General features: G+C 37.4%; 3 protein-coding genes across 3 annotated transcripts; all 3 read left to right on the plus strand.

Moving 5' to 3' along the window:
• The first annotated feature begins 15,960 nt into the window (after positions 1–15,960).
• Positions 15,961–26,347, plus strand: LOC140137644 (cytochrome P450 2G1-like). The gene is made up of 3 exons (XM_072159378.1): positions 15,961–16,398; positions 22,031–22,972; positions 25,462–26,347. The coding sequence occupies exons 1-3, from the start codon at positions 16,026–16,028 to the stop codon at positions 25,644–25,646; spliced, it is 1,500 nt and encodes a 499-aa protein (XP_072015479.1). The 5' UTR covers positions 15,961–16,025; the 3' UTR covers positions 25,647–26,347.
• A 5,769-nt stretch (positions 26,348–32,116) lies between these two features.
• On the plus strand, positions 32,117–41,006 carry LOC140137645 (cytochrome P450 2G1-like). Its single transcript, XM_072159379.1, has 3 exons — positions 32,117–32,560; positions 33,580–34,521; positions 36,582–41,006. Exons 1-3 carry the CDS (start codon positions 32,188–32,190, stop codon positions 36,764–36,766), a joined length of 1,500 nt encoding a protein of 499 aa, XP_072015480.1. The 5' UTR covers positions 32,117–32,187; the 3' UTR covers positions 36,767–41,006.
• A 5,632-nt stretch (positions 41,007–46,638) lies between these two features.
• Positions 46,639–51,184, plus strand: LOC140138400 (cytochrome P450 2G1-like). Its single transcript, XM_072160298.1, has 3 exons — positions 46,639–47,031; positions 48,914–49,855; positions 50,997–51,184. The coding sequence occupies exons 1-3, from the start codon at positions 46,659–46,661 to the stop codon at positions 51,179–51,181; spliced, it is 1,500 nt and encodes a 499-aa protein (XP_072016399.1). The 5' UTR covers positions 46,639–46,658; the 3' UTR covers positions 51,182–51,184.
• The last annotated feature ends 20,905 nt before the right edge of the window (positions 51,185–72,089 follow it).

Below are 72,089 nucleotides of genomic sequence, written 5' to 3' on the forward strand. Positions count from 1 at the left end.
TGTAAAGACCACATATAGGCCTACTAAATTTAATTCCACATTACTGGTCGAACACGATAAGATTTCGGTTAATACATAGAAAGTTTTCTGATAGCGCTCTCATAGGTCTTTGAACCTGTCTGTAGCCCTCTAGCTTTTGACTCAACAAGTTACTTTGGGGGGGTGGTGTACAACCTTCAAGTAATTATTTTGTGTAAGCTAACCCTAAGCCTATTCATAACCCTAATCCTAACCCTAAATAACCCTAACCAATCAATGACAGTGGCTGTTTCAAGTCTATAAGCCTCCTTGCATGATCGCCTGTCGAATTCAACTACCTGCTTCGACCGGAGACTACACAGCAAAAAATAAGGAGTAAAGTGCTACCGACTAAAGTATGTTGATTAAAAAATAGACCAATTATTTACTCATCAACGAGTAAAAGACGATATTTGACACAACTCTTTGCCAGAGTAAAAAATGGTCAATGGAAAGAAGTAAAATATTTTAATCGCCACATTGTATTTTACTCAAATCGCGTAGTAAATTCAACACGCGGAGTAAGTTTAATTCGACGACGTATTAAAATTCATGTCATCATGGCGTATAAAAGCGGAGCCGGGATGCGGAGGTGCAGTGTCTGCTGGTGGAATGGAGTTTGTCAGCAGTACAACCAATATTTGAAGGTACTAATTTCATTACTATTATTCATAACTTTATGTCCATATACCTGTTACACAATTTAGAAATCTTATTGTATGATTTGAACCGGATATAGACAGGTTTTTAAGTTAGTTAAGCTTATCAGTATGGGCATCGGCTCACCATGCTAGCTGTGTACTTGTATATTTGCGATCGTATATCTTATGTACTAGTCTGAGCAACCTCGAAGTACATACGCTGATGTGGACCAGGCCCGGGGACCAGGGGCGTAGCAGCAAGTGGATATGGTGGACAAAGTCCATGGGCCCCGAGCAAAAGCGAAAATGAAGTGGATAGGGATAGGGCTGATAAAGGAGATGTTTAGAAGGCCTCACACTACTCCTTGTCCATATGCCCCAAAGCTCTTGCTACGTCCCTGATCCTGATGTTGACTCGTGCCACATAAGTTTTTTTGCAGTTATATGTAGTAGGAGAGTGAAACCATTGCAAAATATCACTTGAAATTTTTTTTTTTTTTAGGCAGTTTTCTTTTTCAGTGCATTTATAATATTGATCTATATTTTACTTACAGATCAGATGTGACTTCGGGATTTTTGTGCTGCCCGACCTCTTTCCAGGAAAGGTGTTGAAGAAAAATGCACGAACGTCAGTCAACAGGTAAATTTCTATCAATAATGTTGCATTTAACTTGCCAATTTCTTTGTACATTTCAGAATACATGTAGTTCATTGAATGTGTAGTTCATGAAACCTCAAATGCCAAGGGGAAAACCCCATGTAGAACCTCTCATCCTCACCCGACAGGTGTTGGCTATCGTGAACTTTGAATAATCAAGCGCGAATCTTATAATTATCTTGTTTACCATTTCTGTAAATTCTTGTCTCCTAAAGTTTGTGTCCCCTTGAAAATAGCATTGCCCGCTATCACAGGAATAATAATATAATAATTATAAAGATATTTTAAATATTTGCAAAATCGCATGAAAGTAAAAATGCCAATGCAATGGGTGATTACAATGTAAATTACATGTAAATGTCATATTTGCTTTAATATTTCAAGAATTTCAGCAAGAGTTTTCATTTTTGGTTATATACCATCTGACCAATTATAGACAGTTTCAAAATAAGACATCCATAAATTTGGTTATTTATATTTTAAACCTTCCATCTACTTCATCACTTTCGAGTACCAAACAAATTTTGATTTATGGTTGATACAATGAAATACTGCTTTGTTCCAGCTGCAGATGGAGCCACAATACAACTCGAAAGTGTTTTTTGCTCAATATTTGTTGAGTAAAATACGTTTCATGTTGCTCAAAATGTTGAGTAACACTTTACTCTTCATCATTTTGCAAATCTTTTCACTTAAGTTTTACTCAAATAATGAGTAATCGTTTTAATCAACACTTGCGTAAACCTTTACTCAAGGTTAAACGAGTAAATTTTTCCTTGTTTCAGAGCAAAAAGGAGCTACTCAATATTGAGTAAAATTTAATCAACAAACGTTGAGCAAATATTACTCCATAGTCAATGGTAAAATTTACTCTCATCTTTGAGTAAAAAAGGGAACCCCTCAATTTTGAGTAAAATTTACTCAACAAAAGTTGAGCAAATATTACTCCAAGTGAAAGAGTAAATTTTAGTCTAATCTTTGAGTAAAAAGGAACTACTCAATATTGAGTAAAGTTTAATCAACATGTGCTGAGTAAACAATTAATCAACCGAAGCTGAGTAAAATTACTCAAAATTCGACTAGCTCCTTTTTACTATCGTGATGAGTAATATTTTACTCAATATTGAGCTTTTATTTTTTGCTGTGTAAGTTCAGACCCCGGCCCTATTGGGTAGCCGTGTTAACGTGCCTAAGACTGAAATCCTATCGTATTCGACCAGTAATGAAATGACCATTTCTCATAATGAGCCGCAAATATAAGTCTCTTTCGCGGCCGCTTGTATATTAATGGCGGCTATACCCCCTTTTAAATACACATGTGTATTTTTAGAACATATTACAAATTGCCACAAATTTCACCTAAATGGAGAGCAGTTATTTTTGAAATGATATTTTGTGACAATGTCGCAAAATTAATTTATGTTTGGCAAAAATATTATAGTTTTGCGGGCATATACCATGTTCAATTACTTTTCTGTCCAGCCCTCTGTGATGCATTAACCGTTTGCTGTGCAAAAGGGGTACGATGGGTGTGTGTAGCGTTTTGTGACATGTAATTTCCTGAACTTGCATAAACCAAGGGAGTTGGCAATGCAGTCAACAGCATGTAAGTTGGGCATATAATTTCCCAGGATTCAGGGAATATACTTCAAAAATAAAATCCCCATCCAGGTCATCTCGTATTAGGACAGCATAGATCTCCTTTATCGGGTAAGAATAACTAATTTATGTCTGGTACCCGGGGGGGGGGCACTCCAACTTTGGAGGTGACGCGTATGTAGGGCTGTTAAGACCCCCTTTTTCAGCATCGCTGTCACCCAAAGACCCCATATTTTTTTATGAACACATGCTCTGTCCATGCTCTGTCACCCGAAGACCCCCTATTCCATTTGATCTGTCACCCAAAGACCCTTACAAGTCCAATTTGAACAGCAACTTTCATTTATCATGGATTTTGTTACTTATTTTGAAAAAACAAGGAAATTTGAAGCCATTTAGAACTAAATACTCAATTTTCGAGGTTTCTGTGGCGCTTTTTCGGCTCTGACCCAAAGATTCCATTTAAAAAAAAAAGGTCATGTTCTCACCCAATGACCCCATATTTTTCACATTTTGCTCTCACCGAATGCCAAAAATCATGCTCTCACCCAATGACCCCATATTTTTTACCTTTTGCTCTCACCGAATGCCCCTTAGTGCGAAAGTGCCAGCCCTACACCTATATCCATTTCATATTGAAGTGCCCCCCCGGGGTCTGGTATCCAGTCATGTATACGGGGGATATTCATTTGGCACACAACTTTCATATTCTTAATTCTTGAATCGTAGGAAGATCCTGAAATACGATGATTTAAATTTTAAAAAAAAGTGCGTGTGTTAGAGATATAAGATTATTGAGTTTTAAAAACACGTGTCCCCATACATGAAATTCTTTGTAGATTCAAATTACTACTTAGTGTACTAGAATACAATTGTCACAAATATGTGATGCGATCAAGCAAAATCAGTCGGAACTCGGCAATAATACATTTTCAGTTTCTTACAGGATAGTGAAAAGCATTCGCAAAGCTAGATTGTGCAGAAAACCCCAAATTGAACAACCAGTTCCAAAGATATGAGCGATTAAAGAGCTTTCAAAACAAATGGAAACAAAAGGAAATATTTCCTTTGTTTGGCTATATCTATATATATTTTGCTTGATCGCATCACACATAAGACATAAAAGAAATTAAATAACTTTGACTCTATTGTGAAATCTAATTATGGTAGGTCTACTATACTTCTGCTATACTGATGATACTAATGGTATCCAAAATAATACATTCAGTTATCACTATGTGACACTTCAGAATGAATGAAAATTGATTGATAATTATTAATTAATTAATTAATTAATTAATTAATTAATTAATTAATTAATTAATGTATTTAATGACTTAATTATTTAATTTATTTATTTACCAGGATGATCAAAGATTTTTATAGTTCCAGGGTTAAAACCATTAACTTAAACTGTATACATAAAAGGGTTGTGACAAGGTGCTCCACGTTAGAATACGCTCTATTAGTGAAATATCTTATTATTTACTTCCAAAATCTCAGCAATATCAACGACTTTCTCCATTATCTTTAATCGCTTTGTTTAGGCCTACTTGCCAACTTACTCCTCAAAATATGACAACCACTGTGTATGCATGACAACAATGTTGCCCAGAAAATAATAATAGTTTTAACGGAGTATTAGCCTTACTTGTTTAGTAACTAATGCAGTGGCCTGGAATTTTTTTTCGGAATGGGCATTGGGGAGAAAAGTGAATTTCAAAGGTGGGGGGGGGGGAGAAAGTTATTGGAGTATGCTCCCTTATATTGATTTTTCATGTTCCTCGTATCATGCTTGACAAGATAATGTCTTGTTTAAAAAAAAATCTATTTCGCCCCTTATGTTTTTCTTTATTTTATTATTCTTAATTAAATAATTCATTAATTTTGTAGTGGGGGAAATACTCCCTTATATTTTTTTTCATGTTCCTCGTATCATGTTTGACAAGATAAGGTCTTGCTTTTTATATATTTCGCCCCTTATGTTTTTCTTTTATTTTATTGTTTATTTAAATGATTAATCAATTTTGTAGTGGGGGTATGCTCCATTATATTTTTTTATGTTCCTCGTATCATGCTTGACAAGATATGGTCTTGCTTTTTATTTATTTCGCCCCTTGTGTTTTTTCTTTATTTTATTTTTTAATTAAATGATTCTTTCTTTTTATTTACTTCACCCCTTATGTTTTTCTTTATTTTATTCTTAATTGAATATGTAATTAATTTTATAGTGGGAGGTAATGCTCCCTTATTTTTTTTTATGTTCCTCGTATCATGCTTGACAAGATAAGGTCTTGCTTTTCATTTATTTCGCCCCTTGTGTTTTTCTTTATTTTCTTTTTTAATTAAATGATTAATTAATTAATTTTGTAGTGGGGGTACGCTCCATTATATTTTTTTCATGTTCCTCGTATCATGCTTGACAAGATAAGTTCTTACTTTTTATTTATTTCGCCCCTTGTGTTTTTTCTTTATTTTATTTTTTAATTAAATGATTAAATAATTAATTTTGTAGTGGGGGTATGCTCCATTATATTTTTTTTGTGTTCCTCGTATCATGCTTGACAAGATAAGGTCTTTCTTTTTCTTTTCTTTTCTTTTTTATATATCTCACGAAGTTGTCAGTGTGTCATTTAAAAGATGACGGAGAACATGAGCAAATACACAAATCATTTGTCCTGATAGTTTTGTTAAAGATGACAGAGAACCCCGGGCAGAAAACATGACGAGCATAAATACAAACTAGAGGCAAATGGTGGTCATAGACCACAAACCTAGCTGGGGCATGTTGGTGTTGTGGAGGTATCTGACCCCTGCAAAATGTTCCAAAAATGTTCCCCTGTGATGAGGTTTGTTGTCACCGAGTTTTGAGTCCTGTACTCCCCTCAGATGTCCAGAAAATGCAATTCTAAGATTTGACCCAGATGACCTTTGACCAGACACCTGCAAGATGTTCCATAATTCACCCCTGGTCATGAGTTGTCACCGAGTTTGAGCCCTGTACCTCTTACAGATGTCCAGATAACGCAATTCTAAGATTTGGCCCCAGAATGATGTCTTTTGAGCTGACCCGTGCAAAATGTTCCAATATGTTCCCCAGGTCATGAGGTTGTCACCGAGATTGAGCCCCGTACCCCTCACAGATGTCCAGATATTGAAATTCGACGTTTTGACCCCAGCTGACCTTTGACCTGCCCCCTGCAAAATGTTCCAACATGTTCCCCTGGTCATGAGGTTGTCGCCGAGATTGAGCCCCGTACCCTTACAGATGTCCAGATATTGAAATTCGAAGATTTGACCCCAGCTGACCTTTGACCTGATCCATGCAAAATATTCCAAAATGTTACTCTTCTCATCAAGTTTATTGTCACTGAGTTTGAGCTCCGTACCCCTACATATTGCCAGAAAATGCAGCAATTCTAAGATTTGACATGACCCCTGCAAAATGTCCCCTGGTTGTGAGGTTTGTTGTCACTGAGTTTGAGCCCCATAAATACCCCTTAGGGGGCTATTATTTTCTTTGGAAGGAGGATCCCAAATATACAGGGGGTCATAAATTTTCGGAAAGAAAAATACGGGGGGGCATAATACTTTTGATGACCAAAATGTAGGGAGTCACAAGATGACCACAGATAGTGTGTTTATTTTATTCAAAACTAGCGGGAGCTAGTAGAGTAAACAGGAGCAGTTAGTAAACGGGAGTGGTTAATAAAGATGTTGAACGGTGATGATAAACATCCCAGCAAACACAAAAACGTAAACGTTTTAAATAAGTTATATTTTGGCTTTTGGTTTAGGTAAAAACGTTTTAATAACATTAAAATGTCGGGTTATATAAAGGTCATGATAACGTTTTAAAACGTTTTGTATGAAAACACACTACAACAATATTTTTAAATGTTTTCAAAAAATGTTATTGTAAACTATTTTTGCAAACATTTTGCCAAATATTGTGTCAATACTAAAATAACATTATGTTAAAATATTTGAACCCAGGAAACACAAAATGTTCTTCAAATGTTTTTTCAAAACCTTTCAATAACATTAAAATGTCGGTTATATAAAGGTCATGAAAATGTTTTTAAAACGTTTTTGAAAATATTTTGGGCAAACATTTTTCGCAAAATATTTTTTCAACCCCAAAATAACATTCTGTTTAGAATGTTTGTATCAAGTTTTCAAGAATGTTTTTGGAATGTTATTAAAATGTTTTTATACCCTTTATATAACCCGACATTTAAATGTTTTTTGTAAAACATTTTTGTTTGCTGAACAGTAGAATATCATAAAATGTTTTTTAAGGTTATGAAAACGTTTTATAACCTTTTATATACCCTTTATATAACCCGACATTTAAACGTTTTCTGACAACCTTTTATAACCTTTTGCGAATGATGTCGAAAACATTTTGTGTTTGCTGGGATTGTGTCTTGGACTAAAACATGAATAGGAATTATTATTATTACCCAGGTATAATTCTGGTTTACCCTGTGCACCCTGTGTTTTAGGGTTTGGTTAGGGGGATGTCATTTTCTTCGTCGGGTGGGGGGGGTCGGTGACCGGAGTAAAATTTTTTATGACCCTCCTATTGCGGGCACAATCTTTTTTTAGACCCCCCCCCCCCTATGTTGGGTCGAAAATTTTTATGACCCCCCCCACTTCCACCTACACAGACTCAAGACAAATTGACGGAACAAAGGCGAGGAGCGCATCAAAACTTTAGAGCAAAGAAAGTGTGTGGAGTGCGTTAAAATTTAATTGTGTGTGTAAGGAAGGCGCGCTATATGCGCAAAATATCTGCATTATATAATGAAAGATTGTGTGCAAGAATACATGCACAGCGCGCGAAAAGGTTGCGTCACCAGCCCTTAATAATTCTATACCCCCTATTTTGGGTGTTGAAAAATTATAACCCCTATAATTGGTCTAAAATTCTATGACCCCCACTCCCCAGTATATTCATGACCCCCCTTCCAAAGAAAATGACAGCCCTTATAATTTAAATTTAAATTAGGGTTAGGATTAGGGTTAGGTTTATAAACGGTGAGGATTAGGGCTAGGGTTATAATTGGGGTTGCTTAGGGTTAGGGTTATACTTGTGCGCAGGGTCTACCAGAATTATTCCAATACCCATGAATAGTCCTGTAACTATCACTATAGAATTAAATTAATTAAACTATGATCAGTCTTACCTTGTTAGTACTAGCTAGTATTTCTCATTCAAGATCACCATGATTACAGAAAACAGCAAATGGGTGATAACCATGATAACAATAAAATGTACTGGTACCATTAACTCACAGATTATAAACATTTATCCACAGATTATAGAAGGAATTTTATCATACCACGATGCACTAACCAATTCATCTAACACTGAAACCTTTTAGAAATGCAGTTTTAACTTGTTGTAGGGCATAAGGTTGTGCAATAAAATTATTTACAATATTACTTGTATACCATGACCAATTGACCCTAAAACAGCTCAAATGTTACAGTCCATGACATATATACTACATCAAATGTAATGTGGCACCACAATAGTGCTGCCGCGCACGCACAGTATAATACCCAGTGGTATCATGAAGGGTACCTGCACTTCTTTTACAGTTACCAATTACTAGACTTTTAAAGGCTTTTATACTATTTTCCCCAACTTCATAAACAAAAAAAAAGGTAGGGAAAACAAATGAATTCATATCCCGCATTCATGTAGGTCTATTCCATTTGCAAGCTATTTTTGTGTTGCGCATAATCTTAAACCATGTTTAATTTCCCTGTAAAATACAAGAACACCAATTGTTAATGTTTTAAACCACACAAATTAGGAACTTGGATTCAAATATATATTAATGCAAGATGTTTTTAATCAAACAAAATAAGATACATACTCTAAGATATAAGTATAAAACAAAAAACCCTAACATCAGAAGACAAGAAAATCCCCAACAATCATTTACTTAAGCAAAACATAGAGCCTGTAAACAAATGCTAGCTAGAGTTTGATATTAACTGCCATGATAATGGCACTGAAAGAATTAAAGTTCCTACTGCAAAGGAAACACATCTGATAGTTTCATATACCGGTACTAACATTGGAATTACTAATCAAGCCAAAAACACATTCATTACAAAGAAAGAGGCCAGAGAACACTTTCATTAATACAAAGAAAGAGGTCGGACATATAACCATACAGAAATAAATGCTAAACATTTTAAAGCCTGGCTCATTAATCCCCTGTTTCCAAACATACCACCAAAGTCTGTAAAATACGGGTGCAAAATCAAAATCAAAAGATAAGCCAGAGCCTAATACTAGTACTTTTAATAGTAAACATAATATTAAACCCATAAATTTATACTACAATTACTGTTAAGGAGTGCCTTTAACACACCTGCATGGTTCATATCAAAAATCAAATTTCTATTAAAAAACCTATATAAATATGCCATTACTGCTTATTTCCACTGCATTGACATTCAACCTTAAAGAAAACCTTTGGCTTTGCAATCACCTAAAGTTATTCACTTTGTTCATGTGCCCATATGCCATTATTTCAACTATTGCTTCCTACACAAACTACTGTCACTATTATCCAAGTTTTCTGCAACAACCTTTCAATTCCAACTAACTACATCCAAAATCATATTAGCCATCAATCCTCCCACACATATATTCCCTGGGCTTGCAGAAACAACAGGTCATTAATTACCTTTTCCACTAATTAAGTGCCTTAGGTTAAATAACAAATTACAGTAACAAACTAACAAACACATTCATTCCTTTAGAAAAACAATGATTCAAAAAGACCAAACCATATCTTCACTAGTCAAATAATTCTTACATAGCATCAAGTCAGGGTTTCATACTCAAAGGGTAACAAAAAAAAAATGTGCATTTTCACTTTGTTGCCAGCGGAAGAAAACGGGAAGATTACAGTGGTTTGTTGCCAGCGGAAGAACCCGAACGATTACAATACCTAGCTGGGGGGTGTAAACCCCCCAGCTAGGTAATAATATTGTCCTGACAGTGGTACTGGTATACTTGGTGTAGTTGAAAAAGATGTGATCTCTGAACCTTCTCCTAGCTCCCAGTACATTGCCGGACTCTATGCCTGGCAACCAATACTTGGTAACCATGGTAACGCTTGCTAGTTAACAGTTATCTTTTTTTTTTATTCAACTGAACTGTGTCCCAATATCTGTGGTTCAAGTGAAGTTCAAACTTTTTCATTTCGGCATAGGCCTACCTGCAAAAGTGTTTTATTCAAATATTATTTTATTCAAAAATTACCTAAAATTAAGAAAATTATTACTTACCTCTAAATCAGTAACAAATAAAGTGCCCTATTCTTTAAAGTCATATTAAGCTACAAATGGAAAAAAAAGTTTTGGAGCTGTATGACCAGGAGGCACATATGCCTACGTGTTTTAAAGACTTTCAATTATTTGAGCCGGACTAATAGTGAGGCACGTAAACACACACCTAAATCATGATAATAAAACATACATATAGGGCATAAAGGTGATACATGCACATACCTGATACCTCGCTATAGGCCTACTTGTATTATACGATAGGCCTATGTACAATGTACCTCTTCTAGTTCATAGTACTACATCAGTACATGTAGGCCTACTAAAGTAGAGCACTATCCAAATTGTGTAAATCTGAAACGTATCGTAACCCAAAATCTGTTCTGAAACGTGTCGTAGCAGGTTAAAATATTTGGAATGGTGGAGGCAGCGAGTCCAGGCATCGTACATCAACAACGTTTACGCGGATGCGATGGTTCGAAGTAAGATCTTATTTTGTAGCGTTGCTTAAACTTTTTCAGAGGGGCTTTCTTTTTTTTAAAGTCGCCATTTCAGACAAAAAGGTGACTTTATTTTAAAAGACTACTTATTTTTAGAACGGGAGATTTTTGTAAAAAATACGCCTTTTAAAAAAATAAGACGTCTTTTTAAATTAAGTCGCCTTTTTAGAAATAAGAAGTCTTTTTAAATTAAGTCGCATTTTTAAAAATAAGACGTCTTTTTGAGGTTTTGGGTTGACAGGGGTTCGGATTGACGGTGTTTCGGACTGACTGGGTGACCGTGTCCCCGTAATTCTAACAAGTTGACAGCCCTGTGACTGTGTTACATCACTTGGCCCAGGTACTATTAAACGGGTACAGGGCGTTAGTCCGACACGCTGCTAGTCCGACACGCCCCTAATCCGAATCTGAAATGCACTGCACCAGTCCGACACGCCGCTAGTCCAAATCTAAAATACACTCTGCCAGTCCGACACGCCGCTAGTCCGAAAATGAAAACCACTGCGCTAGTCCGAATCTGGAAAACACTCCTTCAGTCCGACACTGCGCTAGTCTGAATCTAAAAAACACTGCGCTAGTCCGAAACTGAAAACCATTGCGCTAGTCCCAATTTGAAAAACACTGCGCTAGTCCCAATTTGATATTCGGGACTAGTGCAGTGTTTTTCAGATTCGGACTAGTGCAGTGTTTTTCAGATTCGGACTAGCGCTGTAGTTTTCAGTTTCGGACTAGCACCATGGTTTTCAGTTTCGGACTACCGCAGTGTCGGACTGAAGCAGTGTTTTCCAAATTTGGACTAGCGCAGTGTATTTCGGATTTGGACTAACGGTGTGTCAGACAGAAAACTGCTTTCAGATTTGGACTAGCAGCGTGTCGGACTGTTGCAGTGGTTTTTATTTTCGGACTAATGCATGCTTTTTTTCGGACTAGCGCCGTGCTTTTCAATTTCGGACTGACGCACCTCTAAGTATAGGGAATTTGTGTTGTCGGACTAGCGGCGTGTCGGACTGAGCGGTGGACACCTATTATTTCTAGGGAGCGGGATTGCAATTGACAGCCGCATTAATACCACACCTCAAAAAATAGAGTTGATGGGACCAGGGATATAAAGACAATTGGCCGTGGCGTGGATTCATGTGTTTTGATACCATATCCAAAAGTCAAAGATTGTTCATTTGTTTACATGTGCATAAATAACCATTTAGATTTACAATTGGGATTTTTCAAGTAGGTCCCTAATTATAGTCAGCATTCTGACTGAGTGAGATATGAATGATGATTGCATGTGATACGTCGTGCCCGACTGAGAAGGGTTCTGTGTGCCCGAATATCGTGAAATTATGCACTGCATACATGCCCGAATATCGTGAAATTATGCAAATGTCCATAAATATCTTGAAATTGTGCCCGAATATCGTGAAATTATGCAAATGAGACTTCTGTGGAACTTTCCTTTGATATGAATGTATGTATGCTACGCGCTACGGTAGTGGAATTCGACAGGTTCGCTGACGAAATCCAAATTTCAGATGACCATTTTGCATTATTGTGCAACAGTTGGACTTGACATACCCTGGAATATTTATTGGTATGTCGTTTTCTACTGAATAATGAAAACATTTCATGGTTCTTGAGCATGATGTTTTCTAATTGCGATCTCTCGTTCGGTCCACGGTCATTGCATAGTAAACACAAGGTAAACAACTGAGAGAGGCAACTGATCAATCGATACCCGATAACAACGTATCACGTGATATCACGTGGTTTTAGCATGGTTTTAGCAAGTCGACCGCGGCAACCGCAAAGGATCTTGGATACTAGCGATATCTTCTCTTGTTCGAAGTGATGGTTGTCATACGCTCCGAATCCGATGAGGGCGACATTTGCTGTGCTTCAGTGCTTTGTTTGAGTGCTTTGTTCGTAAACGGAGCAAATTTTTCTGTCCCTAAATCGTGCAGCACATGCAAAAAGCATCATTACACTCGGAATAAAGTCCTAATCTTAACATTGAACCATATTTGGATATTTTTAATATAATATAGATGCGCAATCTAATCCTGTACACCATGACACCTCATTGAATCCAATATGATCGCAAGAAGTATAAGCAATTATTGATTAGTTGATTCATCTGATGCCTTCATCGGAGTAAATGAGTTGGAGAAAAATTACGATTTTGGGTCCCAAAATACCTGATTCCAAAAATCCTCCTAGGGGAGGGGTTGGCATTACCCACAGTCTATATGTGCAGAAACCTCTTACATGGGAAATTTAAGAGGTCATTGCACTTAAATGTCCTTGCCCAAAAACGACTTTACTTACACACATTGTTTTTGGTCATTTTTTGTGAACATAATGGGTCAGTTTTTGAGTAAGAATGTTTTAGTAATAGACCCACACTTTTCAGGAAATTATAAGTTTTATGTCAGGTCAATTTGCGAAATATGGGTAAAAATGCTAAATTTTGACATTTTTGGCTCAAAATTAGGGTCGAAACATTGTTAAATCTCATTGATATTGGTTATGTTTTATTTTAATATCTTTCATTAGACACCATAAATGTGAAAATCGAGGCTTTTGTTAATAAATGGCATGCATAAAACGAATTATACAGGAAAACGTGTACAATTTGAGGTCATTGACCTCTGATGTCACGCTCCACCGCTCACGACACTCAAGACTTCACTTTTCAGATGTCCCATGGGATGTTCTATCCAACTTTCATAACAAGACACCTGGTCATTTTTGTCAAAGAAATTCCTGCTATCTCTTGGACCAATGCCTTCAAAATACGCCTAAGATAATAGTTAACATGGTTAATACGCCTAACCTTAGACGTCTAAGATGCATTCTTAGACGTCTAAGAATTTTGCGGTAGACTTAAATCAATGTATCACAGGACCAGAAATCCCAAACGGCCAATCATCTTAAGTGTATTCAATTATTAACCAATGAAATCTTAGACGTCTAAGATTTTACACGCCTAAGATTTCTTACACGTCTAAGATCGATATTTTAGTGATGGACGGTATCACCAATGTGATATAGCTCGCCTAGCTCACAAAGCACCTTGGAAGACTACTAGCAGCTCATATAACACATACCATGCGCAGTGATTGATCATACTGTACAGCGGGATAATCAGTTCAGTTTATATATAGGCCTTAGTTTCGAATATTTTATTCAATATTATCAGGGAAGTGCCATTATAATCCGGCAGAATTATGGCTAATCGCCGCCCGTTTTGTATCAGGTAGTAGACCAAATAACACGACCGCCAACACAGCCGGCAACATCATCTACATGGTCTGACCAACAACAACAGACGCCAGTGAGAGCATCTCTACAGCATCCGTCGTACGTTTTGATCGAAAATCTTAGGCGTCTAAGGTTTCATTGGTCAATAATTGAATACGCCTATAAGATGATTGGTTGTTTGGGATTTCTGGTCCTGTCATTCGTTAATTTAAGTTTACCGCGAAATTCTTAGACGTCTAAGATTGCATCTTAGACGTCTAAGGTTAGGCGTATTATCTTGAGATTTTGATAAAAACCAATCACAGATGTCTATTTTCCACTAGATCTCACATAGCTCTTATGATGCTATGCACTCAACCTGTAGTATAAACACAGACTACGTAGCGGCTAGACTTGCTGTGCTTGGAAAAATCTTGGTTTAAAACCGTTTTCATGATCTTCATAATAACCCGACATTTAAATGTTGTTGAAACTTTTGATTAAAACATTTTAAGAACATTTTTGTGTTTGAAAAGTTGTTTTCTCCCGCGCGCTTAAAGGCTTAATGTACGATTCCCTTCAAATTTAAAATTTGTCATTATATACTCAAAATGCTGAAATAATACTAGTAATAATTATCGGGAATGGTTTCTGTCCATTTTGAGCTGAAATAACGAGGTAAAGTGAAGGAAACGCTGCTTGTTATTTTGGCCGTTTAACACGCAGTGCTATGGGAGGACATAAAGTCATAATTCTTGAAATTATGACTGTATGTCGAACTTTGCTCTGTTTACCTACAAACACAACAGATTTGGCTGATTCCATTTTAGGTGCAAGTTGTGACATGTGTAAACATTACAAATATGCCAAAAAATCAGGTTTGAAAAAGATTAACCAACTTCATATTATAAGATCGTACATTATGACTTTAATGTGCCCTCAGGACCTATTTCTGGGAGAAAATGTGTGCATTGAGTGATTTGCCACATGTTTTGACTGTTTTGACTCAATGGATAAGCAGGGTATGGATAAAATAGCAAATCTAGTGCTCTACCACATACTCATGACCCAGTGCCTTGGTTAGGGAGTGTTCAGAAATACTTTGGTGGGTTGGGGGGGCTTGAAAATAGGTAGGGGTCATAAAATTTGTAGGAGTTCTGAATAGGGGGATTACAAGTTTTAGCAACATTAGTCATGAAGCAAAAAATACAAAATAGCCTGCAACAAAAATTCCCAGTAAAACCAGAACAAACTATACTCATCCCCCGGAACTCGCCCCATCATATTAATGCTTCTGTCGCCACTGATTCCAATCATAAATGGATTGTGGTTTATTTTGCATAAACACACTTATGAGCTACTTTACAAAATGATAAAACATTTCCACAATTACACATATTTTATATGAAAGAGGGTCAAAATAGTTTGGACATAATATGAGGGGTGAGCAAAGTTTTGGGTTCACGAGAGGGGGGTTAAAAAAATTGACATGAAAAACTATTTTCCAGCCCCCCCAGAAAAGTATTTCCGAACACCCTTTAGGGGCTGTGTAATAATTATGAGCCCTGGTGGGAGATGGCAAGAAATTTTGGCGATCAAAAAAAAAAAAGGGGGGGGGGCAAGCAATTTTTGGCAAGCCGAGAGGGAGGGGCAAGCAAATTTTGGCACACATTCATGGTTTTTTTAAAAAATAAAATGCTCAGAAAAGGCTTACGAAATAAGAACGGAATTAAACACTTTTAAAAATATGCAAATTGTCCTGCGCGCTGCGCTCGCAACACATAACTAGACCATTTAAGGTTTGTAAATTGGATTAAAAAATTTGACATGTGCGATAGAGGGGGGTTGGCAAAAAGCTATTTTTTGCGGGTCAATTGGAAATTTGATCCCCCATAGGATCATAATTATTGTACAGTCCCTTAGAGCATAGGTTAAATACACTGTGTGCCACGTCATCATGATTATGTTGGAAGCACTTTGACACCAATTACATTGTATTCAATTTTTTTGCATGGCTGGTTTCATATTTGTATCGCCAGACTGTTCGAATCCAAAATGGCGTCAAGTTCAGTTTTTCTATCAATGATTTCCGGATCATCCTTCACTAACATTTTACTTCTGTGTGTTATACTAGTTACTGTGTTCTTCTTTCTTTCCAAAAAGAGCAACTTACCGCCAGGACCATGGACTCCAATTCCTTACATTGGCTTTGCTCCCAACATCGCTTACGCGCTCTACAAAGGCGAACCACTCTACAAGTTTTTGTTAAAGCTTGGTAACAAACACGGACAAGTATTTTCGTTCACAGCACTTGGGATGCCTATCGTAGTTCTGAATGAATACCAAGCAATACGTGAGGCTTTGAAAGATACAAAACTGAGTGATAGGGGCGAAAATGAAATGCAAGCCAAGATCTTCAGCAGATCTAGTAAGTAGTGGACATTAATGTAATTATCAAATTGATTACCAGTGCAACCATCCTAAGCCATAATGACCATTATTTCGTATGTCATTATATGTAAGGGAGTGTCCAGAAATACTCTGATGGGGGAGGGGCTGGAAAATATGTAGGGGGGGTCATAAAATTTTAGGAGTTCTGAATAGGGGGTGGGGCGTAAAAAGTTTTGGGTGTATGAACAGGGGGTTTTTTGGCACGTGGAGGGGAGTGTAAACATTTTTTCGCGCGCTGCGCACGCAAATGATCCAATAAAACCAAACAAAAGTACACTTGATCAGGTGCTTTATGTATTTTGATAAGTCAGATAATTTTGATAATAGTCAGAGATGTATAATTATGAAGTGTTAAAAATTCTATAATTTAATTTTGAGGTTTATGTCAGTTCCTTCTGGTCTGCTCTTTAAATCACTAAAAAGCTGCAATATCTTCTTTAGTGTTGATAATTTTTACAATAATGTTTCATGTGGTACAGATTATTAATATATTATCACGGATACAACTAAATCATGTTGCAGTACAATTATAGGCAGAGGAAGCTTGGAGAACCGGGGTACACGCCTCCCCCCTATTTTTTTCCATGGGGACATCCCCCTAAAAATCCAAATAGAAGAAAGAAGAAAAAATAAAGGAATAATTGCCACTTGCATGCAACTTTTTTTAACACATGGAAAAGCACCGTGTTTTAGGCCCAAATAGGGTAAAATTGCCAAATTTTGCGTTTCGCGATCACGCAAACTGGCCCATCAAAATAGCAAAATACACCACTGGCCATTTCGGCAGTAGCGCAGGCAGCTCCTGAAAAAAATGAAAGAAAAACGTGCCCCTCTGACAAAAAATGAACTTAGTGTTGTCAAGTTATCTTATCTCTATGGTTAAATGACTGTTTGAAGATATCATTGAAATACATACACTCTTGTTCCGGCAGTTAACAGTCGCCAAGTATATGAAGAAAAGTTTAAGATTTTTAAACAATTAATGTTCAAAGGCGTGATTTTGCGCTTAATCTGCAAAGTTTAACGTATGTTAAAAGACTGTTAAACTCGAGCGTATAAAGGTGGTTATTTTTTGTTACGTTAAAAGGCGTTAAACTGTGTAATGTTTAGTGGAATTGTACTTTACCTGTTTAACGATACATCTCGCGCCACGGAATTTTAACCAATTATTGTTTAAAATGACAAAAGCAAATGGCGGCCACGAGTGAATGCTGGTCGTGCTGCTTATGGTATCCTGAAACTTCGTTCAAATAGGTAGGTTTGAGTCAATCAGGTTGCACCAAACTCGAGATTCGTTTGATAAGTTATGCATAGACATCATTGAGACATAAAGGATGGATATTGATGCGTTCATTTGCTAGATTTAACAACGTCATTGGGATTGACATTCTAGCGATACTGTACTGTACTGTTCTACGTGCACGGTACATGTATATCACCAATGTGTGTACCGCGATGTTCAGTTTTGGGCATACGCACAATAGCTTACAATGTAGACGAGATGCATTGAAGTATCGGTATGCTGGATACCGTATCGAGTGTGTGAATTTATTAGCGTTGATGTATTGTATTTTAGCATTGTATCGTAATGCATGCGAGAGAGAAAGGCTTACTAGATTTTAATTTTTAACTCGGATACATTGCCCGGATACATAGCGGGTTGAACTGATAAAAAAAAAAACTTTATGCATGAAATTGTATTTTTGAACGAATCTCACAGTTGACCAAGATCTGATGACTTCAAATCTATCATGAATTATGTTTCAGTATAAAATTTAAAAAAGAAAGAAAGAAAGTCCCAATCATAATTAAATCCAATACAACCATTGATTAAGCAGTTGTATTTCTTAAACAATCCTTAGATAAAATAGAACATATAAATCATTATCTGTTTGGAGTTATTAAGCAAATATTGATTAAAAGACCTTAAACAACCTAGTTGGTTAAGCACTTAAACTTGAAGCTGGTTAAAGTGCTATATGCATTTATTGGTTAAAAGTTTTAACCAACTATTGATTTGAGCCTTAAACAACAAGAAAATTAAGGGCCCTTAACCAATATTTCGACGAGAGGACCACGTAACTAACACGAGTTTAAGATTGATTAAGATTGTTTAAGACTTTTTTAATTGGCGAAATAAGAGTGTAATAATTGACATTAAATGTTCTAATACAATGCAAAGTTCATCAATTTAATCTAACCATGAAGATAGCTTCTGGTGTCTGGTAAGTTTATACATGCATTTTGAACTTGTGTGAACTTGGTTGTGGTGGTGGACTTCCCACATGGTAAAAATTTGATTTCGACTTCTGTGTATTTTTTAATGGGAAGTGGGAAAATCGCGTCCATATGAAAAAGTTTGGCTACAAAATTATACGCTTATAAATGCATCTACGCACAGTTACCACCTGATTGTTTTTTGTCAAAACTCAAAATGTTCCCTTCATCCAATCAGAAAAGTTTTTATATCAAACGAAAGCTAACACTTCCCGCTAAAAACACTTTTTTTCATTCGTCAGCAGATGATGCAATTCAATGTTTACAGCAATGTGGAAAATCTGTCAAAAACGGCCTATTCAAGCACAAATTTTGACCAAGATGTAGGTTTTAAAAGTCAAAACATAGTGTTCCTTACAATATTTTTCAAATTTCATGTGATTAAAAAAAGAGCACACTTATATTGTCCATATACTCATATCATTGAGCAATGGCTAATTCTCTTTAAATTGTAAATCTTGTGCAAAAAGTTGACTTTGCTAAAGAGCGCTTACAAATTGATACGAAAAAATGCCAAATTTTAACGAGCCAAAACTCAAAAACGACAAGGAGTTGAGACCTACCGTTTGAAATGTGTTCAGTTGACCCATAAGGCATTCAGTTGATATGTGTGATTTAAAACAAAATCTGAGAGGGTGATCAGCCAACCCATTGGTTTTGTTGAGATGGAATGACCCTTACGTGAAATATATACAGTTTTTTATACATAAAAGCTTACTGACATCATGACATGTACCTGACACTTTACAGATTACTTTGCAAGCCCCTTATAAATGTTCAAGTGCTGATATGAAATTATAAAATATTGCACTAAGTTTCCCAATTAATTTATTTGAAAACTCAGAAATACTCTAATGCAATAAAAAATTGAATACTACCATGTGCACAATTAACTTTATTTTGACTGCTAAAATTCAATAAAGCAGTGCATAGGCCTATGCACAATTTTTCTAACTGAATTTGTTACACACACTTTGGGACATTACATTTTCTAAGAAAAAAATGTAGAACAACAAGGCATGCTTTTTTTTCTCCACCAAATCAGTAAATGTACGTTATCACTATTTTTGCATTTTCAGTTTTCTGACATTATTTCACCTGACAGTTTTAAAAAAAAACCCTCATAACATAGGAAAAAGTAATGTGCTAAGACCAGAGAGTAAAAACCCTGCTGCTTTATGAGATTTGGGGTTGTTTTTTGCTCTATGCATGTGAAATTGGCCATCTTTAGGCAAAATGCAAATTGATTTTGACCCATTCAAAACCAACGAACCAAGCAAAAAAGAATGTCTAATTTGTAAAATTGTTTGTGATTGTTAGGGTCATTTTGAGAAGGTGTGCCCCCTTGTGCTATCATTGAAATATTTTTCTTGTTGGCATGTCGGAAAAAAGTTATCGACATGTCGATAAAAGTACGCATATGACTCGGTCGAGAATGTCAATGAAGGTAAATAAACAATCGTATAGCCTGATTGAACAAATTCATCAGGATCGGTAGAGTAAACTAGTAAACCAGAGTTCGTAGTATCTGATCCAATAAATGCACTTACTGTGTACGTTTCAACAACCACTGTTGTCTTTGTCAACACTATTTGAATTACCAGTCTCACCACTCTCTGCATCAAAAACTAGGGGTCATACGATCTTTGTACCACAGAAAAGACACCATAGTGACAGAAGAGGCGGATAAAGAGGAAGAAGAAAAGAAAGTCCAGAAAGCCCTCCAAACGTGTGGTTACCCTAATTAGACATTTAAAAAGGTAAAAGATCAAATGCAAAGTGTTAAACCAAAGAAAGTGACAAAAAAGACCGATGAAAACAGCAAGAGTAAAGGTATGGTTGTTCTACCATATGTCAAGGGAGTAATGAAGAACTATAACATCTCCACAGCCATGAGACCGCACAATACTCTTCGAAAACAACTTGTCCATCCAAAAGATAAGCGTGACTTGCACAACACCACTCAGGCAGTGTACAAAATCCCCTGTAGAAACTGTAACCTATCGTACATTGGAGAAACAGGTAGAAAATTCGGCACGCGGTTAGAAGAGCACAAAAGTGAAGTGGAAAAAGTCAGCAGCACCGTGGTCACTAGAGCAGGGAGGAAAGAGTCCTTAACTACTACGCACAAGTCGGCCATAACAGACCATGTTGTTGATAAGAACCATGTAATTGGGTGGGGGGAAGCTGAGGTCATTGGCACAGAGCAAGATAGATATAAGCGATGGATCAAAGAAGCTGTGGAAATTAGAAAGAGGGGGCGTACAACTATGAACATGGACGAGGGGCAGTACCAGTTTACTCACATTTTTGATGAGTTCCTGCAACAGGGATCTAAAAAATACCCAAAAGGAAAACCAACTGGCAACCAAAAAAATCACGCTGGAAATCCCTCTAGCGTTGGTTGTCAGTAGATTGCAGTCACTCCTCATCAAGTGTTGACAAAGACAACAGTGGTTGTTGAAACGTACACAGTAAGTGCATTTATTGGATCAGATACTACGAACTCTGGTTTACTAATCGTGTAGCCTATACCACAGTAAAAACCAAAGTAAATGCGTATTCTACGCATTATCGTCTTTATCGCGTCGTATGCATGGTATGCGGCTAGCTGAAAAACAGCAAGTAAACAGCTCAATCTGTCTAGGGTTGCCAAATAGATTCAGACCAAAACGCGGCTCAAATATCCAAAATTTCGCCCAATCTCTCTTAACCATTAGGAAACTACCAGTTTAGTTGCAAGAGCCAATGATGAAAAAGTGGCTGAATTTTATTTTTCTCAATCATTGTTTTCCATGGGACAGGACATTGTCAAAAAGTCGAGGGGGAAATCTTCAAAAACATCGCGAATTGCAACCCTGAAATTGTCAGCTGAAGTCTGAAATTGGTTGCACCGTATCCCATAAATATAACGCGAATCTAGACTGAAACTGGTGCCCGGGCATAGAGAGTTTTTTTTCGTTTGTCTCTATTTATTAGAAAACATAGCGTTTTGCTTATTCGTGGTAGGGGTTATATAGTTACTACACTAACATTCTGAAACTGCAAGAAAAAGAACATGCGTGGGGAATAGTGTTGTTTGGTAATGACCAATCTCTGAGTGCCCCTTTAATCACTTTGAATGGTACGCAGCGTCGTTTTCATCATTATCGTCATCATCATCAATCTTCGTTATTGTCATCATCATTATTTTTTATCATCATTCGCCACTGCTATAGAACAGTGTTGACTGTTTGACATGGTGTGGTGGCAGTCATTAAAGGGAGAGGTAACGAGATTATGAATCATAAACATTTTTCTTATTCTGTCTATGTTTTATCAATTGTTTGTAGTTAACAAATGGGATGACATGGGACCATACCGGATTTTCGCTCTAGCATGCTTCCGTCAATTTGGAGTCGGTACATCTCGGTTTGAGGAGCCCATCAGTAAAGAAAGCTCATATCTGGTCGAGGAATTAGCCAACCTTAAAGGCCAAGCTGTTGACCTTACTTGCCATTTAAATAATGTTGTATCAAACATCATCTCTAAAGTCGTTTTTGGAACCCGATTTGAATTTACTGACGAGCGCATTCATCGGCTTACTAGTCTTTTGAATCGTCTAGCTCAACTGTTTGGAGCAGGTGCCTTGGAAATATGTGTCCCAATCAATATCCCAAGTAGAGCAAAGCAAGAATTACTGATAGTTACTGATGAGCTGCATGAATTCATAAACTGCATGATTGAAAGTCATCGCAAAGACTTTGACCCAAAAAACTTGAATGACGTAATCGATTTGTGGTTGAATGAAATACGACTTCACAAATCAGATGATCCTAAGTCTTTCCGAAATCCAGATAATATGGCCGGACTAATATTAGCTATTTTCTTTGCGGGGACAGATACAACTTCCAATACACTTCAATGGGGCAGTCAATACCTTGTCCGATACCCCAAAGTGCAGGATCGCATACATCGCGAAATCGATACGGTAGTCGGTCGTAACCGGTTACCAAAGTTAGCCGATAAACCGAATCTCCCTTATACACAAGCCTTTATCACGGAGCTTCATCGAATCGTTTCACTGGCACCGTTGTCTTCATTTCATGTAGCAGCAGCCAAGACAACTTTCCGAGGCTATACCATCCCGAAGAATAGCGTGGTGATACCTAACTTGTACGCAGTGATGCAAAGTCCTGAGTTGTGGGGCGATCCAGAAAATTTTAGACCAGAACGTTTCTTGGATGATGGCGGTAACTTTCATGAACCGAACGAAGTGATTCCCTTTGGAATAGGTAGGTAACTTTAGATTAAAGCCAAAAAGGCCGAGCATTCACATCCTGTACGTTATACACTTAAAACGTGAGAGGTACAGATCATTGAAACTCAGTATTAGTGTTAAGTTGTGTACTCAATTGTGTTGCTTTGAAGTCCCATTCAGTGATACCAGCGTACAAAGTTTAAAAAATTAAACTTGTTTATACGGTTTGAAAGTGACGGATAATTCATTCAAATCGTCATTTGGTATTTTTGAATTGAAAAATTGGGCAAAAAACCCCCGAAGAAAACAGCACTTTTGACGAAGTTAAAGCCCCATTCAAATACATGTAGCTAATTTATATACCAGTATACTGTCAGCATATAAATTATAGATTCATGTAAATGCATTATTTTGTGTTCAATACAATGCTTTTGGCTGAACCACTAGCAGGATATGTTAGCACATCTATGACAATGACAAAGGTACCAAAATCTGAATTTTGATGAATTTTACGATCGCCCAGATGAGCAAATCACTGAATGGTCCTTTAAGTAAAAGAGAAGGGTATGTATAGTTACAGATTTCACCGGATACCACGAAGGGACCTTCGGGAAAAATGAGTTATCGAGGTCAAAGTGTATACAAGGGGGGTAAATTTTTTGGCCTAACCGATGTACTCATCCGCCAGAGGACTCCAGAGGGAAAAATCTGCAGGAAATCAAATAAATATAATAAAGCTACAGCGATGTGTTAAGAAATTGACTTCATTTATACGCGGTGTTCACACGCAGAGATTTTCCATTGAAATGTATGTGATACTTTCCGTATAAAAAATGACATTGCAATTTCACATTTTGGACACTAACGTCGTATAAAACGCACGTGTTTCGTATAAATATGCTGATTTTACGACATGTCGAAGCTCATGCAACGCGCCTAATTTTCAGCACAAAAAAGTCTCATTTTGAAATAGTGTCATGATATATGGTTGTAGTATAGTCCTTAATCTAACAAAATATATGTGTTTGAGCAACTATAATATTTTGGGAGCACAAAAGGACAATTAAGTTTAAGCAGCATGTTAGTTAACCTTGGTTTTTGGTCAAAATCAAAAGCATGCTGTATTGAATTATTGAGACTCGGTAATTTTCAACCATATATTAGCGATATTATAGTCTTTTTTCTAGCCGCCTTGTCCTCCTTCGTGACGAATGAGCACAATCCTGTTTGGAACCGAGACTAGCAATATTTAACAACGTTTTCAACGTCTTATAAACGCACCGGCCAGTGTACGTGCTACGCACCACGTATGTCGTGACTTCTCTCTAGTCCGAAGGTTCTTTAGTCCGAAGGGTCGCTAGTCCGAAAACCAAATTAAGTTAGCTAATCCGAAGCTTCTCTAGTCCAAATATAGAATAAGGGTTTGTTTTAGGGTTATGGTTAGGGTTTAAGGTTAGGGTTATGGTTAGGTAGCGAACCCTCGGACTAGAGAACTCGATAATGGACTAGCGAGCCTTTTTCAGAATTCGGACTAGCGAAAAAAATTGACCCTTTAGAGGTCAACGCTTAACCTTTGACCTTTTTGGTAATAACTCAAGAACAGTGCATCCTAGATAGGTAAAACTATACATTTTCTGAATCCCTATGACAAGAGGAATACATTAGTAATCTTTTTGACACAATTGATAAAGTTTGAAATTTGAACTCATGTAATGACCTTTCCCCCTCCCCTGGGACAATATTTTGTTTTGGGACCAACAAAATATGTGTACTAGGGACTTTGTGGATTACGAAGAAATAGGTTAGAAAAATACATCATCTGGGTTGGGTCCATGGGAATAATAACTGGGTATCGACTAATTAGCCATGGATCACCAAGATGCCAAATTAATGAGATCTGGGTAAAAATAGGGCAAAGAGGGGGGGGGGGGTTATTCCACTGATACGTGTTTCAAGACTACATAAGAGATCAAATGGGCGAAGGGAAATACACAGGCATGGACTTGCTAGACATTCAAAACGCTTTTGACAGTGTCAACCATGAGATCCTTTGTAAGAAATCAAAAGCACTTGGGGTTAAATCCACTGCCTGGTTTGATTCATATTTGTCTCAGAGATCCCAAGTTGTTAATGTAAACGTATATTAGTACCACTTAACATAAATGTACGAATAACATTATTTTGTCTCCATAAGTATCTATCCAGTATATTTTGATAATTAGTTTGACAGTTATTAAGTATAAATTATGTGTAATAATACGCTCCACCTGTGAAATGGGCTCATTGTAGTTTGACTGTTACGAAAGTTTTGTCGCCATTTTATTAGGCTGCGTTTAAATGCCATAATTGGATTATGCATATTATGACATGTGTACGTAAATATATCATCATATTCGTAATTCAATTATTCTATACGACCTGATTTGAGGAAAATACGACCAAAAAAAGGTGACATTTCTTAAATAACAGATTTAGTTATTTTGTATTCCATGATAAAATATATCTTTGTCCTTTCTGTTGTAGGACGCCGGGTTTGCCTCGGTGAAGCTCTCGCGAGACAAGAACTCTTCATCTTCTTTACCCATCTTCTACATCAGTTCAAATTTGAGAAGACATCTGAGGACGCACCGATGCCTACCTTGAAACCAATCGAAGGGCTTGTCCTACATCCAGAACCGTACAAACTGAGAGTCACAAAACGCGACTAAATCTGTTATCCTCTTGTTTGGTGTTCAATTTTGGTAATATATTATCCAGCAAATCAGATTTGCTTTTCTGTAATGATATACATGTATATAGCCAGCAGAAACATTTCATAAAGATTTCACTCTTTATATAGACATACATATATATCATACACAAAATACTCAAGACTGTAGTCTCTCTCGTCTCAAGTTGAGAGTAACGCCATGTTGGATATTGCAGTTGTAGAATCTAATCAGTACGTTACGCGGTTGTGTCGCCAGCGTACAGCCAGTATTCGTGTGTGTATGCGCCCGAGGGATTACATAAGGGACCGGCGGTTGATAGCGGTTGAACCGTGTTCCATTGTTTAGAACAATAGAAACCGGCTCCAACCGGACGGAACCGAGCAAAACCGGCGGGCACCCAGCGGTTGAGTTTTGAAGCCGTTCCTGACACGTGAAATTCGAATCTGCCACTGAGAAAAACCCAACACGGCGTTACTCTCAACTTGAGATGAATCCCAGAATCCCTAATAACTGTCCCAGAATCACTAATAACATGGTTCCTCCAGATCTAAAAAATATTAAAGCCATAATATGTGATTTGCTACACAGCGACGCCCTCAAATTCTCGAATTTCTATTTTGTGCATGATTGTGATGCCCAGTGGTGTACTAAAACACCACAACCTGAAGTGCTTTAATTACAGTAAGATTTATGTTTTATACAGTCATGACAAAAGTTTGGAATATTTTTATTTTTGTGCATAGCCCTGTTTTCAAGTGCAGATTTCTTACCAGCAATGACCCGTCAACCATGCGAAATGGATCACGGGTGTCTGGCAATGTCTTAGGTACCATTCCATATCACCCATTACGTAATGTAGCACAATGGTTTCTTATGCCTGACCAATGATCCATCGGGTATTCTTTTCGCAGTTATTTCAGCGATGTGAATCATAAGGTTACATTGGCTTTGCATTATCGTGTGAAGAAACCTGCTTTACTTTGTTGCATCTGGCTGTTGTATACGATATTTCTGGTGCGAGTTGATCGCAGAATAATACGCCCGTGTCATTGACTTACGTATTCGCGGCTACAAGGAGAAGGATATTGGTGCCGCTTTAGGAATTACACAAGGCGCAGTTTCTAAAATTTTGAAGATACGTCGAGAGACCGGAACTGCTACACCTAGACAAAGGTCAGCTCGGCCCCGAAAGACAACCGCCAGGGACGACCGATCTCCCGAGACTTTGGCGGAATGGCCGCAGGAAGCCTGCATCTCGGCTACGAACAGAATGGATGAGGTCCATAAACGCGTTTGTTACAAGGAAACTTATGAACAAAATAGACTGGTTACTAACCAGTCTATTTTGTTCATGGTTAGTGCAGGTTTTCGCGCAAGATGACCAATAAGAAAGCCGATACTTCCGCAAAGACATCGGCATGCGCGCTTGCGTTGGTCACAGAGACACAGGGATTTGACAGTAGGCCACTGGCGTATTATATCTTCAGTGACGAGGCCCGGTTCCTCCTTTGCAGACAAGATGGTTGATTTAAGGTCCGAAGACAGGTTGGTCAAGCCTGCTTGAGAATTGTATACTACCTAGAGTCCAGGGAGGTGGTGATGGAATCACAGTATGGGGAGCATTTCACAGTAGTTTAAAATCACACTTCAACATGCTAGAAGGACACTTGAACAAGGACCAATTGTGATGTGCCCTGAGTAATTTAATTTGAAGATTTATCTTTGTTTACAAAGTTACATGAGTGATGACATTTTGGGGGAATTCCCCTCTCAAATTGAGCAAAAGAAGTTGAATCATATCTAATTTGGAATATTTGGAAATCCCCTGAGGTTGTAAAGGGAAAGTGATGTAATGGAATTCCCCTAAGGAAGTGATGTAATGAGAAAGGTTAATGTTATTAATGGGAATTTTCCAGATTGAGCATAGTGTGAAGGTAGTAAATGGCCCATAATAGAATGGGGGTTTTCCCATGCTTGATATATTAGAAAATGTAAACACAATTATTGACACAGTTGATAGTGTTGATCTGGGCTAGCTAGCTAAAATGCTTACAGTCCAATTCCTTCAAAGAAAGGAAATTGCAAACCAGAAATATTTTATGTAGTCAAAGTACTACTATTTGCCAGTGTTGTCGGAGAAGATCTAGAAGACGTCAAAGAACGTACTTCTTCCAAGAAAGGAATATATATTCTTCTGTCGACTTGCTGAAGTCTGGTATTTTGATTCAACGCAACTGTCAATATAAGTGGGGACTACTGCATCGCAGCCCTGCTTCCTGAAGATATTGTGTGAAAGGTGGAAATAGCACCAAGTTTGGAGAAAGCAGCGCAAGGAGTAAAGAGATTTGGAGAACTGCGCAAGGAGTTTAGTATTGGAGAACGGCGCAAGGAGTTTAGTATAGGAGAACTGCGCAAGGAGTTATAAACGTGTTTGGAGAACACCATTTTTGTATAAGGATTTTATACGCAAGGATTTATAAATGCAAGTGCACAATGGACGTCGCTGATTTTCGCAGGACAAGTGAATAAGGATATATTACATCAGTCATCCAGAACATTGCAAGAACTTTATGATCACCAAGAAGAAGAATGCTGGCTAAGTACTAAATAGATAAAGAGTGATTATATTTGATTATTGTGTATGTGCATTGTTGTCATATATTGTACCAATAATAACGTGCTTTCAATTAAAGGTGATTTTGGCCTTGAGTCAAGTACGACTCGTAACACAATACCTACATGTTCTTGATACAGTTATGATTCTGTTTGCAAGAAGAGATTTCATGAACAATTTCGTGATCCAAGATGACAATGCTACGAAAATGAGAATGGAGAACACCTGGACTGGCCGGCTTTACGCCCAGATATGTACCATATCGAAAACTTATGGGCAGAAGTATCCCGCAGGCTAGGTAACATGGACAACAACCAAAGATGTTTTACTTTAGTAAAACCTAGATACGCTGATGCCTATACTGATGCACGGCAGTGAACGTAACCGTTCCGGCTGAAATCCAGAAATGACGTCATTTGTTCTGGTGCTGCTACTTCCGGGTAACGCGGGAGAAGAACATGCCTTTTGCAAACAAAATGGCCGACTCGTCCCGGCCCCTTTCCAGCGAAAATACAGCTTATTTAGCCAATGTGAACATGGGTCATCGCAAGAAATATTTTCCTATGCATATTGGACTAACACCTCAGCTATATGGTATTTCACGATATAACAGTAATTAAAAGAAAACTGCAAACGTTCGTTCGTCGGATGTTGACGAAGTGACCAGCTCTAATGACGTCACTATGTAAACAACATAGAGGTATAAATAATTAATTAGGTAATACCAAATATGGAGGTATCCAAAAGTATGCTAATTAGAACAGGTTAGAAGGCACGACGAATCAGAATACGATTCTGGTATCCAGTTCTATGCAAATGAGTTGAAGGAGGTTACGTGAACATGTAAACTTATGCGACTCTTGTGTATACCGACCTCTGTGACAACAACCAATCACATGCAGGAACTTTGATAGTTGTTCGATGTATATAGAATTGGCTTCATTATTTAGAAAATGCAAACTATAGATGGCGCTATTTATCATAAATCAGATTTCTTAATTTGCAAGGGGTAGGTAATCAATACTGCCATTTAAACAGATGGAATAGGTGAAACAAGCAACAAAGAAATTTTATAAACATATTTCATCAAAAAATAAAAGGAATTATTTTTATTAAAAGCCTACAAGAGTAATTTCCAGTATCTAAATAGCGCCACCAATTTTGTCATAAATAGATACATTTTATATCCGAAAAAGCTTTAAAAATGCTGTGAAAGTGAATAATGTTGTAAATAAGGGAAATTAAAGTTGAAAATGACTCAAAAGCATCTGTATACATTAGTGTGATACAGCTGTAAGCTGTTTAAGCCTAAACATTGTGTTGTACATGATGTCTTGTTTGAAAAACCTGGTCGAATGAATCAAACAACTGTTTGACACGTTACCTTGTTGGCGAGATATTCGCCAACAAGCAATAAGGGCGTGTCAACACAGAAGTTTCAAGTGATAATTTATTAGTTTTTCAAACAAGACATCATGTACAACACAATTTTTAGGCTTAAACAGCTTACAGCTGTATCATACTAATGACCTTGAGCTGGCAAGGGGTGGACTTATCTGAACATGTCACAGTGCGAGTTTAAGTTTTTGTTTAAACAAAAGTTTGCTAGTGTCTTTAATCTCATTTCGTGAACCGCCAAAAAGCAATAGCTCATTGAAATATGGTGGTGCAACAATCATCAGGTCAAAAGGACAAGAGAAATTTTGGCAGGTCAAAAGGGGGGAAAGAGATTTTTGGCACAGGAAAACGTTAGGAACACGTTCAAATATGCAACATTTAAAGATTTTAATTTGGGTTAACAAAATACTTAATACATTTGTAAAGGAGTGAAGCTTTTTGTCACGAAAAAGTGAGGAGGCAAAGGTTTTTTGGCACGTCAAAGAAGGGGCATATATTTTAGGCATAGCCACGGGGTGGGGCAAGTGTTTGTTGGCAGATCATTTTGCGAACTTACCACCCCGTTTACACATAATTATTGTACAACCCCTAAGCAAACACACCGTTTGGTTTAAAGGTTTAAATGTAATATACAATGTAAATAATATAAAATAGATAAATACATGTAATATAAACATATAATGTATAAAAATGTTTTAATAATATTCATAAAACATTTTTGAAAATGCGATGCAAAATAGTTTACACGTTTTAAAAACGTATTCATGATCTTCATAATAACCCGACATTTAAATGTTATTGAAACTTTTGAATAAATGTTTAAGAGCATTTTTGTGTTTGCTCTGTACGTTTATTGTTAAGTAGGCTTAATGAATATTTTGATACAATAAGAAAGTAAACTAAAGTAGAACAAGACATGATTAAATAATAATACAAAATAATTATTACCATGTTTACTCAAACAAAATATGAAGATATACAAATTGGGTCAAGTAGTCAAATTATATTTAAAAAAAAGGAAAACTGTTAGTGGTCATTTAAAAAGTTCTTTTATCCCGCTAAATGTGCCCTCAGGACCTATTTCTGGAAAAAATGTATAAGCATGTATGAATCAGTGTTGTTAATTTACCGGTAAATTACGGTAAGTTACCGGTAAAAAGTAAAATAAGTAAATTATAAAAGAGCTAAAATGACCAATAAAAATTCAATTCTTTTCATATGAAGAGCAACACAGATACTTGAACACAGTCCTGTTTTGTAGAATATACCTCTCCAGATGAAAATCGGCTGTATAAATAAAGCTGAAAGAAGTGAACCAAAAGTCATGTAATATTTACGTGTTTTCATGTTTCCTTTAATAAACAAGACACAGACTGTAGACTAGAAAAATACAGCACTAATTTATCCCGGGGGGCACTCCAACTTTGGAGGTGACGCGTATGTAGGGCTGTTAAGACCCCTTTTTCAGCATCGCTCTCACTCAAAGACCCCATGTTTTTTTTACGAACACATGCTCTGTCACCCGCAGACCCCCTATTTTTCCATTTGATCTGTCACCCAAAGACCCTTACAAGTTCAATTTGAACAGCAACTTTCATTTATCACTGATTTTGTTACTTATTTAAAAAAGAAAGAAATTTGAACCCATTTAGAACTAGAAATTCGCTTTTCGAGGTTTCTGTGGCACTGTTTTGGTTCTCACCCAAAGATTCCATTTAAAAAAAGGTCATGTTCTCACCCAATGACCCCATATTTTTTACATTTTGCTCTCACCGAATGCCAAAAATCATGCTCTCACCCAATGACCCCATATTTTTTACATTTTGCTCTCACCGAATGCCCCTTAGTGCGAAAGTGCCAGCCCTACACCTATATCCATTTCAAATTGAAGTGCCCCCAGGTAATTTATTGGAACTAAACAAATATTAATTATCTTGTTTTGATAAATGAAAGATAGCAAAGCACAGCACTCAACATGCATGAATGGTATGACCCAGTGCCTTGGTTAGGGGCTGTGCAATATGTATGAGCCCTGGTGGGAGGGTAAAATTGGGGGGCAAAACATTTTTATGCGAGCAAAAACGAGGGGGGGGGAATTTTGTCAAGCCGAGAGAGAGGGCAAACTATTTTGCCACAAATTCAAGGGGCGTTTTTTTTAAATGAAATCAGTACGGAATTAAGCACTTAAATATGCACATTTCCCTGCTCGCTGCGCTCGAAACAGAATTATATCCATTTAAGCTTTGTATATATGGGATCCCAAAATGCTGGCATGTGCGAAGGGGGTGGGTAAGATTTTCTGGCAGACCGGGGGGTGGGGGGTAACAATTTTTGGCGGGCCATTCGGAGATTTTATCCCCCGGGGAGGCTCATAATTATTGTACAGTCCCTTAGAGCATATGTTCACTGCACTGTGTGTCACGTCGTCATGATTGGAATGACTTTAGCACAAATTACATTGTATTCAATTTTTTGCATGGCTGGATTCATATTTGCATCGCCAGACTGGGACTGTTCCAATCCAAAATGGCAGCAAGTTCAGTTTTTCTATCAATGATTCCCGGATCATCCTTCACTAACATTTTACTTCTGTGTGTTATACTAGTTACTGTGTTCTTCTTTCTTTCTAAAAAGAACAACTTACCGCCAGGACCATGGAATCCAATTCCTTACATTGGCTTTGCTCCCAACATCGCTTACGCGCTCTACAAAGGCGAACCACTCTACAAGTTTTTGATCAAGCTTGGTAACAAACATGGACAAGTATTTTCGTTCACAGCACTTGGGATGCCTATCGTAGTTCTGAATGAATACCAAGCAATACGTGAGGCTTTTCAAAATACTAAATTGAGTGATAGAGGCGAAAATAAAATACAAGCCAAGGTCCTCAGCAGATCTTGTAAGTATTGAACATAATGAATGTAAACTGTCAATTTGATTTCCAGTTCAACCATCCTCAACTATTGTCATGTGACCATTATCTCGTATTTTATTTGCTGATATGTTGATTGTCACTTTTGAACGTCACTTTCATCATCATCGTCGTTGTCATCATAATTTATCGTAAACTGTTTTGACATGGTGTCACGGTGCCGTCATTAAGGGAAGACCCTCATCAAAATCACGTTTTCGTTAATAAAGGTGCTATCATTACCAAATTTGGTCTGTAGGGTCTTTGGTTCATCAATTTGCATATTTAATTGCTGGCCATCTTGGATTTGAAGGTGTCAAATTTCAAAATAGTCTATGGGCACATGGAAATGAGCTAGGAACTTGGTTTTTGTTTTAGATGAAAGAGAAAAGTCATATTGCAAACATGTGGAGTCAGTTAAAAAAACCCATTATTTTGGTCAAAAACAGCAAAAAACCTAAAACACTTAAAAAAAGCACTTGGGGGGAAAATCAGGAAATCTGATTCCAAAATTTTTTGTCAAATTACCTTGTGCAAATTGCGTAGAAATCCATTAAAAATGGGGTCCACTGATTATTTTTAAGGTAATTGATGTAAAAAAGCAGGCACTAGATAACATGATAAAAATTATTTGCTTTTTGAGATACAGATTTTTTACTGTAAAAATATTATATACCGCCATTTGAAAAACAATAAAATTCATAATAATTATAACTGCTTGAAAAAAAAAATTTGATCACGTAAGGTGGTTCATATCAAATTGCAATTTCTCGGGAACCGTAATTGCGATTTTTGTGGAATAAACGTATGTGAAAGAAAAAAAGTCTGCTCTTTTACCATGATTGACAATGAAATATGACTATAAATGGGTGTTTTTGATGAGGGACCCTTAAAGCGGCAGGGTTACGAGATTGTGCGTCATAACAATTTTTCTTATTATGTTCTATGTTTTATCAATTACTTGTATACAGTTAACAAATGTTCTATGTTTTTATCAACTGCTGTAGATAACAAATGGGTTGACATGGGACCATTCCGGACATTTACTCTAGCCTGCTTCCGTCAATTTGGAGTCGGTACATCTCGCTTTGAGGAGCCAATTTGCAAAGAGAGCACATATCTGATCGAGGAATTGGCCAGCCTTAAAGGCCGAACTGTCGATCTTACTTGGCATTTCAATAATGCTGTATCAAACATCATATCTAAAGTCGTTTTTGGAACCCGATTTGAATTTACTGACGAGCGCATTCATCGGCTTAATAGTCTTTTGAATCGTCTAGCTCAACTGTTTGGGGCAGGTGCCCTGGAAGTATGTATCCCGATCAACATCCCAAGTAAAGCGAAACAAGAATTGCTTAAAGTTGTTGATGAGCTGCATATATTCATAAACAGCATGATAGAAAGTCATAGTAAAAACGTTGACTCCAAAAACTTGAATGACCTAATCGATTTGTGGTTGAATGAGATACGACTTCACAAATCAGATGATCCCAATTCTTTCCGAAATCCAGATAATATGGTCGGACTAATATTAGCTCTTTTCTTTGCGGGGACAGACACAACTTCAAATACACTTCGATGGGGCAGTCAATACCTTGTCCGATACCCCAAGGTGCAGGATCGCATACATTACGAAATCGATACTGTAGTCGGTCGTAACCGGTTACCAAAGCTGGCCGATAAACCGATTCTCCCCTACACACAAGCCTTTATTGCGGAGCTTCACCGAATCATTTCACTCGCACCATTGTCTGTATTTCATGGAGCAGGAGACACGACAACCTTCCGTGGCTATACCATCCCGAAGAATAGCGTGGTGATATCTAACTTGTACGCAGTGATGCACAGCCCTGAGTTGTGGGGCGATCCAGAAGAGTTTAGACCAGAACGCTTTTTGGACGATGACGGTAACTTTCATGAGCTGAACGTACTGATTCCATTTGGAATAGGTAGGTAACTAAACAAATTAATGCCGAGAAAACAGATTAATGCCGTCATACACTTAAAAGTGAGAGGTACAGAGCGTCAAGGTGGGTACTATTAAATGCAATCTTGTTGAGATTAGAGTTATTGAGGTCAAAGGTCATACAAGAGGGTTTTAACCAATTGTTATAATGCTTTAATCAAGGGATTAATGGTCATGGATCTCCAGGATGCCTAATTAATCATATCTTGGTAAAAATAGGGCAACGGGTATAAATGACAATGTACAATAATTAATGTACAAAAATGTAATAATTAGAGTATTAAATTATTCGTTGTTACAAATTAATTAAAAAACAATGTATAGTTTGTTATATCTGAGAAGTCATCGTGGGGTCAATCTTATGAAATAGGCCCAATAATTATGTAAACTTGACAGTTCAAAGACCATAACATTATACTTTAACCAGTAGAAATATACCAGGAATATATCTTTTGTTTTCCTTTTTGCAAGGTGGATAAGTTGAGACTATGTTCATTTCAATTGGAAGATTTTAAACATTATTTTCAGTATGCTTCGACTATATTCATAAATATTTATTTATAAATACGCACGTGACCACCTCGCGTTGCCATAACAGCTTGTATAATAGGAACTCTGAAAGTGACCTCCAGCACAGCGGGTGGTCTTCCCGTACATTCCCGTGAATTTAACTTTGTGATATTATTGAAAACGTTTCCGTCGATAAATATCTTTCCGTAGGCAAATACTTTCAAAATGTTGTTTTTGATAACATAATTATTATAAATTCGGAATCCCCCATGTGTGATAATTTTGCAATTCAATTAATACTTGCCTTTTCACTCATTGGGACAATAATGAAGAACTTGCTTCATTTCAGAACTGAATTAAGGGATCGGATAGCACCATTTGTACAGTATTTTTGTGGGGCATGAGAGCACAACAGACACATCAAAATGCATTTTGAATATGAGGAATGTTCTTCTGATATAATTTTGATGTTTGAAATTCGCGATAAATTTTATGGGAAATTATTAAAAATTTATATTTTGAATATATTAGCTTAAATAGATTAACATTTTACAGTTATATATATACATTAAGTAATTCAAACACAGGAAACACGAAGCAAACATTTTGAATTTGCAGACGAATTTTCTGCCTATTTTGTATGAATTAGTTTTGTATAGTATGTAAATAATATATGTTTACAAATTTTGAAACCTTGATGACTGCAAATCTTGGAAGAGGGGGTCATAATTTTATCACCGTAACTAAAGTTAACAGTACTAAGTTTATCTGCAATGAACTTAATGGCTATGCAGAATTTACGGAATTGCAGAAATACAAAGGAAATTATCCAAGTCTTCTTTGCGATTCAAGTACCCATGGAAACCTTTGAAAAGGTAATGTATACATAAATCCCGGGGATATGGATCATTCCCTCTCGACAATTGACATATTATTTGACAATGTATTGCTGTGATATCTGCCTGTTCTGGACCAAAGTCCGTTTAATTTTCTATAGAAAATAATTATTTGCCTTTGACATTGTAACGTACACTCGTATACGTACATGGCTCTATTTTCCATACACTTATTCGCATTAATAGTATTGTGTTCCTTAATATTGAATGTTTATGAGTTCAATGGTAAGAATATTTCCATGAGGTGAATTATGGACTGTTCCATTCAACAAGGCTTACAATATTTCAACATTCAATATTTGGTTATATGTAAGTTCCCTTTCTTCCACTTAATTTTATAAATCACCAGGAAAACAAAATAAATTTAAAATATCTAAATGTTCATTAATTTTAGAAGCAATACCCACACCTATATTGACCGAGTCCGGGTGGAATCGCGCGGAATAGTAATTGGCCAATCAAATGACAAGAAACTTTATTTATATGAGTTATATAAAACCTTTTTAATATATGATGTTGGTCAAATTTGGTTTGATCCTTCAAAGCGCTTTCTCGCTTTCTTTGTTATCCAGTATATATAGATATGCCAATTATGACATTTTCATGACAACATATAATTTTATCATTTCTGTTGTAGGGCGCCGTGTTTGCCTTGGTGAAGCTCTCGCGAGACAAGAACTCTTCATCTTCTTTACCCATCTTCTACATCAGTTCAAATTTGAGAAGACATCTGAGGACGCACCGATGCCTACCTTGAAACCAATTGAAGGACTTGTCCTACATCCAGAACCGTACAAACTGAGAGTCACAAAACGCGACTAAATCTGTTATCCTCTTGTTTGGTGTTCAATTCTGGTAGTACATTATCCAGCAAATCAGATTATCAAGGATAAGCGATCTAGATTTTTAAGTATCTTTCATTGGTCGCTGTCGTTGTTATTCTGGTTCACTTTTCTGTAATGATATATAGGCCCTATATAGCTAGCAGAAACATTTTATAAAGATTTCACTCTATATGTAGACATACATATTTGTATAGTTTCTCTCGTCTAAAGTTGAGAGTAACGCCATGTTGGATATTGCAGTTGTAGATTCGAAGCAGTACGTGTACGCGGTTGCGTAGCCAGCGATCAGCAATTCACCATTATACGCGTGTGTACACGCCCCGGGAGGTACCGGCGGTTGATAGCTGTTGAATCGCGTTCCATAGTTTAGAACAATAGAAACGGCTCCAACCGGACGAGACCGAGCGGTTGCGTTTTGAAGCCGTGAAATTTTGACGCATGAAATTCGAGTCTGCCACTGTGAAATCCAACACGACGTTACTCTCAACTTTAGATGAGACAGACTACATGTACTGTATATGAATCTCAGAATCACTCATAACATGTTTCCTCCAGATATAAAAAAAAAAATTAAACCCATAATGTGTGATTTGCTCTACAGCGAGGCCCTCAATTTTTCGAAAATCTACTTTGTGCATGATTTTGATGCCCAGTGGTGTCCCAACAAACACAAAAACGTTTTTAAAAGGTTTTAAACATGTTGTATTTTGGGGTTTGTTTTAGATAAAAACGTTTTAATAACATTAATTAAATGTCGGGTTATATAAGGGAGGACAGTTTTTATGGTCTACTGAGCTCAGCAATGCTTTGCTGTCTTCGATAGCGCATTGTATCGGAGAGGTACCTGGCTTTTATCAAAGCCCAAACCCATTAAAGCATGTAGAAAACTCTTTTAGGCTCCGCTCAATTGACAACTCTGCTCGATACAACGCATTGACCAAAATATCGATCGAATCAATTTTACGACCATGCTTGAATTAACAACCCATTGAAACCTAATTACACCACTTTATGTAAACATAAACTTACACACATTATTTACTTTCTATTGACCGCAGACACGACCCGAGACAGGCTTATTTAATGGCCACTTGAGAAGTTGATGAGTGGGTCGTTATGTACTTACTGAACACAAAGGAAATTGATTTTGGTTTTACCATCGACGTGTTTATAATCCTGCTGCTCTGCTGAACGCTCCGATAGATATCAGCAAACTCGTATACTGTTCGCTTGTTCCTATCGAACGCTCTAGCGTACATGAACCATTATCGAAGACAGCAGAGAGGTCATTGAAACGTAAAACGTTTTGTATGAAACATACTACAACAATATTTTTAAAATGTTTTCAAAATGTTATTGTAAAATATTTTTTGCAAACATTTTTTGCTAAATATTAATTTTTTGTTAGCACTTAGATATTAAACATCATGTTAGAATATTTGCAGTAGGTTATCAACAAATGTTTTTAAATGTCACGAAAACGTTTATATCCTTATTATAACCCGACATTTTGACGTTTTCTGGCAACCTTTTGTACCCTTTTGCGAATTATGTCGAAAACATTTTGTGTTTGAAGGGACACTAAAACACCACGTGAAAGACCAACCTGAAGTGCTTTAATTACAGTAAGATTATGTTTTATATTAAATCCGAAGATCTCCGGTTTTATTCAGAATTCACTGATCGAGTGATGGCTAAACACATGCATGTGTTTCAATTAATCATTGAATCAGTGACGCATACACCAGTGCATATCGCTACTCGTTTTACGTGTTGACGTATAAACTTTGCGTATATCGCTATGCGTTTTACGGCGCGTTTGTACAGCCCAGCTGCGTGAAGTTCCGCCAATAATCATGATAATAACACGATCGGTGAGCTACATGTAATACACGCATTATAGGCGTTGAACTGAAATACTTCTTTTGTTTAGCTCGAAAATAAAAGGCGACAATGTGATCAGGGAAAACTATCATGTAAGGGGTACATGTATGATTAGAGTGAACAAATAATTGTCTCAAACAAGTTACAATGTACCCTCTCTTTTTTGGTCAGTGTTTCATGCCACTTGATTTGAATGGTAATACCATAAAGATTCGCCTTTGGCGCAACTAGTTCCTTTAACATGTTAACATGAGCAGAATTTTAGGCACAACCTAAAAGTACCCTCCTGTAAAATTTTCACCAGCACATAAGGGCACGGAACCTTAATTCTTGTTGAGATTTCTTGAGGGAGCTCTCTATTTGCACATGAAATCTACCCCAAGCAAATGAGCCTAGGTGCGCCATTAGGCGAATCTTTACGGTATCACTCTATAGGAAATGGAGACATGCATATTATATATATTGAGCACCGTGTAATTGAAAGTGTCAACATATCACTAATTGTATGTTTTCACTAAGTGTTGAGACGATCGAGCCTCAATTGCAGATAGTGAAACTCAATCTAGCATTCAACGTAACTTATTTGGAACTATAAAATAACATGTATGCAATATGCAACTGTACAGTCAACTTCAGCTTCAAGTCAAGTCCGAGTCCTCGGAAAAGGAGATTCAAGTTCAGAAATAAGTCTGACTCCAGGGTTGAATCATCCAACAATATATATGCGAGCTTATGAGTCAATTCATGAATTGAGAGCAGGCTATTAGATAAAAGCTAAACCCCAGGAGTTCAGGGGCGCTGGACCTCTCAAGCGGGTTCCTGCACCACATACACCATTTGACGCTCTTTTCACTCCGATTAATACAGAGTGTCCCTGAAAGAACTGTATCGTCGGTAACATAATTGTTTGGGTATTTCAACGCCACAACTAAACATAACTAAATACTTGGTGTGGTTGAAGAATAAAATCAGCTGTCACATACTTTTGACAATTGACCATACCGTTCTTGAAAATATAAGAATTTTACGAAACTCCGTCATTTTCAGGCCTCTCCACGGATTCAAATATCAATCGATGATCTATATAGTATATTCAGAGTGTTAAGGCCATCTTGATTTAATAATTCGTCTCAAAGCCCCCGCGCGCATTAGTAAAATCGCCCGTTTTTCGCGTTATTCTCGCTGGATTGGGTAAATTTCAGGGTTTTTTCTCGCTGTTTTATTTTTTCCGAGCCACCACATAAATATCTCACGCGTCAACATAGCCCAAAGCGTAAATCTCAATGAAAAATTCTTCATTTTGACCACAGTGCAACCTTCCTGAGAGATGAAAAGGTGGTCTATTCTTGCCACAGATACACAAAATTAAAGTTAAAAATTAATTTAAAAAAAATTAAAACCGCATTCCGTAGTAGGTTCTTAACTTGAGTGGGAAGGGCTTTGAGACGAACTATTAAGATTAAAAATTAAGATGGCCCAATCACTACGCATCATCAGCGCATGATGCGTCTCTTGATAAAAAATATTGACTCCGTGGAAAGGCTTAAAAATGAGGGAGTTTCGTAAAATTCTTCTATTTCAGAATTGTCAAAATTAAAAAAAGTATGTAATAGCTTATATGTTTCTCAACATCATCAGTTATTTACGTTTGGGTTATGCGTTAAAGTACACCAACAAATCAGTTCCCTACGAAACAGTTCTTTCAGGAACACTCTATATGTCAATTATATCCACCCCGTCCACTTACAGTTACGAGTATGCCTCTGTTTATAACATATTCCCTTTTTAAGTGTAATGTAACTATAAATGATGTCTGTAGGCATCTAAAAATGATTAAGTTGCAGTTTCAATGTAATTTCACATTTTCAGTGCAGTTTAATGATAATTGTACAAATTTCTATATAACAATGGATTGATGCAGACACGAATCAAGAATATGTACTTTTTCTGGTTTGTAGTTCACAGCTTAAAATAGAGGGTTTGTATTGCTGCTTAGATTGCTGCAGTGGAGGGGGTCATATGATTTTTGCGTATCACGGAGGGGGGTCATTATGGCTTTCATCATGGAGGAAAGGGACCATATACATGTACATGTAGTTTTCCGCAGGGACATTCTTTCTGCTCCCCCCGGTAAAAAAAAATAAACCGGTCCCTAATTAATATCAACCAAGGTCAAAAGTTATCAAACGGAGGCTATCCGGAACCAAAAGTCACACGGAATCAAACAAATGTACTAATCATCCTGCAAAGTGCAAAACACAAATAAACCAAACTATATTCTATTCATGGCTAGTTTCAAAATGTTTACTGTTTGATAAACCCTGCATGGTGTGACGTGTTTTGGCAGAGTCTACCATAAATATGTAGGGAGTATAAAATTAAAAAAACCAAAAAAACCAATTCTTAAAAAACTATCGCTATGGTCTATTCATCTATCTCCAGTCAGTGTCACTAGCTTTGAAATTCAGCGTGTTCTGCGTTAGCTTAGCGTTACTTGGTGCGTGTACATACTTTTACGCGAGCGATCAAAGTGGCGCATAATGTAGAGGCAAAAAACAACGAATTGCCAACGCAGAGACGCTGAACTTCAAAGTTTAGTGCCGTTAACTGGAGGTAGCGATATAGACTATACCAATCAATGTGCCCTACCATGAATATCATACCCATCTGTGTAATTAATGGTATGTGCCAGTAGTACTCAGGATTTATTTATGCTTTGACTTCTGGGCTGTGTACCCTTTTGGATTTGGATTTTTTCTGACTGAGAGCTACTGAGGCCTGACTGAGGTATTTTCCCGGGGTATTTTCTTCAATTTTGTCATGTTTTTTTTTAAAATAATATATTATTAATTTACTAAGTAGTTCATTGACATTCGGATGATTTTCCAATTTTGTTGTTGTGACCATAAAAGGAGGAATTTGTCGTTGCTTATGTTTAAGAAGTGGGCGCTTTATGAAAGACATTGTTAGTGTTTTCATGCTGTTAATGCATTAGTCAGGACCGAGACAACTATATTTTATATACGTTCGCATAAAGATTTAGCCCACATTCAGGGCTTTTGCCGGGAGGTGTAGGGGGTGCAACATGCACTGACTTCTGCACCCCACCAAAGGCGTATTGACCGGAGTGAGGGGGGAGTTACGATTGCCACTTGCTCGAAATACTGGGACTATATTTCAAAGTTGTACTAAATTTGGAGCCTGGTGAAGGTCTTTTAGTAACACTAACAGATATCAATGGGACGATTTACACATTTTGACCCCCCCTCTGGTAAGTCCCTCAGCTTCCCTGGACTACACTGTGAGGGAGCCAAGGCAGGCCCCTGGACCCTTTTAACTAGCGACGGCCCTGCGCCCGACTAATATCTGCATCGTAATAATAAACCGTATATTATAAGTAATTTACATTATTAAAACATTTGGTAAAGGTAGATAAAGTTCCAAACATTAATATAATGAGCTGAAAGGTTTTGCATTTATGCAACAGTATAAATTTCATTCCCAAATTTTAACTCGAGCCAGCTGAATTCTGCATTCTTGCGCTGGTTACATATTCCAATTTATGGTCAACTTCGGGCTAGTCGTTTGCTATAAAGGAGACCTATAACATTATGGGATCTTTATTTTAAGGAAGTTGTAGGCTCTAAATTTTTTGGACTAATGTTGGATACAAGTGGACAAAGTATTGTTTCCATTAGAGTCACGCGGTAGCCGTGACCAGCAAGTTTTTAAAAAAAAGACTGATAAAGAAGACTAATAACAGATGCTCCCGCGAGACTATATTTACACGTAACATTAAAACACTTGACTTCTATTGTTCGATTTTATTTTTCGCTGGGTACAAAATGTATCTAAAACCATGCTAAATGTTATTTACAGTCCCATGTGTTATATCGTGACAACTCATTAATTCCAAAAGGGCCACCAATCCTACAGTCAATCATTGTTCGTAATAAACAAATGTTTTTGCTTCCATTTCACGCGGTATTTCATAGCGAAAATTAGTGGCAAATCATACTGATCCAGAATTTTTGGACACTGCTACAGGTCTACCTGGTTATCACCTTCACACTACCTTTTCAGATTCACTTCCAAATATACCCTAGCAGTTTCCTGGATACCCTACATACAAATTCTGTGCCCCATTCGCCAAAAAATCAAGTTTTTCACAATTCTTTTGTTCTTATCGGAAGACGCATCCATTTATATAATAAATACTGTATTTCGACACAGTATTTTACAGCAGAGGTCCGTGGCCTAATGGTTAGTGCGCTTGACTCCAGATACGTTATCCCGAGTTCGAAACCCGGTGACCAACTGATTTTTTTTTCAATGTTTTATTAAACAATTTATTGTCATTAATCTAGGATAACATAATTTTAAACATCCAGTGCTATTGTGATATTATTTTTTTTATTAAAGCAAGTTGTTTGATTCTCATGGAAATTTATTTAAAAACACAGCATAATGTGATACAACACCATCAAGGATCAAAAGAAATCTGAATAACACAAGAAACCAGATCAGGTATTATAGGGTATGCAATACGACGTTACTCATTGTTATTCTCATTTAAATATATTTTAAATACCAAAATACAAACATAATAGGACAATGATGATTGTGATATGTATGAATGGTTGTTGAATCGATTAAGAGACCTGACTCTCTGTCATCTTCAGCTATCGTAGAACATGACAATTGTCATACCGTCCCGGTAGGTTGATTACAAACACTCTGTAGGTGTGGAAAATTGTTCCGCTAGTATGGAAGGCCAGCAGGAAAAAAAAAATCCAAATAACATTTATCAAGCATATATAGTACGGAAGCGTCTATGTGACACAACTTGACAAGATAATTATCTTGCCATGTCGACTTATTATCAGCATTATGTCAACATGACGATATAAAATATCTCGCCAAGACAACTGAACAAACAAGTCAATATGGCAAGATAAATTATCATGCTAAGTCGACATACCAAAAACGGATGTCTTCTTCCCGAAATAAATTATTATGCCAAGTCAATTTAGCAACAAATTAATGTCTACATAGCAGGATATTTTGTCACGTCCAGTTGACTTAACAAACAATATAAGTCAACATGGTAAGATAAATTATCATACCAAGGAATAGTAATTTTGACACCGTATAATTTAAATTATTGAAAAGCATCCTCGGGATGTAGAGGAGGGGGCGGCCCGAAATTAAAGGTAAAATTAAATCTCAAAAGACCGCCGACAACCGCCGCTAAATAGGGATATCCAGCTAGATTGCCCCGCAGGGCTACAAAGAACCACAAACCGCGGAATTTCGATATCCAGCTAGATTGCCCCGCAGGACTCAGGAACCACAAATCTTGAAATATGGATATCCTGCAAATTAAAACCACAAACCGCGAAAAACCGCCAACAACAGGGCTATAAAGAACCACACACCGCGAAATATGGATGTCCAACAAGTTTTAACTATAAATTAGCCCTCAATAGAGGGCAAGGCTTGAAGGATAAGGAAAATTATAACCACGAACCGCGAAAGACCTCCAACAACCACCTCAATAGAGATATCCAACTATATTGCCCCGCAGGGCTACAAAGAACCACACACCGCGAAATATGGATTTCCAACAAGCTTAAACAATAAATTGGCCCCGATAGAGGACAGGGCTTGAAGAATAAAGGAATACCACGAACCGCTAAAGACCGCCAACAACCGCCGCTCAATAGAGATATCCAACTAGATTGCCTACAGGGCTACAAAGAACCACAAACGGCGAAATTTGGATATCCAACTAGATTGCCCCAGTGCTACAAAGAACCACGCACATTTTAGTTATAGCTACATATACTCGTATTTTTTATTGTCATAAATCAAGGATAATATATTATTCAAACTTCTATTTTTCGCTTTATTCGTCTTATGGAGTACTTCGTAACCGGATGACTTTTCAAGCTTGGAGCTACTCGGCTTCATTCATAAAAAAACGAAATCTACCAAAAAACGTTGACAACGTAAGAAAGCAGCAAGTTTAAAAAGCCCCCACCTCGGCTCACTTTTTGAAACTTGGTCCCATTTGTAAAATATACTGATTTAAACTTTGTCATAATTATCAACTTAAAACATTTCCAGAAGTGTTATGAATCTTTAATGTGCCGATGCGATATATTACTTAAAAGTTGTTAGCATTCTGGAACGATCAGAAAGGTTATTATGTTGTTCTTGGCCAATATCCTATATATGTTTTGTTTTATGATAATTATTAAGTTCATGATCAATGATTGAATTAAACGAATAACAAGTAGGCATGTTAATGGCAATGATGCTAAAAAACACCGATTTGCTGTTGATATTCAAAATGGGACCAAGTTTCAAAAAGTGAGCCGAGGTGGGGGCTTTTTAAACTTGCTTGCTTTTTTACGTTGTCAACGTTTTTTGGTAGATATTATTATACAGACTACCACACACTTTGACATTGAATTTCGTGGCAATAGGAATTGATATGCATGTTCATATGGTTCAAAATTCGTATTACTGACTGAGTATGTGATCCCCACATGACAACATATCAAGTTTTCATTTCTGTGTGAACGCAATTTTTTAAAGTGGTGTCGGCCAGGCTGATCGACCAATATCTCTATGTGTGAACAGGTGAACAACAAACCAAGGGGTATATTCATGATTCTCTTAGGAATTCAATTTTGGCATGCCATCGAGGAAAAAAAAGAAAAAACTAATTTAAGAAAAAAAGAAAATAAAAAAAAACACGCGATTTTCCTGATTTCTTACATATTTTTGCATATAAATTTTGTTGCTGTTTGGTTTCATTGCTGAAGCTGGAGCTCTTGTTGCGCCGTGAGTATTTTTTTCTTTTGCGGATCTAAAGAAAGATTTTAATTCATGATCTCTATACAAAAATATTTACCTCCGTAATTTTCAGTTATTGTTACTCGTCAGCGGAATGTCCCGATCGTTCCCTGTTTGTACCTTTGGTAACTAGTAGCGCTCAAATAGACATTTGGCGGACATCTTATCTCTGTTGGTTGGTAAGACAAAACACCATAATACCAATATCATTTTGGCCCAAATTTGACCTCACCGCAAGCCAACGCACACGGATCAATATATATCAAATATCAACCACCCATTAGAACATAAGTTTGGCGTAATAGAGACTCTATTTAATCGGTCAGAGACAGTGATCACCTAACCTCAAGTGGTTGTTGAGGAAAAGGAGCACATAACACAAGCTCTCTCCGAGTCCGGCTACCCTCCATGGGTCTCTGATAAAATCAATAAGCCCATATAAGTGTAACATTTAAACCTACGAGGACATTGCGCCAATTTTTAGTGGCGCCAAAAGACAAAACCGACAAAAAGGACGTAACTGGTCCGGTGTACATTATCCCAGGGGCAGACTACAAGAGTCACTGCAAAGAGTCTTACATCGGATAGACTGAACGTTCTCTCAAGACCAGATTTCTTCAATACAGGCGTGCAAGCAAACATATTCACATAGAGTCACCGGGCCATCACATCGACCTGGACAAAGTCCAAATTTTGGATAGGGAACCCCGCTGGATGAGAGAGGAGTCAAGGAGGCCATCAACATCAGGGCCAACCAACCATCTGTGAACAAAGACGGAGGGCGCTACAAGTTACCAAAGGTCTATGAGCCGGTCATTATTATTATTATTATTATTATTATTATTATTATTATTATTATTATTATTATTATTATTATTATTATTATTATTATTATTATTATTATTATTATTATTATTATTATTATTATTATTATTATTATTATTATTATTATTATTATTATTATTATTATTATTATTATTATTATTATTATTATTATTATTAACTATGTGAACAATTAAAACCGTAGCAAAGCCTTATCTCAACATACGGTCAATATTGTTTTCCTTTCAGAGATAACACAACATTCTGATTAAAGGATTGGTATCCGGGCTGGTATCGAGATGGCATCAAGTTCTATTGTCCTATCCATGATTTCAGGATGGTCTCTAACTCCGATTACACTACTGTTTGTCATCCTTGCGCTTATGTTCTTCTTTTTGTCAAGAAAAAACAACTTACCGCCAGGACCATTGACTCTAATTCCTTATATTGGATTTGCTCCCAGCGTCGCATATTCCCTCTACAAAGGCGAACGTCTGAACAAGTTCTTGATGAAGCTTGGTAATAAATATGGACAAGTATATTCGTTCACAGTATTTGGGATGCCTATCGTGGTTTTGAATGAATATCAGGCAATACGTGAGGCTTATCAAGATACTAAACTGAATGATAGAGGAGAAAATGAACTGCAAGCCAAGATGTTCAGTAGAACTTGTAAGTATAGTCAGGTCCACCCCAAAAACTATCACTTTTTCTTACCAGAGTTCCAAGACCATACGTGACGCGTATGTTATTTTGGATGAAAGAAATAAAATAGGCCCACAGGTCATCTAAATGTTTCCTTTAGATCAAAGATGGCAGCCAAAATCCCATAATGCTACTAAAATTATTTAAAGTTATTAAAATAACTCTTGTTTACAGTCTTAGAATGTCATGGAACTATTTTATTTTACCTTTTTTGTTACCTGGGTAACATCACAAAATAGGTCAAGGTTAACATGATTCAATGGGCTTTGACTTTCACCCTGTTACCCATTAACCATAACATAACCATATAACTACGAAGGGGGGGTATCTGTTATTTAAAAAACGCATGCGTTTACGCCCAAACCATCTAAGCTGATCGTAGCAGTTATATTTGTAATTGCAATTAGATACGTTGTAATAAAACGTGATTTTTAATATTTGTATGAGGACTTGCAGCAAATCGATTGTTCTGATAAACTTTTTGTTGGTATGGTGGTGTGGCTAGTAATCAGGTAATGATTCGGGTACGGATTCCAGGTCATGGGTACGGGTACGGGTTCCTAGCCATGAGTACGGGTACGGGTCCGAACCCAAAATAGGTTGCAAGTGCAAAGACCTACCGAGAGAAATACGACATGCCGAGCAAATCTGCATTTTGTTCTTTGTAATGCCGACCATCAGACATAAATCATAAAAAAAGCACGAGATCAGCGTTGATTACACGGTAAGGTTAAAACGTATTGAAAATACCAATGTGTAGTCACAAAATATATCACATTAATCACCAACGAATGGTAACGTAGGTATGAGGAAAAGAGCTGTACATGTATTAACAATATGTACCCAAAGATCGTCGTAAATATCATATATGTCTCAATGTTTTTAAATGTCTTGGGGGCTGGTACACCCAACCTGTGCAATATTTTCACCAAGTGTATTGATGCTTATAGTAATTATACTCTCAGATCATCGACCTCTGGGAATCTGGTTATGAATAAGATGCACACTGAGACTGGCAAGAGAACTTTCCTGTTCAGGGGGGCTAAGGCCTGGTAAGATCTTCCGCGAAACATTAAAAATCCCCTTCCTGTCAATGCAAATGTCTTCAAGAACATATATACTAACTTGCAATAATATCCCTTTGATGCAGCACATTGTAAATGTAATAATCATCTGTTATTTTAATTTCTTGTAGCTAGTATGTGTATAATTTATATGGTATTAATTTTATGACTTTTACATGTATGTATATTTTAAATACTTTTAAATACATGTTTGCTGTTTATCTGTGTTGTATCCTGGGCAGCAAGAGAGAACAGTGCTGGTTACTGATTGCATGTCCCAGGTTAAAGAAGAAATAAAAGAAAGATTTGAAATATTCTTGAAATATCACCAAAAATATCAAATTTTGGAAAACGCCCCAAAATTCAAAATAAATACATTGTCGCATTCGGCGTCCCGGTAATTACTTGTCGCTGTGCTGTGGGTAAGTCGTGGCTTACCCTCTCCAGTTATACTTCAAATTTTGCCCCTATTGAAGCCCTTAAGAATCTTAGTGTTGGCCGCTAACTTGGGTTTTCTTTTACTTTCATCAAAAGTTGCATACATTCTTAGTACGGTCTTGGTAGGAAAGAGTGTAAGTGGTTAACTCACCATTAATTGGAACAGAACCCATTTAATCACCATTCATTTCAGAAAAGCATATATAACACATCAAAAGTCCCTGAAGATCCAAGTTGTGGAATAGTGCTTACTTTGCATAATACGAAATGGCCTTTTCATTCTTGTCTTTGATTTTATGGTTAATTTAACTTAATGGGTCGTTCTATCTTTTATAATTTGCTTGTAGTTAACAAATGGGATGACATGGCACCATACCGGATTTTTGCTCTAGCCTGCTTCCGTCAATTTGATATCGGTACATCTCGTTTTGAGGAGCCTATCAGTAAAGAAAGCGCATACCTGATCGAGGAGCTTGTCAAATTTAAAGGTCAACCTGTCGAGCTCACTTGGCATGTCAGTAATGCGGTATCCAACATCATCTGTAAAGTCGTTTTTGGAACCCGATTTGAATTTGCCGACGAGCGCATTCATCGGCTTACAGATCTTTTGTATCGTATAAATATACTGCTTGGGGCAGGTGGGTTGGAAATATTTATTCCGATCAACATCCCAAGTAAAGCGAAGCAAGAACTGAACAAAGTTGTTGATGAGCTACTGGCTTTCATAAACAGCATGATTGAAAGTCATCGTAAAAACTTTAACACGGATAACTTGAATGACTTCATAGATTTGTGGTTGAATGAGATACGACTTCACAAATCCGATGATCCTAATTCTTTCCGAAATCCAGATAATATGGCCGGACAGATATTACTTCTTTTCTTAGGGGGGACAGAGACGTCTTCAACTACACTTCGATGGGGCAGTCAATACCTTGTCCGATACCCCGAGGTGCAGGGTCGCATACATCGCGAAATCGATACGGTAGTCGGTCGTAATAGGTTACCGAAATTGGACGATAAAAATAATCTCCCTTATACACAAGCCGTTATTGCGGAGCTTCATCGAATCATTTCACTGGTACCTTTGTCTGCATTTCATGTAGCAGGAGACACGACAACTTTCCGTGGCTATACTATCCCAAAAAATAGCGTGGTGATTTCTAATCTGTACGCAGTGATGCACAGCCCTGAATTGTGGGCAGATCCAGAAGAGTTTAGACCAGACCGCTTTTTGGACGACGAGGGCAATTTTCATGAACCTGATGAAGTGATTCCATTTGGAATAGGTGGGTAATAAAACAGGCCAGATGAATGCCAACACTCATTTAGATCTATCGTGTATTTATTATTTAAACGTATCCTCGAGCGAAGGTGACTAACTGCGTAAAAAGCATTTCGTTTATCAGTAAAGCTACATTTAACATATCGTCACCCTCATAACCATCGTCATAGTCATTATTACGTGTTTCTCATTTGCAATTTTGATTTTCTGAGTAATAAACCCATGATTAATAAAATGTCCAGCTGCATTCTTCATTAACTTGTGGAATACAGCAAAAGAGATGAATTCCACAAGTTAATGAAGAATGCGGCTGGAAATAATATTAATTATGGGTTTATTACTCAGACAATCAAAATTGCAAATGAGAAACATGTAATAATGACTTAGGATCTTTGCTTATGAGGGTGGCGATATATACTTGATACATGAATCAATAAAAATAGATTTTATAGATTCTATTCATCCTCTTTCATAAAGTAAGTCAAGTAATTCCTCAGTGCTTGTAACCAGGATTTATTGGGGGCTGATTTTGAAAATGCGTACTGGGAGCGAGTATTATTTTTCAAAAGAAGGGTTTTTTGGCCTTTGTCGTCCACCCCATGCCTCCACATCCTATCCTACCCTGTGGCCCATAAGGCTGCGTGTCTCCTCCTCCCGCTGTCCCTGTCTCTCTCTAGCTATTAACTTGGCTTCATTCCATGAACTCCACCCTAGTTTCTTCCTTTCTTTTTCCACTGTCCGCCTCCATGTTGTCTTAGGGCGACCTACTTTCCTTCTGCCTTCTGCAGCCCAGGTAAGTGCTCTCATGCAGAGGCTATTGTCTTCCACCCCTAGTTACGGGCCTGTAGTCCCTTTTTGAAGTATCATATCATACGGGCCTATGTCAATGTCAGTTGTCAGAGGAGCAAAGATAAAAAAAAATCCGGTGGGCAATTTTTGCCCGGTTGTACTAAGACAATTGACACATCAAAGCATTTGGAACAGCATGAAAGTGAATCTTTTATTGATTACTAGTTGCTATAAGCTATCGCGTTTCAGCCTTCTTTGAACAAGCTCAATGTGGCACTTCTTTGCCATTTTCTTAGGTTGCGCTAATTTTGAATTTTTTTCCATAATAAATACACTTTTTATCTTTTACGCTGTAGGGCGCCGTGTTTGTCTTGGGGAAGCTCTCGCGAGACAAGAACTCTTCATCTTCTTTACCCATCTTCTGCATCAGTTCAAATTTGAGAAGTCATCTGAGGACGCACCGATGCCTACCTTGATACCAATCGATGGAGTTGTCACACACCCAGAACCGTACAAACTGAGAGTCACTATGCGCGACTAAATATCTGGTTATACTTAATTTCAATTATAGTAATCTTTTAATATTTCTGTTCATTTTTGTTCTTGAACATAATTATAAAGGATAAACATAATTGTAAAGGATAAACATAAAATGAATGCTTTGTGCAGCAACAACTAATTAACAGATCTAAAAGTTAATGGATGGGATGGCCCTAATTGTTTTTCTGTAGTAGTAGTAGTAGTAGTAGTAGTAGTAGTAAAGCAGGGTCTCCATGTCAGAGTACTGATGATATTAATGATCTAAACATAAGTACTGATGAGACTAAAATTAATGTATCAGATCTGAGCTTTAACAACTGAAGCGGTTCTCGGGTTGTGCGGTTTTCGGCATACGCGGTTGGTTGGTAAGCTTGTTGGGTAAAAAACATGTGTGGTCGTGTTTATGGGCAATTCCATGCAAGCTCGCCCCAAGTTGTAAAAATTTAGGTAATTTTAGTGTCATTTAAAGGGCTATATTTTTTGGAAACATACTTTTTTCTGTGGAAATGGTGTTCACTGTTAAAAAAGCACAATTTCCATAAATTTGCACATTCTTGTCTGGTAAAGGGAGCAAAACTAAAAAACACAGCAGCTGTTCTATACTGTAAAATTTTAGAAAAGCATCATTACGCCACGCAAAAGTGTCATTTATTAGCAATGCAATTTTAAAATAAAGTCGATTTTCATTGAAACTAGAATGCAAAGCAAATTTATTCATCCCTAATGAAGCAAAAAATGTGTTCAAAAAGTCTATTGTGCGGTGGTAACGGCCAATTAAAGTTGCAACGTTGCGGAAATCCGAATGGTGCGTAATTCGTAATGTACCAACCAGTTTGAAAACATTATATTTTGGGTTAAAACAATATAAAATGCATTACACAGACCTATCTTTATAGTAATTGATGTTTTAGCACTGCCTGAACAATTGTAACTGACATTCCCCTCACAAAACCCCTTGCATCGTTCCACAACGCGATAAGAATTCATGGATTTGTTAAATTTACGATAAAATAAAAACGGTGATGATTGTTTCTTGATAGATGGTGGTAGTTGTTATGTTACATCCCATGGCTAACGTTCAGAGCTTAATTTCACTTTTAAGAATTTTAGACTATCAGAATGGTGCCGTAATGTTACTTTCGAAATGTGACCTTGCAACACAAATTGTCGGATAAAATTAAAGCGGTGATAAACATTTTTGGATACATATTGATATCTGTCAATATAATGAGCTAAGTATATAAAACACAATTTACTGAAATGTATTGATATTTCTATTTTTATTTATCAAACATGGACTGCGTATCTCTAGAAAACTATGATATATGGCCCGGTATGATGTGCGTTAGAAAGTTGGGGAAAATCTTTCATTAGCGAACTATATTACTCTGAAAAGCTTAATTAACGGGACAAGTGTGAGACAATTTCTTTTTACCAATTTAGCGGCATTATAGTCAGAAAGCATACCACCCAGTTTTTAAGTCCCGTGGCCTTTTGATGAAGACAATGTGCCACCTATCCTAACATGTTATTTGGGTCCGTTTGTTGTTGTTTGTTTTTTGTCAGTGTTTTTGACCACACAGGGGTCAAAAACTAAAAGATTTCAATAAAAATGATCTCAAATTGTTCGTCAAGTAAAAGAAGTTAAATAAGGAATAGTTCTTACCATCTAGGTTGTTTCGTTACCTGGGCAACCTTCTTTGCAGCGAGTGTAAAATATGTGCTATGGATGTGAACCATGGACTATCACCACAAGCTGGCCGCGGAATTCTATGGTTGTTACACGAGGATACTTCGATCGATCTTTAATACACCTGGAAGCAGCACCTGACCTGTATGGGGATATTCCGAACATATGTGAGAAGATCAAATTGAGAAGGTTCCGCTGTGCTGGCAACTGCTGACGAAGTAAATATAAACTGGTATCCAAATTAGTTGGAAAAATGGAAATAAAGAAGACCGGCTGCTCTGACCTAAGACATGGTCTGACCTACGTTGATGTTCTCAAACAAGATACAGGATTAGAAACTACAGGTGTGAAAGCATTGGAGCTCGAGGAAACAACTCGCCTTACACAAGCAAGTAAGCACGTAATTTAACTGTTCTGTATTTTGACTAAATGTATACCTATGTTACAATATCCGCAATAATGAAATTGAAATACAGGCAAAAAAAAAATCAAGGGCCAAAATATAATAACAACATCCAAAAATTACTATTTTAACTTGGCAACAAACTAAAATTCAATTTTAAAAAATCTGACATTGCAAACTTTGAAAATTGTCGCCTTAAGGGTACAGCCTATAGGAATAAAGACCAATCGAACATATTCTTGTTTATGCCATAATATTGTAGTCTTTCAACCCTTTCATAACTTCAGCTGTGTAACTTACGAAAATTCCCGCTAAAAAGTGGTTCTATTAATTTTTGAAAATCTGGATTTTTCGTACTGATCATACTATAATGATCACCAGACAATAATGTTCTAATCACACTATAGACTGTGTTGACATGAAACGTCAATTGCTAGGCAATTTCGGTCATATGCCCACGGATATATTATGTTCAGTACGGTGTACCATGAGGAACATGCTAACTTAAAATAATTTTTGCAAACTTTAATTTTTGTTGTTGCAAACTTTAATATAATGTATTGTGCATGTAGAGGCCCATTTATTGTCGGATTTCTGTATTTAGATCACGCAGGGGACGCACCATTAGATTCTCAGGGGTGCATGGGAGTTTGGGTAAGGCAGAATATTTTTTGTATTTTTTTATCGCCTCCAAAGGGAGGATTTATTTTCACCGCCTTTTTTTATTTATTTATTTATTTTTCAATTATAATGTATACCTTTATACAAAGTTGGGTGGGAGAAATTTGTTTTACTCACCAGTGAGGCAAAAAAAATTTCCATCTCACTAGTGGGCGAAGTTGATTTTTCGTCTCACTCGTGGGCGAATTTTTTTCAAAAACTCCCATGCCCCTTGAAATCAAATGGTGCGCCTCTTAACGCGGCTGTGTACTCTAGACATTGTTTCTTTCGCAAAATTGAGGGTTTTTTTATGTTTGCACTTTGTTATGTTTTTTATAAATAAAAGGAATGAAAATCCAGATTTGTAAACTCCAACTGCAATATTTTAAGGATTTTATTTCACTATTCCACTCGTGTTTGAAATTGAAAAGGAAAGAAAATCTTTGTTGAACCAGCAGGGTACACGCGCCCAACAACGCATCGCGTTGCGTATCGCGCAATTTGTTAACGCACAAATACGCTACGCATACGCGACGCTTATCTGCATGCGCGGCGCATCTTATGGAAACACCACGGAAGCACTGATTTCACAAAAACCTAGTGGTCAAATGGCTCCGTTTTAGCTGATAAAATGTGGGTTTTTTCAAGTTCTTTCCCCGATTTAAATATCAAGTTATGAATGGATTTCGCTCAAACTTCTCAAGGGGCTGTGGATTTACCCGATGTTCACGTAATATAAGGTACAAAAACGAAAACTGCCCTATTCCCCTGTGAAATTCGATGAAAGTGCAAAATGTGACCAATTTAAACTTCAATTTAGGTACACGATAACTCAATAAATACAGCATCTATAGGTAAGCAAATATGATCATCGTAAAAAGCACGATTGACTCAAGAAACGGTTTTCTCATTTTTGTATATTTTGGTCTATTTCCGATTTTAGGCATCATTTTGTGCAAATAGGTGTTTTTGAATTTTAAAAAGTTCAGTTTGATGTCTTATATGGTCAATATCTCAAAATATAAGGCCAATTGATATAAAAAAAATTAAAAAACCCTTTTTGGAATGGAGCCTCAAGTTTGAGCTAAAAACAAAATAAAATATTTTGGAAAGAGTGTTTTTTTGTTATGATGTACCTAACAAATATTGCCAAAAACTCACTTTTTTTGTGATTTTCTTCAGAATTGTTGTTTTTACCCCAAATCTGTATTTATATTAAGATTTATTGATGTCTTGCCTTCATAAAAATGTATACTTTTATATGTCTTGTGCGAATAATTACAAAGTTATTGCACTTTTACTACATGCATGTCTGAGAGTACACAGCCTCCTTAACAACAATTGGGCGCTATTAATACACATTAATGTTTTTAAGCAAATAAAATTCCAAAATATGGTACGTTTTCTGCCTTTGCTTGCCACGTGGTAGCCTATGTTGAGGTTGCGATTATATGTTTAAAAAATTCAAGATGGATACCAACAAGTCGTGTGGCCGAGCGGTCTAAGACCCTTCTTTAAAAAAAAATCATATCGCATCGCGCATAGACTCAATCTCGATAGCCTGAGTCTCGCTGGGAGTCTTGCTCTCTCGTGAAAGTCGAAAGTTTGCAAATAAATATTTCAAGTTTGTAAAAAATTATTTGAGTTTGTAGAAAGTTATTTGAGATTGTAAAAAAATTATTAGAGTTTGTAAAAAAAATATTTGAGTTTGTAGAAAATCATTTCAGTTTGCAAAAAATATTTGAGTTTGTGAAAAATTATTCTAAGTTTGCATGTCCCTCATGGTACACCGTAGTTCAGGGACCGTGCTTTTAAAAAACCCGCCAGATCGCAATCAGGCCATTGACCTGTGTAGTGGTCATACGTTGCGCGCTCAACCATAACATCATGACTGTCCCTAATAGCTACTCATTAATAATGCGTTGCGTCAGGTCATGGACTCTATTCAATAATTTTAATCCTTTCTTTAAGGTCAATAGATGAAAGGGAGACCTTGAAAAACAGATGCGTGTTTCTAGATAATATTTTATCATCCAAGCTGGTGATCTAGGATATTTCTAGGAGGCGACACTTATTAATTCATACCGGTCACATCTTTCTTCATCCAATGGACTTTGGGGAACTGCTGAGATAATAAGTGGATGTTACAATCTAATCGGCTACAATCGGCATAGTTGATGATATCTGATTCTGATAATTCACTAGTAGCAGCGAAATTACAGCGCTTTGTATCCTCTGGTGCACTATATAAATCTTATATGGATTCATGTTATTTATTTATTTTATAAATATTTCTTGTAAATACAATCTAATGTGGTGCTCACTACATGTAGAAGGCCTGGTCTGCAAATGTTCAGTGCATAAATCTAGTAAAGATAAAGCTTCATATGTTTAGTGTAATCAAATGAAATACCAAAGCTGGATATTATACAATCGTGATGCATTCCTTCTTGTTATGGACGACAAGTATTAACTTTGATATTATTATGGCAATATCCATTCCCTTCTCAATTGATTATGCTTTCTTTTCGAAAAATAAACCATGAGGCCTAGAGGCCATGATATAAACCTATATTCGGTATGCGGAAACCTTCCACGGTTAGGGTGGCGCTTGCACTCGCATATTCGCTAAACTGCCGCCTCCTTCATTTGCCAACCTTTATCGAGGGGCGTGTTTGAGGTTTTATAGTCATACATGTAGGCCTACCATTTTTCACCCTGATGTGGCAGTCAACGTCAACGCGTTGAAGCAGCTGTTTCGCTCGCGCATCTATGTGGCGTATTAAGCGTGTGCATGTGTAATTATTTGGCTGTGCCCAATTAAATGCTCACCGTACTGACATCACTACCACATCAGGATGAAAAATCGCATATCGCAAACCAGCCAAATTTGTCATAGGTTTGTATTGCTAATAGGAAAACCGTGAATATATGGTCTCAAACTCTGAAACATCTGAGCAGAAACGTGTCCTTTTTACTGGTTTAAAGTGAGTCTGTAGCTGTCGCCATCTTTGGAATATAATACAACATTCTCTGGCCAAACATCGGGTTAAATGTAAGTAAATAGTTCAAATCGTCTAAATTCAATAATATCAAACAGTCACGGACATTAAGTCAAGGCTACATGAGAAGTTTGGGGTAGGTCACGTATTTCCTTGGTATAAAAAACAGCCAAAAGGATGTCCAAAATTTCCTCTTTTTATCACAACGCTATTTATTAAGAAACAGCATTTCCATAGGGCATACGCTGGTTCTTTCAATTCTAGTTTAAAATCTGTTCGTCACATGCAGTCTGATTTGGTATCTATGTTTTCATCAACGTCTTGGGAACTAATGTGGACAGTAGTTTCGTTTAAAAACGGATACTGTTTAAAATATCAGTATTTACGCGAGCGACATTTTGAGTGTGTAAAATGCATTGAAAATTGTCGGCTAAAGAATGCATAAATTAAAATCGCGAACAGTAATAGCAACAATAACTATCTACATTCAAAGCGGAAACGCTTTTCATAAGCATACCACCTATTTTTGGGCAATCGCTGCAACCGAAATATGAAATTCCAGGCCATCTGTAAAAAAGAGCGTGAGCATATTTTACTATGAACTTGGGACATCAAAACACATGTTTTAATTGGTGTCAGACCTATTTTAATGATACGATAATTATGCCCCAATAATGGCTTTCATTTGAACTATTATTTGTTAAACTGCTATTTTTACTTTTTGAGAAATTAATGAATTTATCGAAAAACTCGACGGAGAGTGTCACCTTGACAGCTATATCCCTTAAGTTCTACAGTAACGTAGGTGCGTATTTCACTATAAATTTAGTCGCGCTGAGCGTACATACACGCGTACAAGAGTTTGTAAGCACCCTTATAACGCAATCACGAAAAAGGATTCATGTCACTACTCAAAAGGTGCCCAATGAATAGTCATGATAGTGGGGTGATTTCAGTTATTTACAATATGTCATATCTACGTATCTATTCAAATAACACACTTACCATATTGACACAGTTCATAATTGTTTGTTTCATGTTTGCATCGTCACAACACTCGAATCCAAAATGGCAGCAAGTTCAGTTGCACTGTCAATGATTTCAGGATTATCTTTTACCTACATTCTATTTCTGGTTGTAATCTTTGTGACTTTGTTCTACTTCTTTTCTACAAAGCGCAACCTACCGCCAGGACCATGGACTCCAATTCCTTATATTGGATTTGCTCCCAGTATCGCCTACGCTCTCTACAAAGGTGAACCACTCTACAAGTTTCTGATGGAGCTTGGTAACAAATATAGTCAAGTATTTTCGTTTACAGCACTTGGGATGCCTATCGTGGTTCTGAATGAATACCAAGCAATACGTGAGGCTTTTCAAGATACTAAACTCAATGATAGAGGAGAAAATGAAATGCAAGCCAAGGTCTTCAGTAGATCTTGTAAGTAGTGAGCATGAATTTTAATTATGAAATCGAATATGGAATCGAAACTGCAGTTACTGTCCGTTTTCCTATACACAATACACAGTGCTCTTATGCATTGACGCGTGACCTCTACAAATAGCGTACGTTAGAAGTATGGGGATTTGCCTAGTTACCGTTGCTGTGTGAAAAATAACCGGCCAATATTAAAAGTACTCTTCTAAAATTCTAGAAAATATAGTTTTGTGACATGTCCTAAATTTTTAGCTAATTTAGATGTTTGGCAATATTCGTACTTTGGTGTTTTAGTGTATGTTATAGGTAATAGTACATTGCCTAGTTAACGTCGCTGTGTGAAAAATAGACAGAATGTTACTTGGCTGCCAGCATGAATTATTGATTTTATACGGAGGTAAAGAAATGCACAGTGTATGTGCATGATGTGCAAGCATACTCCAAATATTTACGGTAAATCTGAATAGTGGTCACATGGTGACATATCATGCATGTGTTCGGGAAATCACGTGGCAACATTTTAAGATTTCAGGCTTGTTTACTAGTTAATTGCCATTTGTACTCTTTATTATTTATCTTTGTTAATTAACATATATTTTAAATGCTGATAAATCGTGGTTGGCTGCCCATGATATCTGTTAAATTCAATGTTTTATGAATATAATTCTACCACGCAGAGGGGGTCACGCAGCAGAATTTCACATCATCTGACTTAGCTAGATTTCGAAGCTCTGCTCTTCAAATTCATGTAACTTTCAAAGTTTATACATTTAATATATTTAATATGATACTAATTTTTTGTTATAACCAACTGGTACACGAAATATACTAGCTTATGACCCATTCCATGTCAACTCCAGGGATGTGCACCGCAGCACCTCTTTTTCTGTGTGGTGGTAGATATTGATGAGAAAGTAAAATCCCGAACATTTGAGCTTCATACTCCATTTCGTTTTTCCCGTGGCATCAATTTGAAATTTAGGGGGAGATCACATGCAAAACCCCAATTGTCATTTTTGTACATTTTGACCCCGCTGAACTTTGGGGGGGGTCAAACTCCTGGGATACGATAGGTAGACTTCAGTCTGGTATAATGTGTCGTAACCAATGTCAGACAATTTGATCCACCATCAACTTTAGTTAGGTTTGCATTCTCCATAGACTTGTACATAAAGTCATTATACATGTGAAATCAAAAATGTGTACAACTCTATGGAGTAGGCTAACCTAAGTGATGTGTTGAAGCCATCGAGACCCTCAAGCCAATATCTCTCAGAAATGTTGTCCAAGGACATATCTTCAACATACCTGAAGTTGATGGTGGGTCAAATTGTCTGACATTGGTTTTCAGGGGGGTCAAAATGTACAAAAAAAGTACAATTGTGGTTTTGCATGGGTAATATATCAGCTAAAAGTATTCTAATAGGCTCAATATTGGATAAGAGTAATGTCCTACCAAAGGGCTCTGTCTGGCAAAAAAATGGACAATAAATATTATTTTTACATTGCGAGTTCTGACCCCCCCTAAGTTCGTCCTGGTTGGACCAATTTGCACTTTGAGGGCCCTATATCTTTTAAAGTAAAGGAGTTACAAGTTTTCTGATGCCAGATTTGAATTCTACAAAATAAGTATCCCAGGATACATACTTTTCAAAGTTGTAAAGGGTTCCCTTTATACATTTATGGACCTCCAAACGTCGTCTTTCGCGTTACGACACATTTTTTATGCTGACCCCCCTAAATTTCAAATTGATGCCACGGGAAAACGAAATGGAGTATGAAGCTCAAATTTCGGATTTTACTTTCTCATCAATATCTACCACCACACAGAAAAAAAAAATTGAAGAGGTGCTGCGGTGCACATCCCTGGAGTTGATATGGAATGGGTCTTATTACCTCATACAGAAAGGTGATTATCAGCCTTCACTCAGCAAATTCTCCGTCTGGATTACATGACTGTCGCCCTCAATACGTCTGGGCACAAATTTAAATAACAATACGCTATTTACATATCAATGCGGCCTCATGCTAATTAAAGCTGCCCCATCCAGGAGTTCATCTATGGAAATACGCTAATTCGATCAGGCTGAGTTCACATAGTATACGCCTATATGAACTCAGCCTGATCGAATGAGCATATGTGATGCGATCAAGCAAAATCAGTCGGAACTCGGAAATATTGATTTTGAGATATAGCCAAACAAAGGCAATATTTCCTTTTGTTTCCTATTGTTTTGGAAGCGCTTTAATTGCTAATGTCTTTGGAACTGGTTGTTCAATTTCAATGGGGGTTTCTGCAAAATCCAGCTTTGCAAATCCTTTTTACTAGCCTATAAGAAACTGAAAATTTATTATTGCCGAGTTCCGACTGATTTTGCTTGATCGCATCACATATTTCGTATGGCGAATACCGTACACCGTATACTTCTATGTGATCGCAGCCTTAAGAAACTAAAAATGTAATATTTCCGAGTTCCGACTGATTTTGCTTGATCGCATCACACATGAACCTTAATTTATGGGGAATACCTTTTCGTAGTGTTGTGCACAGTCATGAACAAAAGTTTGGAATATTTTTCACCTTATTGCCATCACCTTCCTTCACTTGAAAATAACTAGATACGTGTAAAATCAATGTTGTCATTTGTGATGATCAGTGGCGTAGCGTGAGTCAACCGGTGGGCCCCTACCATGATTGGAGGCAGCGGTTCTGATGGGGGGGGGCACAGTGTCAACATCCTGTATTATAAATATTTTTTTCTATACAGCTCAATAGTCCGTTGAAATCAATATTCTATTATTGACACAGATAAAGAAAGTTTACATTATGCATTGTGTCTTGGACGTGCACCTGGAACTTAACTAAATGGGCTAAACGCGTTTATACCTATAAAGGATAATTGTCATTCTCAAAATTAAATTACTAGAGCATGCCCAAATCGTTATAATGTGTAGAATATAGAAACGATGTGGTGTCTCATTTGATAGTCATGGTGTGCTTAGCCTGAGTCGCTCGGCCTATCTCGAACAAAATCGCGATGCGTAGCTGTTAAAAAACGAGAGGATTCGTTGTACTATCACGGCAATTTTTAACACGAAGATATAGGGATGATGACGATGTGGGGGGGCAGCGGTTCTGTGACTCACTATACGTACCGACCTTCAGGATAGTCGTGACAGTTGGGTGATTTCAGTATTTACAATATTCATATCTATTTATCTATTCAAATAACCATGATAACACACTGACCATGCTGGCCATATTGACACAGTTCGTAATTGCTGGTTTCGTATTTGCATCGTCACAACACTCAAATCCAAAATGGCAGCAAGTTCAGTTTTTCTATCAATGATTTCAGGATCATCTTTTACCTACATTTTATTTCTGGTTGTAATCTTTGTGACTTTGTTCTACTTCTTTTCTACAAAGCGCAACCTACCGCCAGGACCATGGACTCCAATTCCTTATATTGGATTTGCTCCCAGTATCGCCTACGCTCTCTACAAAGGCGAACCACTCTACAAGTTTCTGATGGAGCTTGGTAACAAATATGGACAAGTATTTTCGTTCACAGCACTTGGGATGCCTTTCGTGGTTCTGAATGAATACCAAGCAATACGTGAGGCTTTTCAAAATACTAAACTGAGTGATAGAGGCGAAAATGAAATGCAAGCCAAGGTCTTCAGTAGATCTTGTAAGTAGTGAACATGAATTTTAATTATGAAATCGAATACCAATTCTATAAAAATCACAGACAGCAACTGAAGCAACGGCGCCGACAATTGCCAAACCACCATCATCGACACCATCATTATCACCACCACAACCACCATTACAAGTACCACCATAACCAACCATACTGCAGTTACTGTCCGTTTTCCTATACACAATACACAGTGTTCTCACCATTGACGCGTGACCTCTACAAATGATGTATGTTGGGAGAATGGACACTTGCCTAGTTAACATCACTGTGTGAAAAATAACCAGCCAATATTTAATTTATTCTCCAAACTTCTAGCAAATATGTTTCTCTAACATGACCTAAAATTACAGCTAGGTTAGATGTTCAGAAATGGTCGCACTTTTGTAAAATATGAGTGAGGGCAAAGCATAGCTAGCTCATAGCTAGACAACTCCCCGTGTTAATTGAATGGAGATTTGACCGAAAATATTGAGCTATATTGGTAACGGACCGCTCCGTTCTGAAGGATGCAACAAAAAAACGGTACAAGCTACATTTAAAATATTCTAAATAGGTTCTAGAAAATATAGTTTTGTAACATGTCCTAAATTTTTAGCTAATTTAGATGTATGGAGAGGGTCGCACTTTTGTGTTTTAGGAAGGATATGTAAACAGATAACACCAAAAATATGAAGAAATTATTTCCAAACCGTGTTAAGTCAACAATCATTATGTTGCTCATTTTGAAGAATGCTGGTTAACAAAAAGCAGGTCTTTGTCTCATTTCGTGAACAAAGGTACACATACCATTGTTTCCTTTCGTTTCCTTTATAATCGGTTACCCAACTGAAGCTATAATACCAGCTTTATTGCGATGTCGCACATTGAAAACAGACATTTGTGCACAACCAGAGAAGATCTGATTTAATCAGTTGAGCTGCTTCAATGAGTGTTATCTTGGTTTAATAGCTTTTAATAGGGTTTAAGTCCTGCAAAGGTCGAGATGAATTCTACTGTAGACATGACTGCATCATGCAACAACAAAACCACTACTAATGCCATTATCACTGCCGCTGCCACAACCACCACCACCTAAATATTTCCTGTAATATCGTCAATCTCGTCATCAACATCCTCATCAATGCAGTTTTCTTAGTTATCATCATTATGACATCAACGTCGTCGTCATCAACATTAACTACAATATCCCCTCCATATCAACACCAACGTCGTCGTTACCATTGTCATTTGACCATTATTTCGTATGTTATTGGCTGTTGCTAATCACTTAAACGATACACAACATCACATCCACTATTCTTTATCTCCATCATAATTACAATTATCATCATCATTCCTGCACCGGGCAAGCAATGTGTTAACTACTTTACTGTAGCTTTGTTATTCATACTCACTGAGCAAATAGAAATATGAAATCATACTAACTTTCGTCCTATCATTTAATAATTTTCTTTCAGATAACAAATGGAATGACATGGGACCATACCGGACTTTTGTCCTAGCCTGCTTCCGTCAATTTGGAATCGGTACATCTCGTTTTGAGGAACCTATCAGTAAAGAAAGCAAATATCTAATCGAGGAGTTAGCCAACCTTAAAGGTCAACCTGTCGATCTTACTTGGCATTTCAACAATGCCGTATCAAACATCATTTGTAAAGTCGTTTTTGGGATGCGATTTGAATTTTCTGACGAGCGCATTCATCGTCTTACTAATCTATTGCAACGTCAAGATGAGCTGGCGGGGGCAGGTGCCTTGGAAATGTTTATCCCAATCAACATCCCAAGTAAAGCGAAGCAGGAAATGCACAAAGTTGTTGACGAGCTACATGAATTTATAAACGAAGTGATTGAAAGTCATCGTAAAAACTTTGACTCTAATAACTTGAATGACGTAATCGATTTGTGGTTGAATGAGATACGACTTCACAAATCTGATGATCCTAATTCTTTCCGCCATCCAGATAATATGACCGGACAAATATTACTTCTTTTCTTAGGGGAACAGACACAAGTTCAAATACACTTCGCTGGGGCACTCAATATCTTATCCGATACCCGAAGGTGCAGGATCGTATACATCGAGAAATCGATGCGATAGTCGGTCGTAACCGGTTACCAACGTTGGACGATAAACCGAATCTCCCTTACGCACAAGCCGTTCTTGCGGAGCTTCACCGAATCATTTCACTTGTACCACTCTCTGGTTTTCATGTAGCAGGGGATACGACAACTTTCCGTGGCTACACCATCCCGAAGAATAGCGTAGTGATTTCTAACTTGTATGCAGTAATGCACAGTCCTGAACTGTGGGGAGATCCAGAAGTGTTTAGACCAGAACGCTTTTTAGACGATGAGGGTAACTTTCATGAACCGGATGAAGTGATTCCATTTGGAGTAGGTAGGTAATACCAGATTAATGCCAAGTATTCAGATATTTTAGAGGTATCCCCGATCAAAAGTGACTAACTACATGAAAATTGTTTCGTTTATGAATAACCCTAAACCTGCATTTATCATTTACAACAGATCCACGTAAGCATAAATAGTTCTGTAAATATTTTGTGACAAAAGCTCATACTTTTGCATGAAATAGGTTAAGTACTTCCGTCTTTCGTACTTCCGTACTTTGGTGCAGCAGAGACACTAAAGTGAATACACGGGATCGATACACGTGAATTGCTATGCACGATTTTGATATCAGACGAAACTCTTCGGATACCGGGTTAGAAAATGATGAATATCTCCCGTAAATGATTTCGTCTCAAGAAACCAGATCTGGTCTCATACACTTGAAAATACGTGTTGAACAGATATGATAGTCGTTAGTTTGCGCTTTGAGAAACGGCCGTGAGTCTTGAACTCAAAATCTGACCAAAATCGCTAATTTTATATTGCGTTGGTCCTGTATGAACTACAGCGCGCACGTGTAGGCAGTATGACCATTGACCGCAATGTCGTATACAAGCTTACTCACCACAGCGATAAATCAGTTACCCCGGCTATTGTCAGTAGCCTTAGTCAGGTCACTTGGCTAATTATATGCGTCTCATAAGGTTTCAACCTACCATGGCGATTTCTACCATGGAGATATCGGGGCGATGAAACTGGGTGCCATTGACCCTAGATCTAGATCAGCCAGACGAGATAGATGACTAGATAAGGATCACCAATGTGTAAAGAGTGCAGCAAAAACGGCCATAGCGTTGGGGGAAAGAGAGCTTGTCTTACGGAGTGTGTGAGTCGTGTACAACCACAAGCCATCCATAACGGCTCGCTAAGGCTCACTATAGATAATCGCAATGTTGCGAGGCAGTGTGTTTTCCCGTACACACGCTAAAATTGTTAACAAATGCAACAGGTACGAGAATCGATAGCGATTTTGACCAATTATTGATGGTTTAACTTTACATACGCCCGACATTTTCCATGATCGACAACTTTGATATATTGGTAACACTGTGATATCAACGATATCGATAGCATTGGATAGTCGATTTATTGATCATTATCCATATATCGTCTGTGCTTCATATAAATAATAAACACACAGTCCTATAAAAAGGACAATGTTACCATCCTTTTCTCTTCCCTTTTCTATTCTCGTTTCTTTCTTTTACAGTTTTCTCCTCTCTTTTCTTCATTCCATTTCTTTCAAATAAACATTAATTTTCACCAGGTTCGCCGGCGCAAATAAGGAGAAAAAGTGACCCCGCCTGGGAACCGAACCCAGGACCCCAGGCCCACGAGACCCATGCCCCAACCACCTGGCCACGGGAGCTTTATGACTAGGCTGGTTGAAATTCGAACCCATAAGCGGTCACTTTAAACTTATCTCCTCCCAGCAAATAGCCCATAGTATCTAGAGCCGTAAATGCGAGAAATAAATTGCCATCCTCCCTGGTGAAAATTAACGTTTATTTATATAATTCCCGTCGATCATGCCACTGTCTTTCCGTCTTCCATTTCTTTCCTTGTTTTTAAAGGGTAAGTCTATAGCAAAAACAAGTTTCTCTCTATTCGAAGAGAATAATTATTACATTACAAGTTGATACTTGTTGCAATTTTTTTGTGCGTATTTCTACTGAAAAAGGAGAAATTGTGTGGGTAAAGTTCAGCCTCGAACGTGTTCTTCCCCTGTTGAAGCGTACGTGTTCTCCCCCGTTTGACTGATGACGTAGGTACATGAAGCGAGCACTCTATCGTGCTCTCATCATACAATCACAATCACTTTGACAAGTTTGACATTAGCAACAATGAGTTATACTATCACTTACCATAACAATGCTGCATAACAATATGCACACTATTGTTCTCTTTCGGGAACAAAGCTCACACAGCATTGTTACTATGCGTTTGCTTGGTAATATTTCATCCAACTGAAACTATAGCATTGCAATATACAGGGAAATCAGATACATGAGTTTGTGGACTTAACACGGTTTATATGCTAGTCTCAGATGAAATTCTAAGCTCAAATTATGTATTTATTTTTAGGCCTAATATTTCTCATGATATTGACATACAATTGTCTAATATATAAAAAAGAAGCTGCTGATTTTATCCAGATGTTTAAAACCCATGAAATTTGTAATACTTAATTTGGATTTTTTTTCTGTGAACAACAACAGTATACGTTCTGTCCATTGAGAGCGTTTATAGTCCCGTTTCTCACAGCGGGCACATCTCATTTCATGACGTCACCGTTTTTCTAGGCCAAATCTGTCTTTCAAAATTGATTTTTGCGGAATATCCATTTTAAACGTCTTATTTTCTCAAAAAAGGAGTCATTTTCATTGTCCTCATAATATTAGCTTGTCAATGATATGATGTTGTTTTTGCTATAGACCTGCCCTTTAAGGGGAACGAGTGTGATGTGGTGCCAAATGTGTTATTTGATCCATGAAAGTGCTTTCCTGCCTTCTTTGACACCGGCTTATCGCGACATGATCGCTTCATATTTCCTGTGTCATCATTTTATTATTCCATAATGAAATATATTTTTAATAATTATCCTTTCCGTTGTAGGGCGCCGTGTTTGTCTTGCTGAAGCTCTCGCGAGACAAGAACTCTTCATCTTCTTTACCCATCTTCTACATCAGTTTAAATTTGAGAAGACATCTGAGGACGCACCGATGCCTACCTTGAAACCAATCGACGGGGTTGTCACACACCCAGAAGCGTACAAACTGAGAGTATCTAAACGGGATTAAATCTGGTATCCTCTTCTTTGGTGTTTAATTTCGGTAGTATATTATCCAGGAAATCAGATTCTCAAGGATAAGCGATCTGGACTTTTAAATATCTTGTATGATGGTCACCACAGTCGTAACTCCAGTTCACTCTTCATCTAAAATTAGTACATGCTTGAACTTGAACACGTTGAATGAAGTATTGATTACAGCTACGTATATTTATACATCATAACAATTATTGAAAATTAATAACTTTTTTAAAACTATATAAGTATGTCTTCTACTACTACTACTGCTGCTACTGCTACTGCTACTGCTACTGCTACTGCTACTACTACTACTACTACTACTACTACTACTACTACTACTAAACAGCATTTAAAATAACGCTTTACTTGTACTGTTGATGGCCACTTTATTAATAGATTCTTTGTTCGGACTCAATCAGGAAGATACATCTACATCGTTATAAATTATATACGTAATACAGTTATGCCGTTTTGATTCACCTAATGGCGCACGTAGGATCCTTTGCATTAGGGTAAATTTCACGTACAAATAGAGAGCTCCCTCTTTACTTCTAAAAATGCCAAGGTCCGTCCCCTTATTTGCCTTAAATTCCGGTCATGTGAAGGGAGCCCATATACTTAATTTATTAATGTATTAATTATTTAATCATTTTATTTATTTATTTATTTATTTATTTATTTATTTATTTATTTATTTATTTATTTATTTATTTATTTATTTATTTATTTACTTGTTTCTTTATTAATTAATTAAATAATTAACCTACGTTACCAATTCCATAAGATATTTTACGTTTCACAAACAGACGTACGAACAACATCCGTCACTATGTGAAATGGCGAAAATTGAATTTAAGGACAGAATCAGCATCATCCGTCAATAATGTGGCGCACAGTGTCAACACCCTGTATTATAAATATTTTTTTCCATACAGCTCAATACTCCGTTGAAATCAATATTCTATTATTGACACAGATAAAGAAAGTGTACATATGCATTTTGTTATAGGAGGTGCACCTGGAACTTAACTAAATGGGCTAAACGCGTTCCTTTATACCTATACATATAATTGTCCTTCTCAAAATTAAATATATCTCAATTTTTACATTGGATTTCAAATTTTTACATTAAAAATGCAGTAAAAGATAGCCACAGCAAGCTGCAAGGCCCCGCTAATTAGTGTACTGCTTTTCGAGTGAGTGTACTGGAAACAAAACCCTGCTTTTACCTGAAAACAATTTTTTTTCTTGTAATAGAAACAAATATCATATGGGGTGCCGTAGCGTGAGTGATCGGGGGGATACCGACCGTGATGGGGATGGCATCGGGTCTGACGGGGATGGCACAAGCCGTTTTCCGGCCATTTTCATATTTTTGAACCATGTGTTAACTTTTCAAATCGACGCTACACCATTGATATGCTCCGTTTCACATAGTTTCAAAAACGTACTGAAACCCCCAAATCTTCCGTTTCACATAGTGACGCCGTTTGTCAATCCGTGTAGTAACTTTACTTTTACGTCTTATTTTTGTTTTAATTTTTAAAAAGAGAGACATATATTTAATTTCACATATTTAGTGTCAGTCATATTTATTACATCACAATTGTTGCCCTAGACAAGCTTTAATTTGATAACTGACCCACGAGTGTACCCTGCAGGCATTAAGCGAATTCGGTACAAGTGGGTTTATGTCACGTGGACAGGCCACGCCTCTAATCCCGGTCGAGTGAAACATAGTCTGGAAATGGTTTAGTGAATATGTCGTTCGAGTGGAGTGAAAGAACGAGTGGGTAATTTGCGCGGATAGCTTAAAACAGCCAGTCACTCGTATTTTACCCGGATGACCGAGAAATTTGCCGGACGACTGGGCATATTCGAATTCTGAAAGATATGGCTTACGATACGCCACTACTTGTTGCGACCGAGGAATTGAAACTTGTAAACAGTAAATAAAATCATTTGGAATCAGTCATGCCTGTTCTCTTCTCCACTCTCTCCACTTGTTGTATGTTGTCCAAAGAATTCAGTTTTAAGTGTCTTGCCTAAACATTCAAAGCTTTTCTTGCTCATTCACTTGGTTACATCTTATTTTCAACCTTGGACCCACAAAGCTTCTTATACGCATCTGAATCTACTGTCACATTCAAAGTGCCTCGTTCCAAAAAACGATATGAACAAGATGCCCGCCATCGGGGAAAGAAATGTTTGGCGAGCCAAAAGTGGGGGTGGGGTGAGGGTGGTGGTTGTGGGGTGGTCAAGCACTTTTGGCAAGCCGAGAGGGGGAAGCGATTTTTGGCACACATTCATGGGACGCCTTTTAAATAAAACGCTCTAAAAAGGCTTAAGAAAACAGTACGTAAACGCTTAAATATGCACATTTTCCTGCTCGCTATTTGGGTGCATGACTAGACCCTATGACTTCCACAGCTTCTGCTCTGACTTGGTGTTTTCCAGAATTTTTGGGAGGCCGAGAAGGGGGGCAAGCGATTTTTGGCGGGTCGAGAGGGGTGGGGCAAGCGATTTTTGGCGAGCCGTTTGGAAATTTTACCCGGGGGGGGGCTCATAATTATTGCACAGCCCCTTAAGACTCACCTCTTTCCCACAGTGTAGCTCTTTTTCTTTCTTGTCTTTGCCTACTTTTATAAATGAGATTTCTGACTCCTAAATATAAAATAAAATGACTAACAAGACAAGTAAAAAGCCTTGTCAGTAGCTCTTAAAATAATAAGAGCGAAATGAAAATCATGGAATTTACTGTAGAAACCAATGGTGGGAATCACCAAACCCCAGGTCAATTTTGACAGCCGGTCCTACCCGCGAGTATGATGCTGTGGTCTATTTAGCACAAATGGAACTACGACTACAACCATGGCCAAAATGTGTTGGGACACTTATGGAAAACGTACACTATATTATGACCTTATTTCCGTTATTATTAACGTGATAAAGTGGAGGTTTCTTTGGTGTCAAGCCTAAACCCTCCCCCTTCCCCACCAATCAATGTTGGGTGCCACAAGGCTCGTGTGACCAAAAAGGTCGGATTCAATATTGATCGGGGGGAGTGGGGGCTTATTTACATTACCCTATCAAACCGTCCCAACACTTATGGCCAGCATTGTAGCTTAGAGCTCTTAGTTCGTTTTGGCGTAAGTTTTTATGACAGATAAAAAAGTCTGGGTTAATACATTTCCCCTTCGTAATTGTTACAGTTTAAGTAACCGTCAGTGGAGAGTTCATGAACTAAGCGTGAACTACACCTGCGAAAAGATTAGGTCTTCATAAAACGCTATTCTATGTCAATAGTCTCAATGATATGTAATCTAACTTATCAAACTTGTATTTCAAAACAGCATCACCAATGTAAATAAAATATAGTTACTATATCTATTAAAACACCGCCTGTTTACGTTGAATATTAAAATTTATATTGAATACTAAAACTGATGACGCTAATATATCGAAATGAAACCATGCAATCACATTTCAAGTCCGGAATGGTCTAGCATGGTATTTTGGATAAAGTGGTGCAATACCAATGGGGCATAGGCCTACTGATTTGGATTTAAATATATTCTAAAACTATATTAAACGAATCTTGTTTCTCTACAGCAGTAAAATAGCTCACCTTTTGGGTAGCTTTCTGTCTGCAATTCGCTAGACTTTCTTCAGCCCCAATTAACACGTGGGGCGCTGTTGGATGTGCAATTGAGGCTCAGCGCCGTCAGACGGTGCAGGACGTCTCAATAGCGAGGTGTACACTGCTAGTAGGTGATACCGGCCGCCGTCTCTGTTCAGGGTGCTTCTGTTTTGCCTGATATTTGCACTTGCAGTGGGGATAGAATGTCCAGTGTAATTTACATGCTCCGCTACCTGGGATGGCTCTCTCCTATGTTCAGAAGCCCTAATTCCTAGGGGGTGATTGGTTTCGCCAATATAGACGGCGTTGCAGTTCTGGCATTGGATATTATACACAGTATGACACTTCTCCTTCTTGTCAATGTTGTCCTTTGGTGACACAAGGAATTGACGGAGTGTATTTCTTGGTTTAAAGTGCACCTAAATACCGCGTTTGCACAGAATTCTGCGAAGTCCTTCTGACACACCCCTAACATAGGGAAGGGTGATGGATCCATTTGAACCAGCCGTAGTGGGGGTTGACGGTTGGGAGGGTTGCGGGTATTGGCGACAGCGAAATTGGACCGTTTATAGCCACACACATCAAGCGCTTTCCGGATATTCTCCAACTCTAAACTGTGTCCTCTTCTTCCGTGACCAGCGACTCTGCTCTATGAACCAGTGTTCAGATGACTCCGAACTTATAGATGGTAGATGGTGATTTTGGTAGAGCCAGTCTCCTTCCTGTGGATAAGAGTGTCAAGCATAGGAAGTTGATGATCTTCCTCCCGTTCCATGGTTAACTTGATAGTGGGCGAAATGTGTTGATGTGGGTGGTAAATTCGTCGATGTATTCTTCGCGTATTACGACGAACGTACCATCGACGTAGCGAGCCCAGAAGGATGGTACATGGGTTGCGGTGTCCAGCGCGAACCTCAAACCACTCAATGAATATGTTGGATGCGAGCGGCGAGACTGGAGATCCCATCGCGAAACCCTCTTTTTGTTGGTAAATTTTGCCCAATCCCATCATGTACGTAGAAGTGGCGCAAAATGTGAGCAGTTCCATGACGTCATCAACCGACAGTGTTGTGCGATCAGACAAAGTGTTAGTGTCACTCAACAATTCATTCACTTTTTGCTTGTAGTCCGTGCTGTTAATGACAACT

Source organism: Amphiura filiformis, chromosome 17, assembly GCF_039555335.1.
Source record: "Amphiura filiformis chromosome 17, Afil_fr2py, whole genome shotgun sequence".
In the NCBI taxonomy this organism is placed as follows: Eukaryota; Metazoa; Echinodermata; class Ophiuroidea; order Amphilepidida; family Amphiuridae; genus Amphiura; species Amphiura filiformis.

What these genes read in the sequence shown, in the direction of transcription:
- LOC140137644 (XM_072159378.1), top strand. Translation starts at nt 16,026, where the DNA reads ATGGCGTCAAGTTCAGTTTTTCTATCAATGATTTCCGGATCATCCTTC. An exon ending in CAAGATCTTCAGCAGATCTA is followed by an intron (nt 16,399 to 22,030) that starts GTAAGTAGTGGA and finishes AATTGTTTGTAG; the next exon opens with TTAACAAATGGGATGACATG. An exon ending in AGTGATTCCCTTTGGAATAG is followed by an intron (nt 22,973 to 25,461) that starts GTAGGTAACTTT and finishes TTTCTGTTGTAG; the next exon opens with GACGCCGGGTTTGCCTCGGT.
- LOC140138400 (XM_072160298.1), top strand. Translation starts at nt 46,659, where the DNA reads ATGGCATCAAGTTCTATTGTCCTATCCATGATTTCAGGATGGTCTCTA. An exon ending in CAAGATGTTCAGTAGAACTT is followed by an intron (nt 47,032 to 48,913) that starts GTAAGTATAGTC and finishes ATTTGCTTGTAG; the next exon opens with TTAACAAATGGGATGACATG. An exon ending in AGTGATTCCATTTGGAATAG is followed by an intron (nt 49,856 to 50,996) that starts GTGGGTAATAAA and finishes TTTACGCTGTAG; the next exon opens with GGCGCCGTGTTTGTCTTGGG.
- LOC140137645 (XM_072159379.1), top strand. Translation starts at nt 32,188, where the DNA reads ATGGCAGCAAGTTCAGTTTTTCTATCAATGATTCCCGGATCATCCTTC. An exon ending in CAAGGTCCTCAGCAGATCTT is followed by an intron (nt 32,561 to 33,579) that starts GTAAGTATTGAA and finishes CAACTGCTGTAG; the next exon opens with ATAACAAATGGGTTGACATG. An exon ending in ACTGATTCCATTTGGAATAG is followed by an intron (nt 34,522 to 36,581) that starts GTAGGTAACTAA and finishes TTTCTGTTGTAG; the next exon opens with GGCGCCGTGTTTGCCTTGGT.